At 45.8% G+C, this 71889-nt stretch overlaps 2 protein-coding genes across 2 annotated transcripts; both read right to left on the bottom strand.

Annotated features, from left to right (window-relative positions):
• Positions 1-13154: 13154 nt before the first annotated feature.
• LOC145335782 (putative G-protein coupled receptor 139) lies at positions 13155-17128 on the bottom strand. The gene is made up of 2 exons (XM_080181512.1): positions 17032-17128; positions 13155-14050 (listed from the first exon to the last, which is right to left on the bottom strand). The coding sequence occupies exons 1-2, from the start codon at positions 17126-17128 to the stop codon at positions 13155-13157; spliced, it is 993 nt and encodes a 330-aa protein (XP_080037638.1).
• Positions 17129-33329: 16201 nt separating this feature from the next.
• Positions 33330-62227, bottom strand: LOC145335793 (putative G-protein coupled receptor 139). The gene is made up of 5 exons (XM_080181524.1): positions 62131-62227; positions 44189-45057; positions 40965-41097; positions 35035-35184; positions 33330-33505 (listed from the first exon to the last, which is right to left on the bottom strand). The coding sequence occupies exons 1-5, from the start codon at positions 62225-62227 to the stop codon at positions 33330-33332; spliced, it is 1425 nt and encodes a 474-aa protein (XP_080037650.1).
• Positions 62228-71889: the final 9662 nt, after the last annotated feature.

The following is a 71889-nucleotide window of genomic DNA, read 5'->3' as shown; positions in this document are numbered from 1 at the left end:
TTAGCCCTATACTCGACACATCTGTTATTCCTGCCAAAGTGAATTAACTCACACTTCTCCGCATTAAACTCCATCCGCCAACTCTCGGCCCAGCTCTGCAACCTGTCCAAGTCTCCCTGTAAACTTCATCACTATCTACCACACCTCCGACTTTGGTGTCATCAGCAAATTTACTAATCCACCCAACTATACCCTCATCCAGATCATTAATAAAAATTACAAACAGCAGTGGCCCCAAAACAGATCCCTGAGGCACACCACTCGTAACCTAACTCCATGACGAATACTTACCATCAACCACCACCCTCTGTCTCCTATCTGCTAACATATCTCTTCTTCCTGACCAAGTCCTCAATGCCCCCTGTAATCCACGGCTCTCTAATCCTGCCTTTCCCATCCTTCCTCTTTACCGGCACATGTCTTTCCTGCAACCTTTTCAGTTTTCCCTTGAAAGCCTCTCACTTGCCAACCGTGGGCTTACCCGCAAACAACCTCTCCCAATCAGTATCCATCAGCTATGATCTGGTGGCCATTACAGAAACATGGTTGTAGGGTGACAGGGACTGGGAGCTGAATGTCCAGGGGTATCAAGTATTTAGGAAGGATAGATGGGAGGAAAAAGGGGGTGGGGTAGCTCTGCTGATTAAGGATAGCATCAGGGCGGTTGTAAGGGAAGATATAAGCTCCAAAGGGCAGAACGTGGAATCCTTGTGGGTGGAGATAAGGAACAGCAAGGGGAGGAAGACGCTGGTGGGTGTCGTCTATAGGCCCCCAAATAATAACTTGGAGGTGGGGCGGGCTATAAACAAGCAAATAAATGAGGTGTGCAGAAATGGAACAGCGATAATTATGGGGGATTTCAATCTCCATATTGATTGGTTGACTCATGTCAGAGGCGGTGGGCTTGAGGAAGAGTTCTTGGAATGCTGCCGGGGTAGTTTCCTTGAACAGTGTGTGATGGAACTGACAAGGCAGCGAGATATCTTAGATCTGGTGTTGTGTAATGAGGCAGGGAGAATTAGGGATCTTGTTGTGAGGGATCCTCTTGGGACGTGCAATCATTGTATGGTGGAGTTTTTGATGCAGATGGAGGATGAGAAAGTAGGATCCCGGACCTGTGTCCTCTGTTTGAACAGAGGGGAGTACGATAGGATGAGAGAGGAATTGGCAAATGTAGATTGGGAGGTGCAGATTGGTTGGTAGGACTGCTGAGGAACAGTGGAGGATCTTTAAGATCTTTTTCGGTGCTCAGCAGAAATTTATTCCAATGGTAAAGAAGGATCGTAGGAGAAGGGATAATCAGCCGTGGTTATCGAAGGAAATAAAGGAGAGTATTAAATTAAAAGCTGATGAGTTCAGAGTGGCTAAAAGTAGTGGGTGAGTAGAAGATTGTGAGAGGTTTAAAAATCAACAAAGAGTGACTAAGAAGTTGATAAAGAAAGGAAGGATAGACTATGAAGCTAAACTAGCACTAAATGTAAAAAAGGACAGTAAGAGTTTTTATAAATATATAAAGAAGAGGAGGCTGGCTGGAGTGAATGTTGGACCCTCAGAGGATGAGAGGGGGGATTTAGTGGTGGGGGATGAGGAAATGGCTGAGGCCTTAAATAAGTTTTTTGCCTCGGTCTTCACGGAGGAGGACGCGAATAGTTTGCCGGATATTAAAGATGGGAGGGTGGTAGGAGTTGAGGGCCTGAATGCGATTACTGTCACTAGAGAGGTAGTGCTTGATCAACTAGTGGGACTGATGGTGGACAAGTCCCCAGGACCGGATGGAATGCATCCCAGGGTTCTGAAGGAAATGGCAGAGGTGATAGTAGATGCCTTAGTGATTATTTACCAAACCTCGCTGGATTCCGGGGAAGTGCCGGAAGATTGGAAAACGGCTAATGTTACGCCGCTGTTTAAAAAGGGTAGCAGGCAAAAGGCAGGGAATTATAGGCCTGTTAGTTTAACGTCTGTTGTGGGAAAAATGCTTGAATCCGTGATCAAGGAGAAAGTAGCGAGGCATCTTGAGAAAAATTGTTTGATAGAGCAGACGCAGCACGGTTTTGTTAAGGGGAAGTCGTGCCTGATGAATTTATTGGAATTCTGTGAGGATGTGACTAGTGCGGTAGACAGAGGGGAACCGGTGGAGGTGGTCTTCCTCGATTTTCAGAAGGTGTTTGATAAGGTGCCGCACAAAAGGTTGTTACAGAAGGTCAGGGGGCATGGAGTTGGGGTAAGGTGTTAGCGTGGATAGAGGATTGGCTGTCGAATAGGAGGCAGAGAGTGGGGGTCAATGGGTGCTATTCGGATTGGCGGTTGGTGACTAGTGGAGTGCCTCGGGGTCGGTGCTGGGGCCTCAGCTATTTACCATTTATATAGATGATCTGGAGGAGGGGGCTGAGTGTAGGATGACGAAATTTGCTGATGACACAAAGATAAGTGGAAAAGCAAATTGTGCGGAGGGTGTGGAGAGTCTGCAGAGGGATCTGGATAGGCTGAGCGAGTGGGTGAGGACCTGGCAAATGGAGTACAATGTTGGCAAGTGTGAGGTTATCTACTTTGGCAGGAATAATAGTAGGAGGGATTACTATTTAAAGGGTGAAAAACTGCAGCAGGCGACGGTGCAGAGGGACCTCGGGGTCCTTGTGCATGAGTCACAAAAACCCAGTCTACAGGTGCAGCAGGTGGTCAGGAAGGCGAATGGGATGCTGGCCTTTATAGCGAGGGGGATTGAATATAAAAGTAGGGAGGTCTTGCTGCAACTGTACAGGGCACTGGCAAGGCCGCAGCTGGAGTACTGTGTGCAGTTTTCATCGCCGCACTTACGCAAGGATATTTTGGCCTTGGAGGGAGTGCAGAGGAGGTTTACTAGGCTGATGCCGGAGTTGAGGGGGTTGAACTATGAGGAGAGGCTGAATAAACTAGGCTTGTGCTCGTTAGAGTTTAGAAGGATGAGGGGGGGTCTTATGGAGACGTATAAGATAATGAAAGGGATGGATAGGATAGAGGTAGAGAGATTCTTCCCGCTTAGAAAGGACAGCAGGACTAGGGGGCACAGCCTCAAGATAAAGGGGGGGGGGTGTTTTAGAACGGAGTTGAGGAGGAACTTCTTCACTCAAAGGGTGGTGAATCTCTGGAATTCTCTGCCCGTTGAAGTGATGGAGGCTGCCTCGCTAAATATTTTTAAGACGCGGGTTGATGAGTTTTTGATAAGAGAGGGGATTAAGGGTTATGGGGAGAGGGTGGGAATGTGGAACTGAGCCACGACAGATCAGCCATGATCTTATTGAATGGCGGGGCAGGCTCGAAGGGCTAGATGGCCTACTCCTGCTCCTATTTCTTATGTTCTTGTGTTCTAGCTCATGCCTAATCCGGCTATAGCTTGCCTTCTCCCAGTTCAGCACCCTCCCCTTCGGACTGCACTCATGTGTTTCCATTATAACCCTAACTTACACACCTAACTGGATCCTGACACACTGTGAAACCCCGCACACACCTGACAGTATCCTGTTACACTGTGGAAGCCCACACACACCTTGTAGGGTCTTGATACATTGTGACACCCTATACACACCTAACAGGATCCTGACACACTTTGAAACCCCGTACACACTTGGTAGTATCCATACACACTGTGGAACACCGTATACACCTGACAGGATTAAATATAGAACATAAAACATAGAACGGTACAACACAGTACAGGCCCTTCAGCCCTTGATGTTGTGCCGAGCTATTTCCAAACCCAAGATCAAGCTATCCCACTCCCTATCATTCTGGTGTGCTCCATGTGCCTATCCAATAACCGCTTGAAAGTTCCTGAAGTGTCCAACTCCACTATCACAGCAGGCTGTGCATTCCACACCTCAGCCACTTTCCGAGTAAAGAATCTACTTCGGGCTCCCACCTATACTTCCCACCATGAACCTTATAGTTACGCCTTCTCGGAACAGCTGCATCCACCTGTAAAATAATCTCTATACATCCACTCTATCTAATCCCCTCATTATCTTCTAAATCTCTATAAAGTTGATAAACCTCTATTAAGTCGATCCTGATGCATGGTGAAACCATGTACACACCTGACAGGATCCTGATACGCTGTGAAACCCTGCACACACCCGGCAAGATCCTGATACACTGTGAAACCCCGCACACACCTGACAGGATCCTGATACACTGTGAAACCCTGTACACACCCGGCAGGATCCTGATACACTGTGAAACCCTGCACACACCCGGCAGGATCCTGATACACTGTGACACCTCGCACACACCTGACAGGATCCTGATACACTGTGAAACCCTGCACATACCCAGCAGGATCCTGATACACTGTGAAACCCCGCACACACCTGACAGGATCCTGATACACTGTGAAACCCCGCACACACCCGGCAGGATCCTGATACACTGTGAAACCCCGCACACACCCGACAGGATCCTGATACACTGTGAAACCTCGCACACACCCGGCAGGATCCTGATACATTGTGAAACCCTGCACACACCCGGCAGGATCCTGATACACTGTGAAACCACGCACGCACCTGACAGGATCCTGATACACTGTGAAACCTCGCACACACCTGACAGGATCCTGATACACTGTGAAACCCCGCACACACCTGACAGGATCCTGATACACTGTGAAACCCTGTACACACCCGGCAGGATCCTGATACACTGTGAAACCCCACACACACCCGGCAGGATCCTGATACACTGTGAAACCTCGCACACACCTGACAGGATCCTGATACACTGTGAAACCCTACACATACCCGGCAGGATCCTGATACACTGTGAAACCCCGCACACACCCGACAGGATCCTGATACACTGTGAAACCCTGCACACACCCGGCAGGATCCTGATACACTGTGAAAACCCGCACACACCCGGCAGGATCCTGATACACTGTGGAACCCCTTACACATCTGGCAGCATCCTGGTACTCTGTGAAACCCCGCACACACCCGGCAGGATCCTGATACCTGTGAAACCCCGCACACACCCGGCAGGATCCTGATACATTGTGAAACCCAGTACACACCTGACAGGATCCTGATACACTGTGAAACCTCGCACACACCTGACAGGATCCTGATACACTGTGAAACCCCGCACACACCTGACAGGATCCTGATACACTGTGAAACCCTGCACACACCCGGCAGGATCCTGATACACTGTGAAACCCCGCACACACCCGACAGGATCCTGATACACTGTGAAACCCTGTACACACCCGGCGGGATCCTGATACACTGTGAAACCCCGCACACACCTGACGGGATCCTGATACACTGTGAAACCTCGCACGCACCCGGCAGGATCCTGATACACTGTGAAACCTCGCACACACCTGACGGGATCCTGATACACTGTGAAACCTCGCACACACCCGACAGGACCCTGATACACTGTGAAACCCTGCACACACCCGGCAGGATCCTGATACATTGTGAAAGCCTGCACTCATCTGGCAGGATCCTGATTCACTTCTGAGCCTGTTAGTGAGTCAAAGTACAGTCGTTTTATTACAAAAGGTTTTGGGATAGATCTGACATCTAACAGCAGTTAACCAGGCTTCTTTCGGAACACAAATAAGTGTGGGTATTTATACATTGTTATTCCCAGCACCAGTCACAACGCAAACTCTGGTATCAGTCAAGATCCGTAACACTCCTGACTTCAGTCATGATGCAGACCCTAGCTTCAGCAGGGCCCACAGCTTGTCTGGCAGCTTCTGTCACGGCGCAGTCATCGATACAATCACAATCCACAGCTTTTTTGGCGGCTTCAGCAGCTTCTTCATTGAAGTAACTTACATGGTCACAGCTGTCCCAGCAGGAGTCCTCCTGTCCAACAACAGTTATGGCACTCTACTATTTGCAATTGTTTAACCATGTTTAGCTCGTACAAACAGGTAACATTTGTGATGTCTGCAAAATAACATTCACATTTAACTATCTGCCTGTATGGAAATGAAAGTTAAAGAAAGAAAGATATGAACAAGTAAGAACACATGAATAAATGATTTACATTGATACCAGGAGCAGTATAAGCCTGAGGAGATCAGCCATGAGGAAGGATTATGTTTGTGATATATGCTAGGTACAAAATTCATTAAATTTGTTATCCCTTTCCTTTCAGTCGTGTTCCAGAAGTAGGCAGCAGAAATGTAGAGAAGGCGACGGCCCATTGGGATTATCGCTAGACTATTAATCAGAAACTCAGCTAATGTTCTGAGGGCCCAGGTTTGAATCCCGCCATGGCAGCTGGTGAAATCTGAATTCAATAAAAAATATCTGGAATTAAGAATCTACTGATGACCGTGAAACCATTGTCAATTGTCAGACAAAAATCGTCTGGTTCACTAATGCCCTTTAGGGAAGGAAATCTGCTGTCCTTACCTGGTCTGGCCTACATGTGACTCCACAGCCACAGCAATGTGGTTGACTCTCAACTGCCCTCCAAGAGCAACTAGGGATGGGCAATAAATGCTGGCCAACCAGCGACGCCCATGTCCCACAAAGTTCAGGGTGGCACAGTAGCACAGGGGGTTAACACTGCTGCTTCACAGCTCCAGGGTCCTGGGTTCGATTCCCAGCTCGGGTCACTGTCTGTGTGGAGATTGCACATTCTCCTCGTGTCTGTGTGGGTTTCCTCCGGGTGATTGCGGGTTAGGTTGATTGGCTATGCTAAGAAATTGCCTGTTAGTATCCAGGGATGTGTAGGTTACAGGGATAAATGGGTGTAATATGTAGGGATTTGGGGGTAGAGCCTGTTCAGATTGTGTTTGGTGCAGACTCGATGGGCCGAAGGGCCCCTTTCTGCACTGGAGGGTTCAATGATCTATAATCTATGATCTATGGTCTATGATCTATAATCTATGATCTATGGTCTATGATCTATAATCTATAATCTATGATCTATGATCTATGGTCTATGATCTATAATCTATGATCTATGATCTATAATCTATAATCTATGATCTATGATCTATGGTCTATGATCTATAATCTATAATCTATGACCTATGATCTATAATCTATAATCTATGATCTATGATCTATGGTCTATGATCTATAATCTATGATCTATGATCTATGATCTATGGTCTATGATCTATAATCTATAATCTATGATCTATAATATATGATCTATGATCTATAATCTATAATCTATGATCTATGATTTATAATCTATAACCTATGATCTATGATCTATGGTCTATGATCTATGGTCTATGATCTAGAATCTATGATCTATAATCTATAATCTATAATCTAATAAATAAAACACTTCACCAGGAGCGGGACGAACGTCAGATTTGGATCCAGGAATGTGCTACACTGGGAACCTAAAATGTGATGTAACAAAAGAAGTGAGTGTAATGTGATTTCCCACAAAATAAGAGGTGGGATTTTGCGGCCTTGTTCGTCCCAAAACCATAAAATCCAACCCGAGGTCAATGCTGTGGGAACTGAGTGTGCGTTGTGTTGGAATGCTTGTAGATTGCATTGTGTAAGCCTGTGAATGTTCCACATGAGGGAACTCAGGAGTGTGTCATACATGACCTCAAGAGAATGCCGTACCCGAGAGTTTAATGGACCTACACCCCGAAATGTGCAGTTGTTGATGATTGATTTATGTATACCAAGTCCTGGGCATGTGTTTTATTTGACCCTGATGGTACATTATAAATGGTGCCAACCACATGCCATGCTGACACTTGAGCTCTGACCAGTCTATTGTGTGGACAATGAAGAGTTGATCTGGATAATTCACTTCTAAGCCAGCCACTTCTCTGTTTCTTTGTCGAATAATCTATGGGGGAGCAAAGTTATCATTGATCTGCAAGCATTTAGTACTAAAAATAAGCTGAAATATTTCTGATTTAATCCACTCAGTCTCCTCCTTGGAATAAACAAACAGAATAAAGAACAATACAGCACAGGAACAGGCCCTTCGACCCACCAAGCCTGTGCAGAACACTGAGCAGCGTTTCACTTGCACTTCTTTCATTTGGTGAAATGCATTTGCTTCTCCCAATGTGGTCTCCTCCTATATTGGAGAGACCAAACATAGACTGGGTGATTGCTTTGCTGAGCTCCTGTGGTCTGTGCATAATCAGGACGCTGACCTTCTGGTTTCTTGCCATTTTAACATATGATCCTGTGTCATGCCTACATGTCCTTCCCTGGGCCAGCTGCAATGTTCCAGTGAAACTCAATGCAAACTGGAGAAATAGCATCTCATCTTCCAGTGAGGCACTTCACAGCCGTCCGGTCTCAACACTGAATTCAACAACTTCAGATGATTAGCCCTACCCCACCTCCATGCCTTTGTTTTTATTTCATTTTAAATTGTTCTCTACCTTTTATTTCTTTGTTGTCTTTCTTCCCCCCAGTTTTACCCCTACATTATCCCCCCTTTCCTTACCCTTCCCCTTTGCTGCCCCTCTCCCACTTTTTTGAAATTTTACTTCTCTTCCACCCATTAGCCCCTCCCCCCCACGTTTTCATCTGCAACAGTTTGATTTTAGCTTCTCTGCTTTTTGGCCATTCACACCTTTTATTCTCTCTATGGGCTGCCATTGGTAGTCTTTCCCCTTGTTTCTGTGACTCATTTTTCATTGCCTCACCCTGAAGTATAAATATCTCCCACTTTCTATGAATTTTAACTTTGACGTAGTCACTGGACTCAAAAAGTCAGTTCTTTTCTCTCCTTACAGATGCTGGCAGACCTGCTGAGATTCTTCAGCATTTTTCCTTTTGGTTTCAGATTCTAGCATCCGCAGTAATTTGTTTTTATCCTGTGCTGATCACATTGCCCCTGTCGAGACCGATTGCCCGTATCCTTCCCCTTGCCTATCCAGACATGCCTATTCCCTGTGTCTATTAAATGTTGCCAACATGTCTGCCTCAATCACCTCACTTGGCAGTGCATTCCAGGCCCACACCACCCTCTGTGTAAAAAAACTTGCCCCACACATCTCCAGTGAACCTTTTCCCCCCTTACCTTAAACCTGTGTGCCCCTTTGTAATTGTCATTTCTTCCCTGGGGCAAAAGCTTCCAACTGTTCACCCTATCGATACCCCTCATGATTCTATAAACTTCTATCAGGCGGCCCCTCAGCCTCCGTCTTTCCAGGGAGAACAATCCCAGTTTATTCAATCTGTCCTCATAGCGAATACCCTCCGTACCAGGAAACATCCTGGTAAACCTTTTCTGCACTCCCTCCAAAGCCTCCTCCTCTTTCCAGCAGTATGGTGACTAGAATTGGACGCAGTATTCCAAATGTGGCCTAACCAATGTTTTACACAAGGAGCATCAGGTAGTGGAATGGAGACGAACCAGGTAGTGGAGTGGAGATTTGGAATTTAATATACAAGCATTATTCTTTCTTCATTGTTTTTTTCAAGTGACGATGCAGAGATTATATGACATCATCCTTATATCTTGTTTTGCTGATGTCAGCCGAATTTTCTTGAAAGTATTCCTTTAAAGAATAGCAAAGATCAAATCAGCTGATCAACATTTGAGATAAACAAAAAACAAAGAAAATACAGTACAGGAACAGGCCCTTTGGCCTCCAAGCCTACACCGACCATACTGCCCCGACTGAGCTAAAACCCCTTACCCTTTTGGGAACTACATCCTTCTATTCCCATCCTATTCATGTATTTGTCAAGACGTCCTTTAAAAATCACTACCTCCCCCGGCAATGAGTTCCAGGCACCCACCACCCTCTGTGTAAAAAATCTGCCTCGTACATCTCCTTTAAACCTTGCCCCTTACACTTTAAACCTATGCCCCCGAGTTATTGACCCTTCCACCCTGGGAAAAAGCTTCTGACTTTCCACTCTATCCGTGCCTTTCATAATCTTGTAGACTTCTATCAGGTCGCTCCTCAATTTCCTTCGCTCCAGTGAGAATAAACCAAGTTCCTCCAACTTCTTCTCATAGCTAGTGCTCTCCATACCAAGCAACATCGGGTAAATCTTCCTTGTACCCTTTCCATCGTGCTGATGACACGAAGATGAGTGGAAAAGCAAATTGTGCGGAGGGTGTGGAAAGTCTGCAGAGGGATCTGGATAGGCTGAGCGAGTGGGCGAGGACCTGGCAGATGGAGTACAATGTTAACAAGTGTGAGGTTATCCACTTTGGTAGAAATAATGTAGGAGGGATTATTATTTAAAGGGCGAAAAGCTGCAGCATGCTATGGTGCAGAGGGACCTGGGGGTCCTTGTGCATGAGTCGCAAAAACCCAGTCTGCAGGTGATCAAGGTGAATGGGATGCTGGCCTTTATAGCGAGGGGGATAGAATATAAAAGCAGGGAGGTCTTGCTGCAACTGTACAGGGCACTGGTGAGGACGCAGCTGGAGTACTGTGTGCAGTTTTCATCGCTGCACTTGCATTTTGGCCTTGGAGGGAGTGCAGAGGAGGTTCACTAGGCTGATACTGGAGATGAAGGGGTTGGACTATGAAGAGAGACTAAATAGACTGGGTCTGTACTCGTTGGAGTTTAGAAGGATGAGGGGGGATCTTATAGAGACGTATAAGATAATGAAGGGGATGGATAGGGTTGAGGTAGAGAGATTCTTCCCACTTGGAAAGGATAGCAGGGGGGCAGTTTAGGTCTCTGCCTGTTAAAGTGGTGGGGGCTACCTCGCTAAATATATTTAAGACGTGGGTTGATAGGTTTTTGGTAGGCAAGGGGATTAAGGGTTATGGGGAGAGGGTGGGAATGTGGAACTGAGCCACGACAGATCAGCCATGATCTTATTGAATGGCGGGGCAGGCTCGAAGGGCTAGATGGCCTACTCCTGCTCCTATTTCTTATGTTCTTATGTTCTTATTTTCAAAGCCTCTTCATCCTTCTGATAGTGTGGCAGCCAGAATTGAATACTATATTTGAAGTGTGGCCTTACTAAGGCTCTTTAATCCCGCAACATAACTTGCCAACTTTTAAACTCAATATCCTGGCTGATGAAGGCAAGCAGGCCATATATATATATCTGTATATATACGCATATATATATCTGTATATATACGCATATATATATATCTGTATATATACGCATATATATATATGGCCTGCTTGCCTTCATCAGCATATATAAATGATTTGGAGGAAAAGGTTCCAGCACTGATCCCTAAGGAACGCCACGTATCACAGCCGTCCATTCAGAAACGCACTCTTCCACTGTTATCCTCTGTCTTCTTTGGCCAAGCCAGTTTTGTATCCATCTTGCCATCTCACCTCTGATCTCATATGACTTCACTTTCTGCACCAGTTTACCATGAGGGGCCTTGTCAAAGGCCTTACTGAAGTCCATGTCCATCCAACTCCCTACTCTCAGCAATCATCTTCATCACTTCCTCGAAAAACTCAATCAATTTTGTGAGACAAGACCTCCCTTCACAAAACCATGTTGCCTCTCACTAATATGTCCACTTATTTTCAAGTGGGAATAAATCCTGTCTCACAGAATCCTCTCCAATAATTTCCCTACCACTGATGTAAGGTTCACCAGCCTGTAATTATTTGGATTATTCTTGCCACAATTCTTAAACAAAGGAACAACACTGGCTATTCGCTAATCCTCTGGGACCTCCCCTCTAGCCAGTGAGAATGTAAAGATTTCTCTCAAGGCCCCAACAATTTCCTCCCTTGCCTCTCTCAGTATTCTGAGATATATCCCATCAGGCCCTGGGGACTTGTCGACCTTAATGTTTCTCAAGAACCCCAATACATCTTTGATCTCAACATGACTCAAAACTATTGACACATCCTTTCCCAGAATCATCATCCACCAAGTCCTTCTCCTTGGTGAATACTGACACAAAACATACATTTAATACCTGGCCCATTTCCTGTGCCTCCACACATAGATTTCCTTCCTTGTTCTTGAGTGGGCCAACCCTCTCCCTGGCTACCCTTTTGCTCTTTATATATGCATAAAAACCCTTGAATTCTCCTTAATCCTGCTGGTCCATGCTTTATCATGACCCATTTCAGTCCTTCTTATTCCTTGCTTAAGTTTCTTTCTACTTTCCTTGTATTCCACACTTGCTTTTTTTCTGGGATTGGGGGAGATCTAGGGGATTGGATCAGGAATTGGCTAGCGGATAGGAGACAGAGGGTGGTGGTTGATGGTAAATATTCATCATGGAGTTTGGTTACGAGTGGTGTGCCTCAGGGATCTGTTTTGGGGCCACTGCTGTTTGTAATTTTTATTAATGATCTGGATGAGGGTATAGTTGGGTGGATTAGTAAATTTGCTGATGACACCAAAGTCGGAGTTGTGGTAGATAGTGAGGAAGGGTGTCATAGTTTGCAGGAAGACTTAGACAGGTTGCAGAGCTGGGCCGAGAGGTGGCGGATGGAGTTTAATACGGAGAAGTGAGAGGTAATTCACTTTGGTAGGAATAACAGATGTGTCGAGTATAGGGCTAACGGGAGGACTTTGAATAGTGTGGATGAGCAAAGGGATCTAGGTGTATGTGTACATAGATCCCTGAAAGTTGGGAATCAAGTAGATAAGGTTGTTAAGAAGGCATACGGTGTCTTGGCGTTTATTGGTAGGGGGATTGAATTTAGGAGTCGCAGCGTTATGTTGCAACTGTACACAACTCTGGTTCTATGTTCTATGTTCTATGTTCTATGCTTTGTGTGTTCCCAGCCTCCTAGCTTTGACAAATGCTTCCTTTTCCTCTTTGACTCAGCTCACAATACCTCTTGTTATCCAGGGTTCCCAAAACTTGCCATACCTATCCTTCATCCTAAAAGGAATGTGCTGGTCCTGAATCCCTATTAACTTACACTGAACACTTGACTACGCATTCCCCAGGATTGGTCAATTTCTGGGAAATAACCATGGTAGGAGTCATTTCCTAAGCATTTCTTGAGCTAGAGGCTGAACCTGGGACTGCTAATCCTCTTGACCAAATCATTGTTTGAAACCAATCTGTAGATAACTTGCATTTGGGCCCCTTGCAGGTAAGAGGGTACAAAACATTTACAAGTGACAACAACTATAATTAACTCTGCACATGTTTGAGACTTGCTTCAGAAAACTAAAAAAAAAGTAGCCCAACAATAGAATGCACAGAACATGGCAGCAATAATATTCCAAATTCTGATGTCTTCTCAATGATGTAATTTGGCCATCCATTTGAAGGGTTGTTTCACTCCATTCCAAAACTCCTCTCTAAATTTTCTTTGAGTCACTGCATAAACAAAAGTGTTGGTGCAGCAGCTCAGGAGCTGCAGCATGAAGCCAATTTCCCGGACAAACATGGGCAGGGGAACAGAATACCCCAAGTAATCCAATCGTCTTAATATTGAGCAAACCATAAACACCACCCATAAGAAGATGAAATTCCCCGATATGATAAACAGCAACATTATGGATTTCTTTCGGTTCTCTATCTCTGGGTCACTGGCACTCTCCCCAGAGCTACGACCTCGGAGTCTGCTGCGGGCTCTGCTGGCCATTAAAATGTATCTGACTGTTAACACATTGAACAGTAGAATCAAAATAAATGGAAGAAATGGTGTTATAATATAATGCATTAATTCAACAATGGCCCAGGCCATCGAGCGGGTTACACGGAAATCAACACGGCAAAACCAGGAACTGTTTGAAAGATAATATTCGGTGGTATACAAAAAATACCAAAAAATGTTCTTCAAAAGGCTCAGAATTGTCACAATTCCCAGAACAATGTCTGCTGTTTTCGCTGTGCAATATTTTGATTTCAGATTCTGGCAACAAATGGCCACAAATCGGTCAAAGGTGAAAGTCACTGTGAACCACACGGAACAGTCTGTGACAGCATAAAGAAAGACAGCATGGATATTACACAGAAAAACATTCCTGAAGAAAATAAACTGTTCCCGGTAAACAATAGGAATCTGCCTCAGTATAAGATCGATTAGAACCACCATGAGGTCGGCAAGCGCCATGCTTATCAGGTAGCGAGTTATACATCTGGAGAGGCCACACTTTCCCCGAGACAGGATGGCAATCGTCACCACGTTAACTGTGAGAAAACAGAAGATAAGGGAAAAGGTTCATCTCTCACGGGAAACACGGGAAATCTACTCGAGACTGGAAAATTTCACCTGAGGTCAATGGACCTTCCCATTGTCTACCCCTTGCCCCCTCCGATTCCCAGTGCGGTAAAATCCTGGCCTGTACGTTTTCTGCATTGTAGTGTAACATGGAGATGTGTTCCTAACTCGAACATTAACATTCATAGAGTAGAATCATAGAATCCCTACAGTGCAGAAAGAGGCCATTCAGCCACTGAGCCTGCACTGACAACAATCCTAACCAGCACAGCTTGTCCAAAGTCCCGAGATGTGTGGGTTACATTGATTAGTCATGCTAAATTGCTCCTGAGGGCAAGGTGAAAGCGATTATTTTAAATTTGTCTGAGCATGGACAGAAGATAGCCACCGACATGGCTAACAGTAGGGAGGGAATGATAACTTACCCACATATTAATACAGTAAGAGATTTAAAGACAGTAACTCAGATTTTAAGACATATAAATTGATATTTTAAATGCATTTCAAGTATTTTGATGTGATTGAACATTTTCAGTCAATGCAAGGTACTGAAAAGAATAATGGGAGATTTGAATAGTTTAAGAGCCATTGTCCTGGGAACCTTTAGTAAACTGGGAGATGATTGTAAGGGAACACAATTTGCAACTTTATGAATAGTTGGTTCGCAGCTCAGACACAGATTAGACATAACCCTGGAGGCGAGGACAGATGTCTAGTCAATTTTGGCAGTGAACCTGTGGCAAACCTTCACATTGCCATTGCATTAATGGCTGCCACATCTTGGCAATCAAAACAAGAGTGGGAGTAACATCTGGTTAGTTATGGACAAATAAGAAACCATTATGCTGGAATGTACTGAGTAATTGGCTGAATTGTGTGATGGAGATTTATATTGGTGTATTGACATTAAACAAAATTACTTTTATACTAATGTAAGGCGGAGAATTAGGTTCAGAAAGCGTACAAGTCTTGATTTTTAGTGATAAATTCAGAATTTAACCAAAGGGTCCAGGTGCTCTGTACCTGAGAACATTGTTAATAATTTCTCCCATTGATCACTGGTTTGTAATGAAGTTTTACCTTTATATTATATTGGTTTCCTGAGTCTATATTACACCTTATCGGAAAACCCCTCTAACACGGGGGACTAGCCGGTAAATACATGCGGTTACGGAATAGGGCCTGGGTGGGCTTGTTGTTGGTGCAGACTTGATGGGCTGAATGGTCTCCTTCTGCACTGTACAGATTGTATTGTTGATGCTTATGGAAAACATGAAAACCACAATCATATCACCACCATCTTGCTCAGCAGCAGAGCAGGCTCAAGGGGCTGGGTGGCCTATTACAAACTTTACAAAGAAGAATAAAGGACAATGATAAATACAGCACAGGAACAGGCCCTTCGCCCTCCAAGCCTGTGCCGATCATGATGCCCCAACTAAACTAAAATAAACTTAAAGAACAAAGAAGAATACAAATCAGGAGACTGGTCTTCATTTTTTTAGTCAAGTCGAATCAAGGATTTTGAAACAAAATGGGTTGATGCAGTTAAGATGGAGATTAATCATAATGTCAAAGAATCAAGCAATGTGCTTGACAGAATTCAGTGTGGTCACCTGATCTTTGCTAAAATAAGCCAGTTTCAGCAAAAAATCACAGCTGATAACAAACATACAAGTAAAAGTTAAAGTTTATTTATTGGTCACAATTATTGTACTAAAGACACATGGAAGTAAATAGCTAATTGAAATTTAGTGGTCGAAATGAAACAATTAACTAATCGAAATTAATAAGTGCACGTCAAATTGTAATCTAATTTATCCATTCAGAAAGAGTAATCTTAACATGGAACAGAACATCAGAGCATGGTGGAATTAACAGCCATTGACAATTGAAAGAAAGAAAGGGAGAAAGAAAGAAGAAAGGAACAAAGAAATTGATAGCACAGGAACAGGCCACCATCCCTCCCACCCTGCACTGACCATGCTGCCTATCTGAACTAAAACCCCCTACCCTTTCAGGGACCATAACCCTCTAGTCCCTTCCTATTCATGTATTTGTCTAGATGTCCCTGAAAAGTCACTATCATTTCTGCTTCCACTACCTCCCTTGGCAGCGAGTTCAAGGCACACTCCACCCTCTGTCGAAAAAATCTTACCCTGTAGGTCTCCTTTAAACCGTGCCCTCGCACCTTAAACCTTTCCCCCCTCTAGTAATTGACTCTTTCGCCCTAGGAAAAAGTTTCTGACTATCCACTCTGTCCATGCCCCTCATAATCTTGTCGACTTCTATCAGGTCACCCCTTCAACCTCCATCATTCCAGTTAGAACAAACCAAATTTCTCCAACCTCTCCTCGTATCTCTCCATACCAGGGCAATATCCTGATAAATCTTTTCTGTATCCTCGCCAAAGCCTCCACATCCTTCTGGTAATTTGGAGACCAGAATTGAACACTATATTCCAAGCGCGGCCTAACTAAGGTTCGAAAAAGCTGCAACATGACTTGTCAATTTTTAAACTCAACACCCCGGCCGATGAGGCAAGCATGCTGTATGACGCCTTGACTACCTTCTCTACCTGCATTGACGCTTTCAGTGACCTGTGTACCTGTACACCCAGATCTCTTTGCCTATCAATCCCTTTAAGGGTTAAGAAAGTATTTATTTTGAAAGAAAGAAGAATGGAAAGAACGAACAAACAGAAGGAAAGAAAGAGGCAAAGAAAGAAAGAGAGACAAAGAAGAAAAGAAAGTAAGCTCTTTAACAAGTCCAGTCATTCTCAAAATGCTGTGCAGCCAATGAGGTATTGTTCTCTCCCAGCCTCTTCTGTACAAAAAACAGCTTCCATTTACATGGTGCAATTTACAGAAAGTACTGAAAAAAAGAATGGGACATGCAGTTAAGATGCAACCTGCAGTTACTGACCTGTCTGCTGCAGTTCTTTACTTACCTGGCACACCGAACGCGGCTAGAATGGGGAAGTATATTGTCTGGATATCGTATAGCGCCCACAAAATCTTCAGCTTCATCAGAAAACTGAGGGCCATTTCTCCCTTTCTGAAAGAACAGATGCTGCTCCTGACACTGAAAGGAATTTTTCCATTGACACGTTGAGAGCTTTCCCTTTACTTATAAGACAGAAAATTCAGCAGATCAGAAAATCGGCTCCCGTGTTGACTGGGTTTACTTACAGCCACTGAACAAACAGATGAAGTCACCAATTTCACCCAAAGATTTTAATTACAGTTCTGAGAAAGCCCCAGGGACAGACTAATTCCATACGTTTATGCACTCATACAAGTTTCACAATTCCACTGATATATCAATTACAAAAGGAGACAGATCCTTTAGCCTGGGCTCTAAGTGCAAGTTCCAGACACAATTGTTTACAGCATACAGCATTTGCCAAATTGTGTCCATCATTCCAAATGTCCCTCATTTGGTGTGGCACCATCTCAACAACTCTCACCAAGGCCATTCAGCAAAGAGTTCTTGGCAGAACCCTGAGGAATGTTAATACGGGCGGCCAGAGGGCACATGACATGCTTGTCTTCATTGGCCAGGGCACTGAGTACAAGAGTTGGGAAATCATGTTGCAGCTATATAAAACATTGGTTCGGCAGCATTTGGAACATTGCATGTGAATCTTGTCACCCCACTACCAGAATGAGGTGGAAGCTTTGGACGGAGTGCAAAGAAGGTTCATTAGGACGTTGCCTGGTCTCAAGAGTGCTGAATATGAGGAGAGGTTCATAAAATCATAGAATCCTACAGTACAGAAGGAGCTTATTTGGCCCATTGACTCTGCACCGACCACAATTCCACCAAGGCCCTATCACTATAACCCCATGTATTTACCCTAGCTAATCCCACCGACACTAAGGGACAATTTAACATCAACAATCCATCTAACCAGCTGTCTTCCAGACTGGGAGGAAACTGGAACACCTGGAGGAAACCCACACAGACACAGCGAGAATGTGCAGACTTCACACAGACAGTTACCCAAGCCAGGAATTGAAACCAGGTCCCTGGCACTGTGAGGCAGCAGTGTTAACCACTGTGCCATCCCATTGAGTAAACTTGGATTGTTTTCACTGGACAGATGGAGGCTGAGGGATGACCTGATAGAGGTCTACAAAATTATCAGAGGCGCAGACAGGGTGGATAGTTAGAGGCTTTTTTCCCGAGTGTGGAAGTGTCAGTTACAAGGGGGCACAGGTTCAAGGTGAGAGGGGGAAAGTTTAAGGATGCGCTGGTGAAGTTTTTTATCAGGAGAGTGGTGGGTGCCTGGAACGCGCTGTCAGAAGAGGTGGTGAAAGCAGAAACATTAGCAACATTAGCAACATAATAGGCATTTGGTTGGGTACATGAATAGGGAGGGAGTAGAGGGATACGGACTGAGTAAAGGCAGAATGTTTAGTTTAGTTAGGGCACCATGGGTGGTGCAGGGCCAAGGGGCCTGTTCCTGTGCTGTACTTCTTCTCATTCCTTTGCAACTTGAAAGAACAAAGAACAGTCTAGCGTAGGATCAGACCCGTCAGCCCTTCAAGTCTACGCCGATCCCGATGCCCTAACTAAACTAAAACCATATACCCTTAGGGATCCTTCCATTGCCATCCTATTCATGTGTTTATCGAGCTACCCCTTAAATGCTGTTATTGTACCTGCTCCCACCACCTCCCTGGGCAGCGCATTCCAGACATTCAAACAACAAAGAACAACCCAGCACGGGAAACAGGCCCTTCGGCCCAACGAGCCCGCGCCTCCACTTCAAAGCATTTTCCTATAACTACCCTGCCCCGTGTGTATGCGAGTGGAACCCCTAATGCAACCAGATTCAGGGGAGAATAGTGTAGGGTCAATTTGTTACACCAATCGGCCTAATAGCACATCTTTGGGGTGTGGGAGGAAACCGGAGCACCCGGAGGAAACCCACGCAACCACGGGGAGAATGCGCAAACTCCCACAGACACCGGCCCAAATCCATGTATCTGCACAGCAATCAGTGATAGTCACTGAGCTGTTGCGGTGCCCGTCTGATGGTCCAGGTTTAAGCGCACACATCCACACGAAGTACTAGGCCACTCTCAACATCCAAGAGCAGCCCACGCACGACCCACCGTGTGCATGCCCTTCATTAGACAACAAGGTGGACCAACACACCTGCGAAGTAAAAGAGACAAAACATCAACACATGTAACAGTTGATTTCCAGGAACATCCCGAGACTCTGACCCTTATTTAAAACCTTCTCCTATAACCCTCCATCCCTGTTTCATTCATGCGCCTATCTAAGTAAACCTTAAACAAGCCCAGCGTGCCTGCCTCCACCACCTTACTTGGTAGTGCATTCCATACCCCCACGACCCTCTGTGTGAAAAACCTCCCTCTAATATCCAAATTATACTTCTCCCCCCTCACCCTTGGCTCGTGACCTCTCGTGATAGTTGTCCCCAATCTAGGAAAAAGCTTGCCACTGTTTACTCTATCTATACCCTTCATTATTTTATACACCTCTATCAGATCCCCCCCTTAATCTCCGTCTTTCTAAGGAGAAGAGCCCCAGTTTACCCAATCTTTCCTCATAACCCAGTCCTTCCATACCAGGCAGCATCCTGGTAAACCTCTTCTGCACCCTCTCCAGGGTCTCCACGTCTTTCCGGTAGTAAGGTGACCAGAACTGGACGCAGTACTCCAAATGCGGTCTAACCAACGTTCTGTACAACTGAAGCATTAGACTCCAGCTCTTATAATCTATACTCCTTCCTATAAAGGCTAGCATTCCATAAGCTTTCTTCACTTCAGAGACTTGTGCATGAAGGTGTCAACACAGGTCCCTCTGCATTCACCACCCTCTGTGTAAAAAACTTGCCACACACATTTCCTCGAAACCTTTTGCCATGCACCTTAAAATTATGCCCCCTAGTACTTGACTTTTCCATCCAAGGAAAAAGTATCTGACAATCCACTCTGTCCATGCCACTCATAATCTTGTAAACCTCCATTAGGTCACCCCTCAACTTCCATCATTCCAGTGAGAACAAACCAAGTTTATCCAACCTCTTCACATAGCTAATACCCTCCAGGCCAGGCAACATAAGAACATAAGAAATAGGAGCAGGAGTAGGCCATCTAGCCCTTCGAGCCTGCCCCGCCATTCAATAAGATCACGGCTGATCTGAAGTGGATCAGTTCCACTTTCCCGCTTTCTCCTCATAACCCTTAATTCCCTTGTCTATCAAAAACCTATCTACCTGTGACTTAAATATATTTAGCGTGGTAGACTCCACCACTTCAACGGGCAGAGAATTCCAGAGATTCACCACCCTTTGAGTGAAGAAGTTCCTCCTCAACTCTAATCTAAACTCCCCCCCCCCTTATCTTGAGGCTGTGCCCTCTAGTCCTGCTAAGTGGGAATAATCTCTCTGCCTGTGCCCTATCCATCCCCTTCATTATCTTATACGTCTCTATAAGATCCCCCCTCAGCCTTCTAAACATCCTGGTAAACCTCTTCTGTACCCTTTCCAAAACCTCCACATCCTTTGATGGTGTGGCAACCAGAATTGTACACAATATTCTAAATGAGGCCTAACTAAGGTTCTATAAAGCTGCAACATGACCGGCCAATTTTTATACTCAAAACCCGGACCGATGTGACACATCTGTTGTGACACATCCAGGGCACCTGGAAAAGAATGGGTCGATCAAGCAGATACAGCACAGATTCATGAAGGGAAAGTCGTGTTTGACAAATTTACTGGATTTTTATGAAGATGTAATGAGTACGGTTGACAGGGGGGAACCGGTGGATGTGATGTTTTTAGATTTCCGGAAGGCATTCGATAAAGTGCCTCACAAAAGGTTGCTGCAGAAGATTAAGGTACACGGAGTTGGGGGTAAAGTGTTCGCGTGGATTGAGGATTGGTTATCTAACAGGAAGCAGAGAGTTAGAATCAATGGGTGCTTTTCTGGTTGGTGGTTGATGACTAGTGGTGTGCCGCAGGGATCGGTGTTGGGACCTCAACTGTTTACCATATACATAGATGATCAGGAGGAGGGGGCTGAGTGTAGGGTGACAAAGTTTGCTGATGACACAAAGATGAGTCAGAAAGTAAATTGCATGGAGGACATAGAAAGTCTGCAGAGAGATTTGGGTGGGCTAAGTGAGTGGGCGAGGATCTGGCAGATGGAGTATAACGTTGGCAAGTGTGAGGTTATCCACTTTGGAAGGAATAATAGTAAAATGGCCTGTTATTTAAATGGTGAAAATTTACAACGCACTACTGTGCAGAGGGATCTGGGGGCCCTTGTGCACGAATCGCAAAAACTCAGTTTGCAGGTGCAGCAGGTGATCAAGAAGGCGAATGGGATGTGGTCTTTATCACAAGGGGGATGGAGTATAAAAGCAGAGAGGCCTTGCTGCAATTGTACAAGGTACTGGTGAGGCTGCAACTGGAGTACTGGGTGCAATTTTGGTCCTCTTATTTGCAAAAGGATATATTGGCCTTGGAGGGAGTGCAGAGAAGGTTCACCAGGCTGATACCGGAGATAAGACGGTTAGTTTATGAGGAGAGATTGAGCAGATTGGACCTGTACTCATTGGAGTTTAGAAGGTTGAGGGGAGATCTTATGGAGACATATAAGATAATGAAGGGGCTCGACATGGCAGAGAGATTCTTTCCACTTAGAAAGGAAACATAAACTGGACAACACAGCCCCAAAGTAAGGAGGAGTCAGTTTACAACAGAGTTGAGAAGGAACGCCTTCTCTCAGAGGGTGGTGAATCTCTGGAATTCTCTGCCCATTGAGGCAGTGGAGGCTGCCTCGTTAACTGTGTTTAAGTCACAGTTAGATAGATTTCTGATCAATTATGGGATTATGGTTATGGGGAGCAGGCAGGGAAGTGGAACTGAACGACTATCAGATCAGCCATGATCTTATTGAATGGCGGGGCAGGCTCGAGGGGCTAGATGACCTACTCCTGCTCCTATTTCTTATGTTACCAACTCACTATCGGTCTGACCTAGGTCCTTTTCAAACTTTCTATGATCCAACCTACTTAAATTTCCAATCTTTGTTTATTTGCTGCAAAGTTTTTTCCCGTCCCCAAAAGTGAAATTAAACAGAGCTCCCGCATTCTAAAGACACGTTACATTATTAATTCTGAGCCTGCCTTTAAAAATCAGACAGGCCGACCGAGAAAGCTAATAAAAGCTGCACAACAATATCAAAGAAAGCAGCTCTCTGTTTGCCGTCTATTGGAATTCTGCTCTTCAAGTCAAAAACAATTAAGTTGGAACAGTTGCAGACAATTCAATTGTGAAGGTAAAGGAGTTCCGCAACCTTCAGCACACTTCACAATGTCTGATTCCGTCATTGAGGATTCTGCCCATGCTGAATTGTAGTGATTGTCCCTTTAAGAGCGACACAGCAGATGAGGGTCACCTGGTTTGAGGGACCAATAGGGACCGAGAGTGGGTAATCATCCCAGGGAGTGGAGTCCTCTTCTAGAGAGAAGACATCTAGATGGCATGTAGTAGATATATAGGGATTGGAGCAGCTGATGGGCTGCTCTGGGGGAGGCAGGGTGCCAGCCTCTGTACAGTTTCTACTCTGTAATAAATATTCTTTGTGTTATTGACAAAGTGTGTGAGCGTGCATCATTACAACTCCAGGTCATTGATACAACATCGAAATCCAATAATGAGACCACACCTGGAGGACTGTGAGCCGTTTTGTTCTCCTGCTCCTATTTCTTATGTTCTTATGTTTCTTATTTCTTATGTTCTTATTTAAGGAAAGATTTTGGCTGGAATTCTCCAATCTTGTTCACTCCACCACCGCTGCCAGTCAAAATGGAGTGGGACCAGAGAATCCCAGCCATGGGCGAGGTCAGAGAATCTCAGCCATTATATCATTGGAAGCAGTTCAGGGAGGGTGCACTAGGATGATCTCCGGCATGGAAGAATTGTCTTATTGGAAATGGAGGGATACAGAGGGATAAGTCTTATGGTTAGCACTGCTGCCTCACTGCACTAGGGACCAGAGTTCAATTCTGGCCTTGGGCCAATGGCTATGTGGAGTTTGCACATTCTCCCCATGTCTGCGTGGGTTTCCTCCGGGTGCTCCAGTTTCCTCCCACAGTCCAAAGATGTGCGGGTTAGGTTTATTGTCCATGCTAAATTGATCCGAGTGTCAGGGATTAGCGGGGTAAATATGTGGGATTACAGGAATAGGGCCTGGGTAGGATTGTGGTTGGTGCAGACTTGATGAGCCAAATGGTCTCCTTCTGCACTGTAGGGACTCTATGAAAGGTTAACCAGGTTGTGTTGTGGGGTAATTGAGATGTCCGGTACTGTGAGTAACTATAGACAATACAAAACTCACAAGGCAGGTATCTCTGTATAAAATCACAGCATTTATTTAACAAAAAACACAAAGCAGCTGTTTGAAGATCACCAAAAGGGTTAAGTAGCTCTGGAATTGAATGACTGAACCTTTCCAATGAATCTAATGTTTACAATCAACAAATCATTTCTTGTTTTTTATCATCAATTACTCCTGCCTTACATTCATTTAAAGTCAATTACAATAATAATCTCTGACATTCATCTCAGCCAATTATATTCTACCATTTGGGTTATGGGGAGAGGGCGGGAAGGTGGAACTGAGACACGACAGATCAGCCATGATCTTATTGAATGGTGGGGCAGGCTCGAAGGGCTAGATGGCCTACTCCTGCTCCTATTTCTTATGTTCTTATTCAGTATAATGATATTTCATTTGTGCATTTAATCTGGATGCTAACTCCCACCTAGTATAAGTTACTTCTTGGTTGCCTGGTTACCCTGGACGCTTGCTACAAGAGTCAAAGTGGATGTTCCCACTGGATCATTGCCAACCTGGATGAACATATGGTCCTGTTGCCGGGCACCTACTTATCCTGAGTCCAGTTATTGAATTGAGCCTATTCATAATGTTGCGAGATCTGTCCCCTCACTAGAAACTTTCTGATAAGAATTTCACTAACTATGAGGTTCCAAGGCCTTTGGCTCTGAACTATTTACCATTAGCATCATCCCTTACAGATGCTTGCTTTTGGCTGAAGTGACCAATGATTCATACAATATTTAAAATCAACTTCAAAAAGAAAGTTTGCAAGCAAAGGCCCCACAATGATATTTCATAGAGACCAATTGGAGATCTCATTTTTAAATTATCTTTTTATCTTTGCCAGTTGTGGTTCATTCCTTGGAGATATGTAGATATGATGCACTTCAGGCCACATGCCTGTACCAGGAGTTTTATTCAATGTTTCAGAATGTCTGCTCCCATGCTCCCAGCAGCTTGCCTGTTTTCTTTCTGAGTAGCAACACCGAATGTTCCAGTAACAGACTCAGAGCAGAGAACAGACACATACGGTGGGAGTTCACAGCCTCACTTGTCCCGAAGCCATGAAATCCTGCCTGAGGTCAATGGTTCTCTCCATGGTCCGTCCCTTGTCCACTCAGATTCCTGTGGTGGGCATGAGACTGGTAAAATTCCAGACATATTATCAAACCCTGAATAATTGAACACTACAGTGGACATCACTGGCAAGGTCAGCATTTATTACCCATGAAGATAGTGGTGAGTTTTCATCTCAAGTCTCTGCACTCCATCGGGTGAAGGTGTCCCAAGAGGAGTGCTGTTTTAGGAGGAATGGCTCAATGTGCCCAACCAAACAAAACATCCAGAGTCATAAAGGTTGACAGCATGGAAATAGGCCTTTTGGCCCAACTTGTCCATACTCTCTTTTTTTTAAATCATAGAACCCTACAGTGCAGAAAGAGGCCCTTCAGCCCATCGAGTCTGCACCGAACACAATCCCACCCAGGGCCTACCCCCATATATTATACCCTCTAATCCCTCTAACCTCCGCTACCCTGGACACTCAGGGACAATTTCTTAGCATGGCCAATCAACCTAACTCACACGTCTTTGGACTGTGGGAGGAAACCGGAGTACCCGGTGGAAACCCACGCAGACACGACGAGAATGTGCAAACTCCACACAGACAGTGACCCGAGCCAAGAATCGAACCCAGGACCCGAGAGCTATGAAGCAGCAGTGCTCACTACTGTGCTACTGTGCCACCGTAAGCTAACCCCAGTTCTTAGCATTTGGCCCATATCCCTCTGTACCATCTTATCCATGTAACTATCTAAATGCTTTTTAAAAGACAAAAATGTACCCGCCTCTACTACTACCTCTGGCAGCTTGTTTCAGACACTCACCACCCCCTGTGTGAAAAAATTGGAGCCTTTTGTATCTCTCCCCTCTCACCTTAAACCTATGCCCTCTAGTTTTAGACCCCCCTACCTTTGGGGAAAGATATTGACTATCTAGATGATCTATGCCCCTCATTATTTTATAGACCTCTGCAAAACTGTTTCCTACACTCCAGAGAAAAAAGTCCCAGCCTATCCAGCCTCTCCTTATAACTCAAACCATCAAGTCCCGGTAACATCCAGAGAACACTTCTTCTACTTCCTCAGTATGCCGCCCCCATCACCTCCTCACCTTGCAGCGTGTCTTCTGGTGGAAGAGGTGGTTCACCATTGGATTGGATCATCCAGCTCTGCCTAAAGATTTTTGCGTGGCTTATCCATTCCTGCAGCCCACGAACTCACTGTCAGGTGGGTTCATCTTTGGGGTGACCAGATGGTCCCACTGGTATGAAGGGTGAGAAAATCCCACTCTTTGTATGTGGCTCCCAAATAGAAAGATTCCAGACAAGTATCTCCTGGGGAGGTAATCATCTTGTGGACTGGTGTGGGCTCAGCAACCTCCCCACAAAATTAAAGTATTTAGTTTGCCATTTGACAGTTTTCTTCAAATTTAGGCCAAAAATGTTTCTTCTGTTTGAATGTGCTGACATGACACTGCCTGAACATTATATAATAACTGGCACCATGAAATTTTGTTTTTATAAATTAAAATTTGAGTGGCACGGTAGCACAGTAGTTAGCACTGCTGCTTCACAGCTCCAGGGTCCTGGGCTCGATTCCTGGCTCGGGTCACTGTCTGCGTGGAGCTTGCACATTCTCCTTGTGTCTGTGTGGGTTTCCTCCGGGTACTCCAGTTTCCTTCCACAGTCCAAAGATGTGCGGGTTAGGTTGATTGGCCATGCTAAGAAATTGTCCCTTAGTGTCCAGGGATGTGTAGGTTAGAGGGATTAGTGGGTATAATATGTAGCGATATGGGGGTAGGGCCTGGGTGGGATTGTGTACGGTGCAGGCTCGATGGGCCTTGTGCACTGTAGGGTTCTATGATTCTATGATTCTGAAATACGAAAATTGAATGGGCCACAAAATTAGATTTGAAATGTCTAAAATCTGATATGCAATGCTCACATATTTCGATAAGATGAGCTGTCTTTCACAAGCTTCATTGTTTTCATGGAGCCAATATCAGCTTTTGAAGGAATACCTTGGAAAAATAGAAACTAAAATTGGAATTAAATCTATATCCTGACCAGTAAAAATACAATCATGCTTTTCAATATATTACATTGATGGACAGGTGACTTGTGTGCAGGGGAGGGGAGGCACATGTTCTGAGGGACACATGACCAGTGAGGACTCTATGGGTCGCTCTGGCAGGAAGCTGAGCCAATCAGGAGAAGGGTACAGACCACAGGTCAAGGAGGGGCTGGCAGTTGGAGCCCAGGAGTCCAGAAAAATCATAGAATCCCTATAAGTACAGGAGGCGGTCATTTGGCCCATCGAGTCTGCACCCTGACCACAATCTCACCCAGATCTTATTCCAGTAACCCTACACATTCACTCTGCTAATCCCCCTAACGTTAGAGTCAATTTAGCATGACCAATCAACCTAACTGGCACTGTGGGAGAAAACTGGAGCACCCATAGGAAACCCACACAGACACGAGGAGAATGTGCAAACTCCACACAGACAGTGACCCAAGGCCGGAATTGAACCTCACTGCTGTGAGGCAGCAGTGCTAATCACTGTGCCACCATGCCACCCCAAAGAGCAGTCGCACAGTCGTCTAGTCTTACCTTGTTGTAAATATATATAAACAGTGCATTGGCAATAAAGCCTCTGTAGTTAAAAATTGACCACCCTCGATCTATTACAACCTGCATCAGCCTCTGGCCAATAGATATCAAGAAAAGACATGTTTCATTACCCTTATAGTTACAAGTTAATCCACTCAAAATATTTAGTTACATCAAAGAACAAGAAGAACCTGAAGATAAATACTCTTCCAGTACCAGAGGCAGCGCAGCAATGTGATGGATACAGTATACGGTTGAAGAGATTTAATGTACTTCCTGCTTCTTTTGTTTCTCATTTTCAGTCCACACAGCTGGCAAGCTGTAATGTGAAAAAGAGAGTCCAATGTGCCAGGGGAGATCTGATTGAGGTTTTCAGTATGTTAACAGGAAAAGGTAGACTAGCTAAAGATAAACTATTCCCACTGGTTGGAAATTGTAGAACTCGGTAAAATAGTCTAAAGATTAGGACAAGCCCGAGAGATGTTAGGAAACACTTTTAAATACAGAGGTGTGGAACTCTCTTCCACAGTTGATAGTGGAATCTAACCAGGGTTTAGGAAAGCTGCAGCATAACTTCATTGCCCTTGTACTCCAGTCCGCTCGACATAAAGTCAGCTTTCCATTCGCCTTCTTGATTATTTTCTACACCTGTTCACGACACTTTAAAGATCTCTTTGGTCATCTATGGTATTTAACTTCATACAATCTTGAAAGTACTCTGACCTATTCTTTTCCAAAACAAATAACATTACAAATAACAATCCACTGCCACAGTTTTGTCCATTTACCAAGTCTACTAATGCCTTTTTGTAAGCTTTATACTATGAGCTACACTGCCCACAACGCCACCTCACTTTTTGTCATCAGCAAATTTGGATATATGACTTTTTATGCCATTATCCAAGTTATTAATAAATAACCACTAGTCACATCGCAACTGCGCATTGATCTCTTCACCCGTACACTGTGTCCATCACATTGCTGTGCCACTTCTGGACAGGATGAGTATTTATCTTCAGGTTCTGTATTCTTGTTCTTTGATGTAACTAAATATTCTGAATGGAGTTACTTGTAACTATGGGCACCTGGCAAGCATGTAATATGGCTTCTTGACTACCTTACCCACCTCCATTGCCACTTTCAGTGATTGGTGGACCTATACGTCCAGATCTCTCTGCCTGTCAATATTCCTCAGGGTTCTGCCTTTACTGTATAATTCCCACATACATTGGAACTTCCAAAATGCATTACTTCACGCTTGTCTGAGTTTAACTCCATCTGCCATTTCTCCACCCAAGTCTCCAACTGATCTATATCTTCCTGTACCCTCTGACAATTCTCTTCACTATCTGCATCTCCACAAATTTTTGTGTCACCTGCAAACTTACTAATCAGACCAGCTACATTTTCCTCCAGATCATTTATATATACTACAGACAATAAAGGTTCCAGCACTGATCACCAGTTTGCCATGAGGGACCTTGTCAAAGGCCTTACTGAAGTCCATGTAGGCAACAGCCACTGCCTTACCCTCATCAATCATCTTCATCACTTCTTCGAAAAACTTGATCAAATCAGTGAGGCGCAAAGTCCTCTTCTCAAAACCATGCTCTTACTAATATGCCCACTTATTTCCAAGTGGGAATAAATCCTGTCTCAAAGAATCCTCTCCAATAATTTCCCTAACACTTATGTAGGGATAACCTGCCCGTAATTACAGAGATAATTCTTGCTACCATTCTTAAACAAAGGAAAAACATTGGCTATTCTCCAAACCTCTGCAACATCCAAGGCCCCAGCAATTTCCTCCCTTGCTTCCTTCAGCATTCTGGTGTATATCCCATCAGGCCCAGGGGATTTGTCTATCTTAATCTTCTCAAGAACCTACTTTTTGACCTCAGCATCACTCAGCAAGAATGTAGATACCATTTCTCAGACTCATCATCCACTAAGTTCTTTTTTTTTGGTGAATACTGACACAAAGTACTCAATTAATACCTCACCCATTTCCTCTGGCTCCATGCATAGATTCCCTCCTTTGTCCTTGAGTGGGCCAACCCTCTTACTGGCTACCCTTTTGCTTTTTATGTGTGTATAAAAAGCATTGGGATTTTCCTCCATCTTGTCGGCCAATGCTTTTTCATGACCCCTTTTAGCCCTCCTTACTCTTTACTTAAGTTTCTTTCTACTTTCCTTGTATTCCACACTTGCTTCATGTGCTCCCAACCTCCTAGCTTTGATGCATTCTTCCTTTTCCTCTTTGACTAGGCTCGCAATATTATCCAAGGTTCTCAGAACTTGCCATACTTATCCTTCATCCTTATAAGAATGTGCGGGTCCTGAATCCCTCTTAACTTACACTTGAAACCCTCCCACATGCTAGATGTGGATTTGCCCTCAAACATCTGCCCCCAATCTACATTCTTCAGTTCCTGCCTAATATTGTTGAAATTAGCCTTCCCCCAATTTAGCACCTTAACTTATCTTTATCCATCAGTACCTTAAAGCTTATTGCTTTAAATAAATGCGCCTAGTTTGGGGGCGTTTAAGAGATCTGTGGATAGGTTTATGGATGAAATGGGATTGGTTTAGATTAGTGGGTTAGTGTTTTTTTTAAAAGCTGGTCGGCGCAACATCGTGGGCCGAAGGGCCTGTTCTGCGCTGTAATGTTCTATGTTCTATGTTCTATGTTCTATTGGATTGTGATCAGTGTTCCCAAACTGCTCCCCCACTGAAACTCTGACAATGTATCCAGGCTCATTCCTCAATATCAGGTCCAATATAACCCCTTCCCCCCTAGTTGGACTGTATACACTCTGTTTCAAGGAGCCCTCCTGGATGCTCCTTACAAACTTTGTCCCATCCACACCCCCTAGCACTAAGTAAGTCCCAGTCAATATAGGGGAAGTTAAATCTCCCATCACCACAACCCTATTACTTTTACAACTTTCCAAAATCTGCCTGCATATCTGCTCTTCTATCTCCCACTGGCTGCTGTGTGGCCTATAGTAAAACCACAACATTGTGACTACACCCTTCCTATTCCTGAGCTCTACACATTGCCTCGCTGCATGAGTCCTCCAAGGTGTCCTCCCGGAGTACAGCTGTGATATTCTACCTATAATGTGGAGATGCCGGCGTTGGACTGAGGTAAACACAGTAAGAAGTCTCACAACACCAGGTTAAAGTCCAACCAATTTTTTTGATAGTAATCCCACAAGCTTTCGGGGTTTGCCCCTTCGTCAGGTGAGTGGAGAGTGGAGTGGAGAGTTCTGGTCTCAGACAGAGCATATAACAGCACACACAGTTTACAGAATACTGAATAGAATGCGAGTCTTTACAGCTAACCTGTTATTCACGTCTTAAAGATGCAGACAATGTGAGTGGACAGAGCATTAAGTTAAAGAGATATGTATTGTCTCCAGACCCAGGCAAGTCCGGGTGCTCCGGTTTCCTCCCACACCCCAAAGATGTGCTGTTAGGCTGATTGGCAGGAATGAATTGTCCCTAAATCAGTTTCATAGAACATAGAACATAGAACATTACAGCGCAGAACAGGCCCTTCAGCCCACGATGTTGTGCCGACCAGTTAAAAAACAATGACCCTCTAACCTAAACCAAACCCTTACCATCCATAAACCTATCCACGGATCTCTTAAACACCCCCAAACTAGGCGCATTTACAACTGCAGCAGGCAGGGCATTCCAATCCCTCACCACCCTTTGGGTAAAGAACCTACCTCTGACATCCGTCCGATAACTACCACCCCTTAATTTAAAGCTATGCCCCCTCGTGCTAGCTTTCTCCATCCGAGGAAAAAGGCTATCACTGTCCACCCTATCTAAACCTCTAATCATCTTATATGTTTCAATAAGATCCCCTCGTAGCCGCCTTCTTTCTAACGAAAACAACCTCACATCCCTCAGTCTCTCCTCATATGACCTCCCCTCCATACCAGGCAACATCCTGGTAAACCTCCTCTGCACCCTCTCCAACGCCTCCACATCCTTCCTATAATGTGGGGACCAGAACTGCACACAATACTCCAAGTGCGGCTGCACCAGAGTTTTGTACAGTTGCAACATAACGCTACGACTCCTAAATTCAATCCCCCTACCAATAAACGCCAAGACACCGTATGCCTTCTTAACAACCCTATCTACTTGATTCCCAACTTTCAGGGATCTATGTACACATACACCTAGATCCCTCTGTTCATCCACACTATTCAGAGTCCTACTGTTAGCCCTACACGCTACACAATCTGGATGGCCATAAAACATTAGACAGGGGTCATGGGGGGAGAGGGGGACTGGTGGTGTTGAGATGGCGGCGTGGGCTCGTTGGGCCGAAGGGCCTGTTTCCCGGGCTGATTTTGTTCTTTGTTCTTTGTATGACTCCACTCCACTCTCCACACACCTGACGAAGGAGCAAACCTTGAAAGCTTGTGGGATTGTTACCACATAAGTTGGTTGGACTCTAACCTGGTGTTGTGAGACTTCTTACTATATTCTACTTAACCAGGAATGCAACTCCCCCACCCCCTTTATATCCCCCTCTATTCTGCCTGAAACATCTGTATCCTGGAATGTTAAGCTGCCAATCCTCTTAACATCACCGTTCCAAATACTAATCCAAGCTCTAAATTCATCTACCTTACCTTTTACACTTCTCGCATTGAATCAAATGCACTTCAGTTCACCAGACCCTCTTTGATTAGCAATCCCACGCTGCCTGCTGTTTTTTTGAGTCTTACAGGCCCTACTCTCTGGTTTCCCTTCAGCTAATTCTTCTTTGCTTTGGTTCCACCCCCTTGCCAAACTAGTTTAAATCCTCCTGTGCAACATGAGCAAATCTCCCAGCCAGATTATTTATGCTTTTCCAGTTTAGATGCAACCCATCCTTCTTGTACAGGTCCCTCTCCCCTGGAAGAGATCCCAATGGTCCAAATATCTGAAACCCTCTTTCCTACAGCAGCTGTTTAGCCATATGTTGAGCTGTACTATCTTCCTATTCCTAGCCTCACTAACACATGGCACAGGGAGTAATTCTGAGATTATAATCCTAGAAGTTGCGGCGCATTGGTTAGCGCCGCTGCCTCACAGTGCCAGAGATCTGGGTTTGATTCTGGGCTGCTCTCCCCTGTCTGCGTGGGTTTCCTCCGGGTGCTCCAGTTTCCTCCCACAATCTGACAGATGTCCTGGTTAGGGTGCATTGACCCGAACAGGCGCTGGAGTGTGGCGACTCGAGGAATTTCATAGTAACTTCATTGCAGTTAATGTAAGCCTTATTTGTGACTAATAAACAAACTTTGGAGATCCTGCTTTTTAACTTTCTACCTAACTCCCTAAACTGCTGCTGCGGGACCTCGTCACACATTCTACCTGTCTCGTTAGTACCGATATTACCACAATCACTGGCTGCTCAGCCTCTCCCTTCAGAATGCTTTCTGCCTGAGACGTGGAGGCCGACCAGCCGGGGATCACCGGGGGGGGGGAGAAGGAGGAAAATGAGGAGAAGAATGCCGAGAAACAATACCCAGGCACTGGGGGCTGGCAGCTTAAATGAGCCGTGCGAGGGCAGTCCTGATCACCAGGCAGTTCACAAACTATGGGCCTGTGTACAAGGGTTCCATTGCCCCACAAATTCCTTTTATCTCCTGTGACATCGTCATACCAGAGTGGCGGCCCTGTGTTAGTGACTTTCTTGGCAGGCAGGAGTGTGATGACGGCTTTCTAAGCACCATTATGATGATGCCCTGGTGCAAACTGATCTGACTTCTACCTGAGTTCCACAAGCACGCTGCCACTTGGGCCCACGTCTGTGTAGTGGGTAAGGGTTCTGAAACCCTCATACAGGGCCCTGGGGTCGGTAGACAGAACCATTTATGGGGGCTGGGGAACCAATGCCTTGATTTTCTCAGTGAAACAGCATTGAGGGACTTCCACCACTGATATCAGCGTGAAGGAACCCTTCATCGACTGTCAAATGCAGAAGATTTGAGGCAAATATGTGACAGGTGGGTGTTGAGAAAAAAACATTTACTGTTAACAATAAAAGTGTCTAAATAATAAGCGCTAACATTAAGATGCTGAAAAACCTTTCTAACTAATCAGCCCTTCACCCGAGCCACCTGAGTGCAACTAGAACTTCCTAAATTCACATGGCCTATCACTACCACTCAGTGTCTCCTCAGGATGTACATCCGATATGGAAAGACCAGCTGCTGTCCTCGCCCCGTGGCCTGCACATGATGGGTGTCCTCTGGAGGCCCTGGGCTTTGACCACCCTGGCTGGCTTCCAGGTATCTGGGATGTTTCCATGACACTCTCTTCATCCCACTGCCCATGAGATGCCCTGGGATCAGGAAGGGAGGAGGGTCAGAAGGTGTAGCCACGGTACATTCTGCTGGCTGGAAGGCTCCGCCATGGGTTCAAGCCCTTTCTCCTGTGGACCCCCTGGTCACTCAATGGATGGTGGTGCTTCTGTAGTGAGCTCCTGAGGCTCTGGCATCACCTGGCCCTGCTAGTCCTGGAGGATAACTTGCATCCTACCCATGCGATGGCCACCTGAGTCAATGGCCACAGCAAGCACCCTCTGAGACTGGCTCACACTCTACATCTCCTCAGTCATGGCCTTCTGCAACTGGGCCATGTTCTCAAGGGCTGCTACTGCAGCCCGCTTTGTCTCAGCGCTGTTCCACTGTGTCTCCTCCAAGCCCTCAGCCTTTCAGTCAAGGGCTACAGAATCTTGAGAGTCCTGTTCAGTCCTTCAGCTGTGACCTGCTGTCACTCAGCTGCGGCCCTCTGGGACTCCGCTGTGACCCACTGTCACTCGGCCATTGCTTGGAGCCTGCCACTCGTGGTGAGGATCCCCTGCCCCAGGCTTTCCTTTGGAGACACGACTCTTGCAGCGTTGGCCTGGGAACCATGAAATACAGGCAATAGCTGGTCTGCCTGCAAGCTTTGAGACTTCTCCCAATAGACTCGCAGTTGGTCCCGCGCTTTCATGCTTCAACTAGACTATTTGTTTGTATCCCTCCATTCCCAGTCTGTTCATGTGGCTATCCAGCTAAGTCTTAAACGATCCCAGAATGTCCGCCTCTACCACCCTGCTTGGCAGCGCATTCCAGGCCCCCACCACTCTCTGTGTAAAATACGTCCCCCTGACATCTGTGTTAAACCTTGCCCCCCTCACCTTGAACCTGTGACTCCTTGTGTTCATCACGTCTGACCTGGGAAAAAGTTTCCCACTGTTCATCCTATCTACGCCCTTCATAATTTTATGCACCGCTATTAGGTCGCCCCTCATCCTTTGTCTTTCCAGGGAGAACAATTCCAAGTTTACCCAATCTGTCTTCATAGCTAAGACCCTCCATACCAGGCAACATCCTGGTAAACCTTTTCTGTACTCTCTCTAAAGCCTCCTCATCCTTCTGTCAGTGCAGCGACCAGAACTGGATGCAGTATTCCAAATGTGGCCGAACCAACGTTCTATACATTCGCAACATCCTACACCAACTTTTCCACTCTATGCCCCCTCCCATAAAGGCAAGCATACCATAAGCCTTCTTCACCACCTTCTCCATCTGTGTTGCCACCTTTAAAGATCTGTGGACCTGAACACCAGGTCCCTCTGTGTTGTATACTCCTGATGGTTCTGCAATTTATTGTATAGCTCCCCCCCTACATTAGTTCTACCAAAATGCATCACTTTGCATTTATCTGGATTAAATTCCATCTGCCATTTCTCTGCCCAAATTTCCAGCCTATCTATATCCTGCTGTATTCTCTGACAATGTTCATCACTATCTGCAAGTCCAGCCATCGGACTTGTCTCTGATAAACTTGTCTCTGATCACACATTTATCAGAGCAGAAGCCTCACCACTAACTGGCCCGACCGACGCGTCAGTATCTGGGATACTGACAGTGCCACTCTCAGAAGTCCCTTCATCCATGTCCAAGGGCTCATCTGAGCTGTCCTGAATGGGATTGGCGGGAGCTGCAGCAGGACCCTGTGCATCTAGATCTGTCCCTGCAACACAGGACACACGGTGAAAGAGAGAGAGGAATCACATGCAAAACACGTGATTCACAGTTCTCTGTTGAATATAGAACAAAGCACAAAGAAAATTGTATCACAGGAACAGGACTTTTGGCCCTCCAAGCCTGTAGTAACGATGCTGTCCCTCTGATTTGTTTGTCCCTATCCTTCTGGGGGCCATATGCCTTTATTCTGATGGTGGACAAGTCCCCAGGACCAGATGAAATGCCTCCCAGGGTTCTGAAGGAAATGGCAGAGGTGATAGCGGATGCCTTACTGATTATTTACCAAACTTCGCTGGATTCCGGGGAAGGGCCAGAAGATTGGAAAATGGCCGCTGTTTAAAAAAGGTAGCAGACAAAAGACAGGGAATTATAGGTCGGTTAGTTTAATGTCTGTTGTTGGAAAAATGCTTGAATCCGTGATCAAAGAAGAAATAGCGAGGCACCTGGAAAGGAATGGTTTGATAGAGCAGATTCGTTGAGGGGAAGTCGTGTTTGACGAATTTTTTGGATTTCTATGAGGATGTGACTAGTGCAGTAGGCAGAGGGGAACTTGGAGGAGAACACCCAGATGTGGTGTTTCTAGATTTTCAAAAGGCGTTTGATAAGGTGCCTCACAAAAGGTTGCTTCAGAAGGTTAGGGTGCATGGAGTTGGGGATAGGGTGTTAGCGTGGATAGAGGATTGGTTGTCTAATAGGAAGCAGAGCTGGTATCAATGGGTGCTATTCTGGTTGGCAGTTGGTGACTAGTGAAGTGCCGCAGGAATCGGTGCTGGGGCCTCAGCAATTTACCATTTATATAGATAACCTGGAGGAGGGGGCTGAGTGTAGGGTGACGAAATTTGCTGATGACACGAAGATGAGTGGAAAAGCAAATTGTGTGGCGGGTGTCGAAAGTCTGCAGAGGGATCCCCTGGGGCGGTTCCCCTCCAAAATAGGTTTTCGGTCCTGGAGGCTACAGTTGAGGAGGAAACAATTGGGGATAGTCAAAGGGACCAGGTCACTGGGGGTGAGCCTAGTGTGAAAGCTCAGGTGGTTAGGGGCTGTAAACGATTGGGCCTCGTGATTGGGGACTCCACGGTTAAGGGGACAGATAGGAGGGTCGGAAGTAAAGGTAGGGACTCAGGGCTGGTGTGTTGCCTACCAGGGGCTGGGGTCCGGGATGTATCTGAAAAGGTATTCAGGACTCTTAGAGGAGAGGGAGATCAACCCCAAGTTATTGTTCATGTGGGGACACATGACATAGGGAGGTTAAGGGAAGGGGATATTAAGCAGAGATTTATGGAGTTGGGGTGGAAACTAAAGGCCAAGACTGATAGAGTGGTTATCTCCAGACTCTTGCCTGTGCCACGAGATAGTTTAGAGAGGAATAGAGAAAGGGAAAGTTTGAACTTGTGGCTGAGAGGATGGTGCAGGAGGGAGGGGTTCAGGTACTTAAGCAATTGGGGCTCGTTCTGGGGAAGGTGGGACCTCTATAAGAGGGATGGTCTACACCTGAATCAGAAGGGGACCAATATCCTGGGGGGTAAGTTTGCTAGAGCTATGCAGGGAAGTTTAAACTGATTCGGAGGGGGGGAGGGATCCTGAGTAGAGGGGTTGAAAGTGAGGGGTGCATGGATGGGGACTGCAATGCATGGCATCGCAGGGGTGGGGTGGAGCAGGGTTTGAAATGTGTTTACTTCAATGCGAGGAGTATTCGCAATAAAGTGGGTGAACTTGCAGCATGGATCAGTACCTGGGACTTCGATGTTGTGGCCATTTCAGAGACATGGATAGAGCAGGGGCAGGAATGGATGCTGCAGGTCCCGGGGTTTAAGTGTTTTAGTCGAAGTCGAGAAGGAGGTAGAAGGGGGGGAGGGGTAGCATTATTGGTCAGGGATTGTATTACAGTGTCAGAGAGGAGGTTTGATGAGGACTTGTCTGTTGAGGTAGTATGGGCGGAGATTAGAAATAGGAGAGGAGAGGTCACCCTGTTGGGAGTCTTTTATAGACCTCCTAAAAGTTCTAGAGAGGTTGAGGAAAGGATTGCGGAGACGATCCTGGTTAGGAGTGAAAGTAATAGGGTAATTGTTATGGGGGATTTTAACTTTACTAATATTGATTGGAATTGTTATAGCTCTAGCTCGTTAGAGGGGTCAGTTTTTGTGCAAAGTGTGCAGGAAGGTTTTTTGACTCAGTATGTAGATAGGCCAACTAGAGGTGAGGCTATATTGGATTTGGTGCTGGGAAATGAGCCAGATCAGGTGTTGGACTTGGAAGTTGGTGTGCATTTTGGTGATAGTGACCACAATTCGGTTACGTTCACCTTAGTGATGGAAAGGGATAGGCATGAACCTCGGGCCAGTGGTTTTAGCTGGGGGAAGGGTAATTATGAGGCTATTAGGAGAGAATTAGGAAACATAGGTTGGACTAGGAGATTACAGGGATTGGGAACGTCCGAAATGTGGAGTTTTTTCAAAGAGCAGCTACTGCGAGTCTGTGATAGGTATGTCCCTGTCAGGCTAGGTGGAATTGGTAAGGCTAGGGAACCGTGGTGCACCAAAAAAGTTGATTCGTTGGTTAAAAAGAAAAAGGAGGCTTATGTTCGGATGAGACGTGAGCACTCAGATAGTGCACTAGAGAGCTTTAGATTGGCTAGGAGGGAGTTGAAGAGCGAGCTAAGAAGGGCTAAAAGAGGACATGAGAAGACTTTGGCTGATAGGGTTAAGGAGAATCCTAAGGCGTTCTATAGGTATGTCAAGAACAGAAGGTTGGTTAGGGCAAGGTTAGGGCCAGTTATAGACGGAAGAGGGAAGTTATGTGTGGAACCGGAGGAGATTGGTGAAGCATTGAACCAATATTTCTCTTCGGTGTTCACGCAGGGGGACATGGATATAGCTGAGGAGGACACTGGGTTGCAGGGGAGTAGAATTGACAGCGTTACAGTTGATAAGGAGGATGTGCTGGATATTCTGGAGGGTCTGAAAATAGATAAGTCCCCTGGTCCAGATGGGATTTACCCCAGGATTCTCTGGGAGGCAAGAGAAGTGATTGCAGAGCCTCTGGCTCTGATCTTCAGGTCGTCGTTGGCCTCTGGTATAGTACCAGATGATTGGAGGTTAGCAAATATTGTCCCATTGTTTAAGAAGGGGAACAGAGACTTCCCCGGGAATTATAGACCGGTGAGTCTCAATTCTGTTGTGGGCAAGGTTTTGGAAAAAATTATTAGGGATAGGATTTATAGTTATTTGGAGAGTAATGAGTTGATTGGAGATAGTCAGCATGGTTTTGTGGCGGGTAGGTCGTGCCTTACTAACCTTATTGAGTTTTTTGAGAAAGTGACCAAAGAGGTGGATGGGGGTAAGGCAGTGGACGTGGCGTATATGGATTTTAGTAAGGCGTTTGATAAGGTTCACCATGGTAGGCTTCTGCACAAAATGCAGATGTATGGGATTGGGGGTGATCTAAGGAACTGGATTAGGAATTGGCTAGTGGATAGGAGACAGAGGGTAGTGGTTGACGGTAAATATTCATCATGGAGTTCGGTTACAAGTGGTGTGTCTCAGGGATCTGTGTTGGGGCCACTGCTGTTTGTGATTTTTATTAATGATCTGGATGAGGGTATAGTTGGGTGGATCAGTAAATTTGCTGATGACACCAAAGTCGGAGGTGTGGTAGATAGTGAGGAAGGGTGTCATAGTTTGCAGGAAGACTTAGACAGGTTGCAGAGCTGGGCCGAGAGGTGGCGGATGGAGTTTAATGCAGAGAAATGTGAGGTAATTCACTTTGGTAGGAATAACAGATGAGTTGAGTATAGGGCTAACGGGAAGACTTTGAATAGTGTGGAGGAGCAGAGGGATCTAGGTGTATGTGTACATAGATCCCTGAAAGTTGGGAATCAAGTAGATAAGGTTGTTAAGAAGGCATACAGTGTCTTGGCGTTTATTGGTAGGGGGATTGAATTTAGGAGTCGTAGCGTTATGTTGCAACTGTACACAACTCTGGTGCGGCCGCACTTGGAGTATTGTGTGCAGTTCTGGTCCCCACATTACAGGAAGGATGTGGAGGCTTTGGAGAGGGTGCAGAGGAGGTTTACCAGGATGTTGCCTGGTATGGAGGGGAGATCCTATGAGGAGAGGCTGAGGGATTTGGGGTTGTTTTCGCTGGAAAGAAGGCGGCTAAGAGGGGATCTTATTGAAACATATAAGATGATTAGAGGTTTAGATAGGGTGGATAGTGATAGCCTTTTTCCTCTGATGGAAAAATCTAGCACGAGGGGGCATGGCTTTAAACTAAAGGGGGGTAGTTATAGGACAGATGTCAGGGGTAGGTTCTTTACCCAGAGGGTGGTGAGGGATTGGAATGCCCTGCCTGCTGCAGTTGTAAATGCGCCTAGTTTGGGGGCATTTAAGAGGTCTGTGGACAGGTTTATGGACGAAAAGGGATTGGTTTAGGTTAGTGGGTCATTGTTGTTGTTTTTTTTTTAAATGGTCGGCGCAACATCGTGGGCCGAAGGGCCTGTTCTGCGCTGTAATGTTCTATGTTCTATGTTCTATGTTCTATGAGCGAGTGGGTGAGGACCTAGCAGATGGAATATAATGTTAGCAAGTGTGAGGTTATCCACTTTGGCAGAAATAATAGTAGGAGGGATTACTATTTAAAGGGCGAAAAGCTGCAGCATGCTACAGTGCAGAGGGACCTGGGGGTCCTTGTGCATGAGTCGCAAAAACCCAGTCTGCAGGTGCAGCAGGTGATCAAGATGGCGAATGGGATGCTGGCCTTTATAGCGAGGGGGATAGAATATAAAAGTAGGGAGGTCTTGTTGCAACTGTACAGGGTACTGGTGAGGCCGCAGCTGGAGTACTGTGTGCAGTTTTGGTTGCCGCACTTGCAGAAGGATATTTTGGCCTTGGAGGGAGTGCAGAGGAGGTTCACTAGGCTGATACCGGAGATGAGGGGGTTGGACTATGAAGAGAGACGAAATAGACTGGGTCTGTGCTCGTTGGAGCTTAGAAGGGTGAGGGGGGATCTTATAGAGACGTATAAGATAATGAAAGGTAAAGAGATTAAAGATTAAAGATTAAAGATTAAAGAGATTAAAGATTAGGGTAAAGGTAAAGAGATTCTTCCCGATTAGAAAGGACAGCAGGACTAGGGGGCACAGCCTCAAGATAAAGGGGGTGCAGTTTAGATCAGAGTTGAGGAGGAACTTCTTCACTCAAAGGGTGGTGAATCTCTGGAATTCTCTGCCCATTGAAGTGGTGGAGGCTACCTCGCTAAATATATTTAAGATGCGGGTTGATGGGTTTTTTATAGGCAAGGGGATTAAGGGTTATGGGGAGAGAGCAGGAAACTGGAACTGATCCACTTCAGATCAGCCATGATCTTATTGAATGGCGGGGCAGGCTCGAAGGGCTAGATATGGAACATAGAACATAGAACATAGAACATTACAGCACAGAACAGGCCCTTTGGCCCACGATGTTGCGCCGACCAGTTAAAAAACAATGACCCTCTAACCTAGTCCTGCTCCTATTTCTTATGTTCTTATTCCCATCCGATTCACATAGCTGTAGAGATGCCCGTTAAAGGTCCCTATCACATCTGCCTCCACAACGTCCTGCGGCAGTGAGTTCTAGGCACCCACGATCCTCTCTGTGCAAATAAACATGCCTTGTACATCTCCTTTAAATCTTGCCCACGGACCCAAAACTCATGCCCCCGAGATGTTGCCTCAAAGTGAATGGAGGAATGAGAGGTGTTCATGTCTTGACTTCAGTCTGACCAAACCGTCACTGGCAGCCTGCATCTCCCCTTCCCTTGAGAGGTCTGGCAGCTGCTCCTCAAAGTGGGTGAGGATCCGGAGGTCTGGCTCACCACCTGCTGTCTTCACCCTCTCACAGGTGTTACGGTTGGTCTTCTCCTGTGGAGACAGAAGGAGACATGAAAGAAATGATGGCTATTGCAGAGTATCAGTTGGTGGCCCTTAGATGGCAAGCTCTTGGGGTCTAGAAAGGAGGTGCCTGGGGGTCAGGAGCTTGGAAGCATGCAGGGTGCTGGGTGTGGGAGGATCTGGGGGAGATTTGGGGGAAGATCAAGATAAGGTTCAGCACTCAGCCTGGCTGCCTGGATGAGGTCAGTGACCATTTTCCAGCACTGCTTCCCAGTGCGGGGGGGGGGCAGTGCCCTGGCACTGACCTAGGCAGCGACTGCCCCCCAGGCTGCATTGACATCAGCCCCCCTGGGTCTGCATCCTCCAGGGGGGAAAGGGTGTCTCACCTCACCTCTACTACATCCAGAATCCCCCCCAGTTCACCCTCAGAGAAATGAGGGGGGTTGTGGGGGGGTGGGGGGGGGGGGTGGGGAGGGGGCTGGTCGTGTACACGTTGTCCTGTACTGCCTGCCTGCCCATTCTTGAGCTTTTAATACAGGAGGCAGTTTGGCAGAGCTTTCCAGCAAGTTCCATACAGTTTGCTTGCTAGCATTGATGGGAAGGCAAGTGAGCACTTGCAGGTGTGCTGCTGGGGTGGTGGGGGCCTTAATGATTGGGCCAGGGGAGAGAGAAGGAGGTGGGGGCTTTGAGTGGGGGGGAGGGCGATCACTGCCTGATATCTGGAGGGTAGAGGGGGAAGGTGGATCTCTCTGCCTGAGATCAGTGAGGGGGGAGGAATATTTTGCTTTGTTAGTCTTCCTGCCAAAGTCAACAGCTTCATATTTTTTCACATTGTACTCCAGCTGCCAAAATTTGGCCCATTCATCCAAACTATCTATATCACCTGCACTCTTCATATGTCCTCATCACAACAAACTCTCCGACCTATCTTTGTGTCATCTACGAATTTAGCTGCCATGCCTTCACTTCCTCTACCTAAGGCATTGACATAAATTGCAAAAGTCAAATTCTCAGCACAGAAGTCCCCTCTGGGGGTCCGCTTGTCACATACTTCCAATCAGAAAAAGAACATTTATTCAGACTCCCTGTTTTCTGTTAGCCAACCAATTTTCTGCCCATGCTAATATGCTCCCTATGTCATGAGCTCCAACTTTGATGTGGCACTTTGCCAGGCCACCCTGCCTGAGATCAGTGAGTGGGAAGGGTGATCCACTGCCATTCTGCCTGAGATTGTTGAGATGCAATCAGCCTGAGTGGTGGGTGGGTGGAGGGATAAGGGGTTCAGTAATGCTGTGGGGGATAGGGCAAATGTCTCTGGGGTCTGGGGCAGGCATTATCTGGCCCGGGAGGGATGTGATAACGAACTGTTATTCTATTTATTTTTCTGCGCATGCGCAGTTGGAGGCTCCGATCGGAGCTGCTGTGCTTCGGGTGTGTTAAGCTTCTGCAGCACCATTCGGAATCACTGGTATTTTTGTAGACAGAGTGCCCTGAGGTCCCATATGCGTGGACCTCAATCTCTTGGGAGTTCCCCCCTCCTGAGTACAGATGGTACAAATCTCATTACAGAGAGGGCTCAGATCCTGCAGAGATGGGCTGAACACTTTGAAGCCTTCCTCAACCGACCATCATCTATTAACGATGAGGCAATAGACAGGATTCCCCAGGTTGATATCAACAGTGCCATGGATGACCCACTGGTAGTAGCCGAAGTCACGAAAGCTGTCAGCCAGCTATCCAGCGGCAAAGCCCTGAGAACATGTCTAAAAATTGGATCTGAAACACTCCAAGTTTCAAGTCCGCTTTGCACTTAGAATCAAAATGTAAAAAAGGGTCCTAAGTGGCAGTTTAGTGTAAGCAATCCACCTAACCAGCACATCTTTCAACTGTGGGAGGAAATGGAAGGACCTGGAGGACACGGGGAGACACGGGAAGAAGGTATAGACTTTGCACAGACAGAAATCCGAGGCTGGAATTGAACCTGGGTCCCTGGTGCTGTGAGGTAGCAGTGCTAACCACTGTGCCATGTGCTGCCCAATGATCCCAATGATCTTCGGGGTGAGAATCCAGACCCTTCATTCAGGTCACAACACTGCTCATGGCAGAGTAGACCCGACCTGAGTAGACGTCATGCTTGTATAGAAGGTCATCCGATGACCTCTGTCCCCTCCCCCCACCTTGAATGCCACAGCCCTCTTACTGCCTACATTTCATTCATCTTTTTGTGTAGCATTTTGTCATTGCAGAATCCTGAAAGTGCAGACAGGGGCCACTCAGCCCATCGAGTCTGCACCAACTCTCTCCAACCATTTTACCGTCACTATTACCACAAGCATTGACCTGAGAATCCCTTTAATCTGCACATCATTGGACACTAAGTGGCAATTTAGCATGGCCAAACCACTTAACCTATTCTTCTTTGGAGTGTGGGAGGAAACCGGAGCACTTGGAGGAAATCCACACAGACACAGGGAGATGTGCAGACTCCTCACAGACACTGACCTAAGGCTTTTCATTGTTATTTTCCTACACTGAATTTTCCCGCCATGGGAGTGGCACAGTGGTTTGCACTGCTGCTTCATAGCACCATGAAATTGGGTCTGATTCCAAGCTTGGTCAGTGTCTGTGAAGAGTTTGCATGTTCTCCCCGTGTCTGCATGGTCTTCCTCCGAGTGCTCCGGTTTCCTCCCACAGTCTGAAAGACATGCTGGTTAGGTGCATTGGCCATACTAAATTCTCACTCAGTGTACCCAAACAAACGCTAGAGTGTGGCGCCTAGAGGATTTTCACAATAACTTCATTGCTGTGTTAATGTAAGCCTACTTGTGACGCAAATAAATGAACTTAAACTTAAAAAACCACCTTCTCCATGAAATGTATTCATGCCATTTAATAGAAAATATCAATTTTGGTGCCCAATTGATGGGCTCTTTCTTTAAGTACATTCATTATCATTTAGTTTTTTTAATGAAAAAAACAAATTAACTGCTTTCCCAAATGTCAGCAATGAATCAGCTACTTCACTTCCATGTCCATTTTCATTTGAACTCTATATTTTTGAACATAGTCCAGGAAATGAATGTGTGATGTCTCATTATTGAATGCATTTGAACATCATCACTAGGGGATATTTAATACCATTCCCCAACTCCTTTCTGAATTGACGCTGAGTAACAGCATAAATAAAAGTGTTTGTGCAGCAGCTCAGGAGCTGGAGCATGAAGCCAATTTCAGGTACAAATGTGGGTAGGTTAACTGAATATCCCAAGTAATCCAATCGTCTCACTATCGAACAGGACATAAACAGTGCCCACAACAGCATGAAATTCCCTGAGATTAGAAATAGCAAGATCATGGATTGCCGTCGCTTTCTCATTTCTGGGTCATTGGGATTCTCACCACTGCTCCGACTCCAGAGTCTCATGCGGGCCCTGCTGGCCAGTGAGACATTTCTGACCGTCAATACATTAAACAATAGAATCAAAACAAATGGAATAAATGGTGTTAAAATGTAATGCATAAATTCAACAAGAGCCCAGGTCAGCGAATGAGATGCACGGGGCAACACAATGCAAAACCATGGTGTGTTTGAAAGCCAGTAGTTACTTGCATACAGAAAATACCAGAAAATGTTCTTCAAACAGCTCAGCACAGTCACTGTGCCAAGAACCACGGCTCCTGTTTTTTCAGTGCAGTATTTAGCTTTTAGCTTCTGACAACTAATGGCCACAAATCGATCAAAGGTAAAAGTGACGGTGAACCAGACAGAACAGTCAGTGACAGTGTAAAGGACAACTGCATGGATGTTACACACTCGAATGTACAACAGGAAAGTAAATCGCTCTCGATACACAATGGGAATATGCCTCAGGATTAGATCAATGATGGCGATCAGTAGATCAGCTGCTGCCATGGCAACCAGGTAGCGAGTCACACACTTGGAGAGGCCACACTTTCCCCGAGACAAGATCACTATCGTCAGTGTATTAACTGTGTGTGGGAGAAAAAGAATGAAAATATCCTGCAGATTAGTTTTCAAGTTTATTTATTAATGTTACAGGTAGGTTTACATTAACACTACAATGAAGTTACAAAAACCATAAAAATGTCTGCGGTCATGTACCAACCAACACATAGAATCCCGAGAGTGCAGGAGGAGGCCATTTGGCCCATCGAGCCTGTACTGACTACATTTCTACCCAGGTCCTATTTCTATAATCCCACTTATTTACACTGCTAATCCTCCTGACACAAGGCTCAATTTAACATGGCCAATCATGCTAACCATCGCACCTTTGGAATGTGGGAGGAAACCAGATCAACCAGAGGAAATTCATGCAAACATGGGGAGAATGCATAATCTCCACACAGATAGTGAACTGAGACTGGAATTGAAACTGGGTTCCTGGCACTGTGAGGCAGCAGTGTCACCCTAAAGGACAGCTTCTTCCCTGCTGCCATCTTTTGAATGGACCTAACTCACATTAAGTGAGAGGAGGAATGGAATGAGGTTGAGGATGAATGTGTGGCTGAGGGACTGGAGCAGGGGGCAGGGATTCAAGTTCCTGGATCATTGGGACCTCTTTAGGGGCAAATGTGACCTGTACAAAAAGGATGGGTGGCACTTGAATTCAAGGGGAACCAATATCCCAGCAAGAAGGTTGGCTCAGGCTACTGGAGAGACTTTAGAACATAGAACATAGAACATAGAACATTACAGCGCGGAACAGGCCCTTCGGCCCACAATGTTGCGCTGACCAGTCTTATTTTAAAAAAAAACATTGACCCACTAAACTAAACCAATCCCTTTTCGTCCATAAACCTATCCACCAATCTCTTAAATGCCCCCAAACTAGGCGCATTTACAACTGCAGCAGGCAGGGCATTCCAGTCCCTCACCACCCTCTGGGTAAAGAACCTGCCCCTGACATCCGTCCTATAACTACCCCCCCTTAATTTAAAGCCATGCCCCCTCGTGCTAGCATTCTCCATCCGAGGAAAAAGGCTATCACCATCCACCCTATCTAAACCTCTAATCATCTTATATGTTTCTATAAGATCCCCTCTTAGCCGCCTTCTTTCCAGTGAAAACAACCCCAAATCCCTCAGTCTCTCCTCATAGGACCTCCCCTCCATACCAGGCAACATCCTGGTAAACCTCCTCTGCACCCTCTCCAAAGCCTCCACATCCTTCCTGTAATGTGGGGACCAGAACTGCACACAGTACTCCAAGTACTAGAATGGCTGGGGGAGGGAATTGAGATGAGGTGACTGAGAGCGAGGACGTTAACTTGCAAATAGAACCATAGAAAATTACAGCTCAGAAACAGGCCTTTTGGCCCTTCTTGTCTGTGCCGAGCCATTTTTCTGCCTAGTCCCACTGACCTGCACTTGGACCATATCCCTCCACACCCCTCTCATCCATGAACCCGTCCAAGTTTTTCTTAAATGTTAAAAGTGACCCCGCATTTACCACTTTATCCGGCAGCTCATTCCACACTCCCACCACTCTCTGTGTGAAGAATCCCCCCCTAATATTCCCTTTAAACTTTTCTCCTTTCACCCTTAACCCATGCCCTCTGGTTTTTTTCTCCCCTAGCCTCAGTGGAAAAAGCCTGCTTGCGTTCACTCTATCTATACCCATCAAAATCTTATACACCTCTATCAAATCTCCCCTCATTCTCCAGGGAATAAAGTCCTAACCTATTCAATCTCTCTCTGTAACTCAGCTTCTCAAGTCCTGGCAACATCCTGTGAACCTTCTCTGCACTCTTTCAACCTTATTAATATCCTTCCTGTAACTAGGTGATTACTGCAATTACATAAGAACATAAGAACATAAGAAATAGGAGCAGGAGTCGGCCATCTAGCCCTTCGAGCCTGCCCCGCCATTCAATAAGATCATGGCTGATCTGTTGTGGCTCAGTTCCACATTCCCGCCCTCTCCCCATAACCCTTAATCCCCTCTCTTATCAAAAACCCATCAACCCGCGTCTTAAAAATATTTAGTGAGGCAGCCTCCACCACTTCAACGGGCAGAGAATTCCAGAGATTCACCAGCCTTTGAGTGAAGGGTTATAACAAAGAAGTTATATTTGATCCCTTTACAACTGATACAAACCCTTAAAAAAAACCTTGTTAAAAATGTTTAAATGATTACATTTTGAAGAATTGCAAATTTTGCTTACTCAACTGCCTTCAGGTCAAAGGTCATCACCTATGTGATTATAACAAATACTGATTTTGTTGCTACATTACTACCATACAACTTGTACAGTTGCAACCTTACTTCAAGCAACATTGAATCTTAAAAGTAACACTTTGAATCAACACACTTGCAAATGAGATTCCAATTTAAGTCACCTCCCATATTAAGAAAATACATTTTTGAATGCATGAGCAAAAGTTCTATTTGAATTTTCCAATCCATATCACCCTGCCAATAAGTGAGCTTGCAATTTCTGGGTTGTACTCAGATCATGCTGGAGAAGGAGAAGAACAAAATCATACTGCTCAAAGTAACTAAAGTTTGAGAATTCTATTACAACAAGACGGTCACCCCCAAGTTGCTCCAGGTGTGAATAGCTCTTCGGCTGGAATTTCGTACATAAGATCTTAACTCTGGTTGAAATCCACACGAGCTCATGCATTGCTCAACATATAATCGAGGAGCCCAGAGGGAAATCTAAACTATTTACACAAGACTTCCTTTCACATATCCCAGAATCAAATTTCAAGGTGGTTTCTTTAATTATATTTGCAGTTGTGTTGCACGGAATGAACAGTGCTCTGTCTTAAGGCATATTACATTCCCATTTAAGATCTATTTGTAGAAATTATGGACTTTTCATGAAATGGGATGGGAGGGGTTAGCTGGAGGGAGGATAGCTGCTGCTCAGAAACAATGTTCAAGCCTCTTGTTCAACCTGGGATTGAGCACAGAAAATCAAGGCGCTCCAGTCAGTGCTGAGGGACATTGGACGAGATGTTAAAATCAAGGCCCATCTGCCTGCTCAGGTGGATGTAAAAGATCCCATGGAAGAAGAGCAGATGAACGGTGAACCTGTTGTTATTACTGTCACGAGAGAGGGAGCGCTTGATAGACGAATGGGACTGATGGTGGACAAGTCCCCAGGACCGGATGGAATGCATCCCAGGGTTCTGAAGGAAATGGCGGAGGTGATAGTGGATGCCTTAGTGATTATTTACCAAAAATTTGCTGGATTCCGGGGAACAGCCGGAAAATTGGAAAACGGCTAATGTTACGCCACTGTTTAAGAAAGGTAGCAGACAAAAGGCAGGGAATTATAGGCCGGTTAGTTTAATGTCTGTAGTTTGAAAAATGCTTGAATCCGTCATCAAAGAAGAAATAGCGAGGCACCTGGAAAGGAATGGTTTGATAGAGCAGATAAAGCATGGATTTGTTAAGGGGAAGTCGTGTTGGACGAATTTAGTGGATTTCTATTGGAGAAAGCTAGCACGAGGGGGCGTAGCTTTAAATTAAGGGGTGGTAGTTATAGGACGGATGTCAGAGGTAGGTTCTTTACCCAGAGGGTGGTGAGGGATTGGAATGCCCTGCCTGCTGTAAATGTGCCAAGTTTGGGGGCGTTTAAGAGATCCGTGGATAGGTTTATGGATAGAAAGGGATTGGTTTAGGTTAGAGGGTCATTGCTTTTTAATTGGTCGGTGCAACATCGTGGGCCAAAGGGCCTGTTCTGCGCTGTAATGTTCTATGTTCTATGTGGATGTGACTAGTGCGGTAGACAGAGGGGAACCGGTGATGTGGTGTCTTTCAAAAGACATTTGACAAGGTGCCTCATAAAAGGTTGCTACAGAAGGTTAGGGGGCATGGAGTTGGGGGTAGGATGTTAGCGTGGATAGAGGATTGGTTGTCAAATAGGAAGCAGAGAGTTGGTATCAATGGGTGTTATTCTGATTGGCGGTTGGTGGCTAGTGGAGTGCCGCAGGAATCGGTGCTGGGGCCTCAGCTATTTGCCATTTATATAGATGATCTGGAGGAGGGGGCTGAGTTTAGGGTGACGAAATTTGCTGATGACACGAAGATGAGCGGAAAAGCAAATTGCGCGGAGGGTGTGGAAAGTCTGCAGAGGGATCTAGATAGGCTGAGCGAGTGGGCAAACATAAGAACATAAGAAATAGGAGCAGGAGTAGGCCATCTAGCCCTTCGAGCCTGCCCCGCCATTCAATAAGATCATGGCTGATCTGTCGCTGCTCAGTTCCACTTTCCCGCCCTCTCCCCATAACCCTTAATCCCCTCTCTTATCAAAAACCCATCAACCCGCGTCTTAAAAATATTTAGTGAGGCAGCCTCCACCACTTCAACGGGCAGAGAATTCCAGAGATTCACCACCCTTTGAGTGAAGAAGTTCCTCCTCAACTCCGTTCTAAACCACCCCCCCTTTATCTTGAGGCTGTGCCCTCTAGTCCTACTGTCCTTTCTGAGCGGGAAGAGCCTCTCCACCTCTATCCTATCCATCCCATTCATCGTCTTATATGTCTCAATGAGATCTCCCCTCATTCTTCTAAACTCTAACGAGTACAAGCCTAGTTTATTCAGCCTCTCCTCATAGCTCAACCACCTTAACTCCGGTATCAGCCTAGTAAACCTCCTCTGCAATCCCTCCAAGGTCAAAATATCCTTGCGTAAGTACGGCGACCAAAACTGCACAGTACTCCAGCTGCGGCCTCACCAATGCCGTATACAGCCGCAGCAAGACCTCCCTACTTTTATATTCAATCCCCCTCACTATGAAGGCCAGCATCCCATTCGCCTTCCTGACCACCTGCTGCACCTGCAGGCTGGGTTTTTGCGACTCATGCACAAGGACCCCGAGGTCCCTCTGCACTGTTGCATGCTGCAGTTTTTCGCCACGTAAGTAATAGTCCTTCCTACCATTATTCCTACCAAAGTGGACAACCTCACATTTGCCAACATTAAATTCCATTTGCCAGTTCCTGGCCCGTTCGCCCAGCCTATCTAGATCCTTCTGCAGACTCTCCACACCCTCTGCACAATTTGCCGTTCCACCAATCTTGGTGTCATCAGCAAATTTCAACACCATACACTCGGTTCCCTCCTCCAGATCATCTATATAAATGGTAAATAGCTGAGGCCCCAGCACCAACACCTGGGGCACTCCACTAGTCACCAACTGCCAATCCGAATAGTACCCATTGACCCCCACTCTCTGCCTCCTATTTGATAGCCAATCCTCTATCCACGCTAACACCCTACCCCCAACTCCATGCCCCCTGACCTTCTGAAATAACCTCTTGTGAGGTACCTTGTAAAACGCCTTCTGAAATTCAAGAAAGACCACATCCACCGGCTCTCCTCTATCCACCGCCCTAGACACATCTTCATAGAACTCCAATAAATTTGTCAGACACGACTTCCCCTTAACAAAACCGTGCTGCGTCTGCTCTATCAAACAATTCTCCTCCAGATGCCTCGCTATTTCCTCCTTGATCACGGATTCTAACATTTTACCTACAACAGATGTTAAACTAACCGGCCTATAATTCCCTGCCTTTTGCCTGCCACCCTTCTTAAACAACGGCGTAACATTAGCCGTTTTCCAATCTTCCAGCACTTCCCCGGAATCCAGCGATGTTTGGAAAATAACCACCAAGGCATCCACTATCACCTCTGCCATTTCTTTCAGAACCCTCGGATGCATTCCATCCAGACCTGGGGACTTGTCCACAATCACCCCCCCCCCCCCCCCCCCCCCAGGCTCCAGTCTGTTGAGCACTGCCTCTCTAGTAACAATAATGTCATTCAGGCTCTCCACTCCTACCTGGACCTGGCAGATGGAGTACAATGTTAGCAAGTGTGAGGTTATCCACTTTGGCAGAAATAATAGTAGGAGGGATTAAAGGGCGAAAAGCTGCAGCATGCTACAGTGCAGAGGGACCTGGGGGTCCTTGTGCATGAGTCGCAAAAACCCAGTCTGCAGGTGCAGCAGGTGGTCAGGAAGGCGAATGGAATGTTGGCCTTTTTAGCGAGGGGGATTGAATATAAAAGCAGGGAGGTCTTGCTGCAACTGTACAGGGCACTGGTGAGGCCGCAGCTTGAGTACTGTGTGCAGTTTTGGTCGCCGCACTTGCGCAAGGATATTTTGGCCTTGGAGGGAGTGCAGAGGAGGTTCACTAGGCTGATACTGGAGATGAGGGGGTTGGACTATGAAGAGAGACTAAATAGACTGGGTCTGTACTCGTTGGAGTTTAGAAGGATGAGGGGGGATCTTATAGAGACGTATAAGATAATGAAAGGGATGGATAGGGTAGAGGTAGAGAGATTCTTCCCGCTTAGAAAGGGTAGTAGGGCTAGAGGGCACAGCCTCAAGATAAGGGGGGGGGGTGCAGTTCAGATCGGAGTTGAGGAGGAACTTCTTCACTCAAAGGATGGTGAATCTCTGGAATTCTCTGCCCGTTGAAGTGGTGGAGGCTGTTTCGCTGAATATATTTAAGTCACGGGGCGATAGGTTTTTGACAGACAAGGGAATTAAGGGTTATGGGGAGAAAGCGGGAAAGTGGAACTGATCCACTTCAGATCAGCCATGATCGTAGATCATAGATCATAGACCCCTACAGCCCTGAAAGAGGCCCTTCGACCCATTGAGTCTGCACCGAACACAATCCTACCCAGACCCTACCCCTATATCCCTATATATTGTACCCACTAATCCCTCAAATCGTCGCTATCCAGGGTTAGGCCAATCAACCTAACCCGCACATCTTTGGACTGTGGGACAAAACCCATGCAGACACGAGGAGAATGTGCAAACTCCACACGGACAGTGACCCGAGCCGAGAATCGAACCCAGGACCCTGGAGCTGTGAAGCAACAGTGCTAACCACTGTGCTACCGTGCCGCCCTTATCTTATTGAATGGCGGAGCAGGCTCGAAGGGCTAGACGACCTACTCCTGCTCCTATTTCTTATGTTCTTATGTGACCAAAACTGTACACAATACTCTAAATTCGGCCTCACCAATGCTTTATATAACCTTACCATAACACTCCAACTTTTATACTTGACACTCCGATTTATAAGGGCCAATGTACCAAAAGCACTCTTTATGACCCTATCCCCCTGTGACGTCACTTTTAGGGAATTCTGTACCTGTATTCCCAGATCCCTCTGTTCAACTGCACTCTTCAGAGTCCTACCATTTATCCTGTACGTTCTACTTTGGTTTGTCCTTCCAAAGTGCAATACCTCACATTTGTCTGCGTTAAACTCCATCTGCCATTTTTCAGCCTATTTTTCTAGTTGGTCCAAGTCCCTCTGCAAACTTTGAAAACCTTCCTCACTGTCCACTACACCTCCAATGTTTGTATCATCAGCAAATTTGCTGATCCAATTTACCACATTATCATCCAGATCGTTGATATAGATGACAAACAACAATGGACCCAACACCGATCCCTGCGGCACACCACTAGTCACAGGCCTCCACTCAGAGAACCAATCCTCCACAACCACTCTCTGGCTTCTTCTATTGATGTGGGAATGCCGGCGTTGGACTGGTGTAAGCACAGTAAAAAGTCTGACAACACCAGGTTTTAGTCCAACCGATTTATTTGATAATAGACTCACAAGCTTTCGAGGTTTCCCTCTTCGTCAGGTGAATGGAGAGTTCTGGCCTTAGACAGAGCATATCTGAGGCCAGAACTCTCCATTCACCTGACGAAGAGGGAAACCTCGAAAGCTTGTGAGTCTATTATCAAATAAATCGGTTGGACTAAAACCTGGTGTTGTCAGACATTTTACTTCTTCTATTGAGCCAGTGTCTAATCCAATTTACTACCTCCCCATCTATACCTAGCGACTGAACCTTCCTAACTAACCTCCCATGAGGGACCTTGTCAAAGGTCTTGCTGAAATCCAGGTAGACAACATCCACCGCCTTCCCTTCATCCACTTTCCTGGTAACCTCCTCGAAAGACTCCAACAGATTGGTCAAACATGACCTACCACACACAAAGCCATGTTGACTCTCCCTAATAAGTCCCTGTCTATGCAAATATTTGTAGATCCTATCCCTTATCACAACTTCCAATAACTGGCCAACCACTGACGTCAAACTTACTGGCCTGTAATTTCCCAGATTTCTTTTGGAACCTTTTTTTAAACCATGGAACAACATGAGCCACCCTCCAATCATCCGGCACCACCCCCGTGAATATTGACATTTTAAATATGTCTGCCAGGGTCCCTGCAAGTTCAACACGAGCCTCCCTCAAGGTCTGTGGGAATACCCTGTCCGGTCCTGAGGATTTATCCACTCTGATTTGCCTCAAGACAGCCAGCACCTCCTCCCCTTTAATCTGTAAAGGTTCCATGACCTCCTTACCTGTTTGCCCTATTTCTGTAGACTTCACGCCCATTTCCTCAGTAAATACGGATGCAAAAAACCCATTTAGTATCTCCCCCAACTCTTTTGGTTCCATACACAGTCTACCACTCTGGTCTTCAAGAGGACCAATTTTATCCCTCGCGATCCTTTTGCTCCTAACATACCTATGGAAGCTTTTTGGATTTTCCTTCACTCTGTCTGCCAAAGCAACCTCATGCTTTCTTTTAGCCCTCCTGATTTCCCTCTTAAGGGAAATTTTTTATACGCCTTGAGCATCTGATCTGTTCCTTGCTGCCTGTACATTTCATACAGCTCTCCCTTCCTCTTATTAATCAGTGTTACAATCTCCTGTGAGAACCAAGGTTCCTTTTCCCAATTTACTTTGCCTTTAATCCTGACAGGAACATACAAACTCTGCACTCTCAAAATGTCTCCTTTGAGAAGGAGAAATAGAGAAGGTTTGTAGACAGTGTAAGAGGGAGGATAGACGGGTGATAGAGAAGGGGATCACTCAGACTGAAGGTTTGAGATGTGTCTATTTTAACGCCAGGAGTGTTGTGAATAAAGTGGATGAGCTTAGGGCGTGGATTGCTGCTTGGAAATGTGATGTGGTGGCCATTACAGAGACTTGGATGTCTCAGGGACAGGACTGGATACTTCAAGTGCTGGGTTTCAGATGTTTCAGGAGGGACAGGGAGGGAGGTAAAAGAGGTGGGGGAGTGGCACTGTTGATCAGGGATAGTGTCATGGTTATAGAGAAGGTGGACACCGTGGAGGGATTGTCTATGGAGTCTCTGTGGGTGGAAGTTCAGAACAGGAAGGGGTCGATAACTTTACTGGGTGTTTTCTATAGGTCGCCCAATAGTAACAGGGATGTTGAGAAGCAGATAGGGAAACTGATCCTGGAGAGATGTAGTAATAATAGAGTAATAACAGAGACTTTAATTTCCCAAATATCGATTGGAATATCCTTAGGGTTTGGATGGGGAAGAGTTTGTTAGGTGTGTTCAGGAGGGTTTCCTGACACAGTACGTGGATAAGCCTACGAGAGGAGAGGCTGTACTCGATCTGGTATTGGCAAATGAACCTGGACAGGTGTCGGATCTCTCAGTGGGAGAGCAGTTTGGGGATAGTGATCATAACTCCATCTCCTTTACTCTAGCATTGGAAAGAGATTGGATCAGGGAGGTTTTGGTAGGTAATGGGAACTGTGGTGCACAAAAGTTGTAATGAACCTCGTCAAAAAGAAACGAAAAGTGTACAAAAGGTTCCGAGAATTAGACGATGTTAGGGATCTAGAGGAGTATATGGCTTGCAGGAAGGAACTTAAGAAGGAAATTAGGAGAGACAGAAGGGGTCATGAGAAGGCCTTGGCAGGTAAGATTAAAGAGAACCCTAAGGTGTTCTACAAATATGTGAAGAGTAAAAGGATGAGATGTGAAGGAATAGGACTTATAAAATGTGACGGTGGGAAAGTTTGTACAGAACCGGTAGAAATAGCAGAGGCGCTTAATGAATACTTTACCTCGGTATTCACAGTGGAAAAAGCTCTGGGTGGTTGTACTGCAGGCTTGTGGCAGACTGAAAAGATTGAGCATGTGGACATTAAGAAGGAAGATGTGTTGGAACTTTTGAATAGCATCAAGATAGACAAGTTGCCGGGACCAGATGGGACGTACCCCGGGTTACTGTAGGAGGCGGGGGAAGAGATGGCAGAGCCTCTGGCGATGATCTTTGCGTCGCTAATGGAGACAGGAGAGGTTCCAGAGGATTGGAGGATTGCGGATGTGGTTCCTATATTTGAGAAAGGGAATAGGGGTAGCCCAGGAAATTACTGACCAGTGAGTCTAACCACAGTGGTTGGTGAGTTGATGGAGAAGATCCTGAGAGACAGGATTTATGCACATTTAAAGAAGTTTAGTCTGCTCAAAAGTAGTCAGCATGGCTTTGTCAAAGGCAGGTCGTGCCTTATGAGCCTGGTTGAGTTCTTCGAAAGTGTGACTAAATACATTGATGAAGAAAGAGCGGTAGATGTGATTTATATGGACTACAGCAAGGCATTCGATAAGGTCCCCCATGCAAGACTACTTGAGGTAGAGAGATTCTTCCCACTTAGAAAGGAAAACAGAACTAGAGGGCACAGTCTCAAAATAAGGGGGAGTGTGCAGTTTAGAACGGAGTTGAGGAGGAACTTCTTCACTCAAAGGGTGGTGAATATCTTGAATCCTCTACCCATTAAAGTGGTGGAGGCTACCTTGTTGAATAAGTTTAAGTCACGGGTGGATAGATTTCTGATAGACAAGGGGATTAAGAGTTATGGGGAGAAAGCGGGAAAGTGGAACTGATCCACTTCAGATCAGCCATGATCTTATTGAATGGTGGGGCAGGCTTGAAGGGCTAGATGGCCTACTCCTGCTCCTATTTCTTATGTTCTAATGAAAGTGAGAGGGAATGGGATCCAAGGGGACGTTGCCTTGTTGATCCAGAACTGGCTTGCCCGCAGAAGGCAGAGAGTGGTTGTAGATGGGTCTTTTTCTGTATGGAGGTCAGTCACCCATGGAGTGTCCCAGGGATCTGTTCTGGGACCCTTGCTGTTTGTGATTTTTATAAATGACCTGGATGAGGAACTGGAGGGATGGGTTGGTAAGTTTGCCGTTGACACGAAGTTTGGTGGCTTTGTGGATAGTCAGAAGTTGCAGCGTGACATAGATAGGATGCAAGACTGGGCGGAGAAGTGGCAGATGGACTTCAACCTGGATAAATGTGTAGTGGTACATTTTGGCAGGACCAATGAGTATAATATTAAGGGTAAGACTCTTAGCAGTGTAGAGGATCAGAAGAACCTTGGGGCTCGCAGGTAGATGTGGTTAAGAAGTTATATGGTGTACTGGCCTTCATCAATTGAGGGATTGAGTTTAGGAGTTGGGAGATAACGCTACAGCTTTATAAGACCCTAGTCAGACCTCATTTGGAGTACTTTTCTCAGTTCTGGTTGCCTCATTACAGGGGGGATATGGAAGCTGTTGAAAGGTTGCAGAGGAGATTTACAAGGATGTTGCCTGGATTGGGTGGCATGCCTTATGAGGATAGGTTGAGCTCGGTCTTTTCTCCTTGGAGAACATAGAACATAGAACATAGAACATTACAGCGCAGAACAGGCCCTTCGGCCCACGATGTTGCGCCGACCAGTTACAAAAACAATACAGTTGCAACATTACACTGCGACTCCTAAATTCAATCCCCCTACCAATAAACTTAAATAAATAAATAAATAAAGGCGAAGGATGAGGGGTGACCTGGTAGAGGTGTATAAGATGTTGAAAGGTATTGATCAGGTAGATTCTCAGGGGCTTTTCCCCAGGGCTGAAATGGCTGCCACAAGAGGACACAGGTTTAAGGTGCTGGGGAGTAGGTACAAAGGAGATGTCGGGGTAAGTTTTTCACTCAGAGGGTGGTGGGTGAATGGAATCAGCTGCCGTCGGTGGTGATGGAGGCAAATTCAATAGGGTCTTTTAAGAGATTTCTGGATGAGTACATGGGACTTAATAGGATTGAGGGTTAGTAGATAGCGATATGATTGGCGCATCTTGTGTTCTAAGTTGATCTTTCTCTACACCCCAGCTATCACTGAATTTACCTATTTCTGCTCCTAATTCCTATGTAATTTTGTTATGAGTTTTTAGCTGTTCTACTGGTGCCTATTATGTGTTTTAATAGTCTGCTACGACTGTCAACAATTTTTGTAGATGCACCCAGAAAGCATTCTTTCAGGTTGTATCACAGCTTGGTATGGCTGCTGCTCTGTCCAAGACTGTAAGAAACCCCAATGGGTCATGAACAAAGCCCAGTCCATCACACAAAAAGCCTCCCATCCATTGACTCCACCTACACTTACAGCTGTCTCATGAAAGCAGGATAATCAAAGGCCCCATGCACCCCGGACATACTCCCACATTCCAAAAATGTGATGGGTGGCACAGTAGCACAGTGGGTTAGCACTGCTGCTTCACAGCTCCAGGGGCCTGGGTTTGATTCCCGGCTCGGGTCACTGTCTGTGTGGAGTTTGCACATTCTCCCCGTGTCTGCATGGGTTTCCTCCAAGTACTCCGTTTCCCTCCCACAGTCCAAAGATGTGTGGGTTAGGTTGAATGGCCATGCTAAAAAAAAAATTGCTCCTTAGTGTCCTAGGTTCGAGGGATTAGTGGGTATAATATGTAGCGATGTGGGGGTAGGGCCTGGGTGGGATTGTGTTTGGTGCAGACTCGATGGGCCGAAGAGCCTCTTTCTGCACTGTAGGGTTTCTATGATTCGATGACTGTGATAGTCTCTTTCACTTTCTTCCATTGGGAAAAAGATACAAAAGTCTGAGGTCACATACCAACTGACTCAGGAACAACTTCTTCCTTGCTGCCATCAGACTTTTGAATGGACTTACCTTGCATTAAGCTGATCTTTCTGTACACCCTAGCTCTGACTCTAACACTACATTCTGCACTCTCTCCTTCTCTATGAATGGTATGCTTTGTCTGAATAGCAAGCAAGAAACAATACTTTTTACTGTATAGGAAGAATTTGCAGACTCCGCACAGACAGTGACCCAAGCCAGGAATCGAATCCGGCTTCCTGGTGCTGTGAGTCAGCAATGCTAACCACTATCCCACTCATACTGACAGCTAATAAGAGCAACTTGGTGCATTTGTAATGCAATATTGAGTTTGACTGTGGAATTTCGCATATTAAAGTTCTTCGCAATAAATTAACATTAATCTACATCTTGACATGCAATGGTGAATCCAAAACGACTATCTGTCACAGGGTTCCCCATTTGTACCATTGGCAGTCAAAGTAATCATGAACCAATGATGCACATTTGATCATAGAATCCCCACAGTGCAGAATCATGCCTTATTGGACAGAATCAGACATGAGGCATGTTACCCAGACCCTATCCCCATAACTCCATGTACCTGCCCACCAATCCATCTAACCTGCAATTTAGCATGGCCAATCCACCTGAGTTGGATCTCAAACAATGGAATACGGGAAAGAGATAGCGAATCTGGTGAAGTGGTGCAATGACAATAATCTTCATCTCAATGCCAACAACATGAAGGATATAGACATCGACTTCAGGAAGCGTAGCGAAGGACATGTCCCTGTCACCATCGATGAGGACGAAATAGTAAGGGTCAAGAGCTTCTCATTTCCAGGTTTCCAGATCACCATGATTCCGCCTGCGCCCCCCTCCCAACCCCGTGCCAACACTACAGTTAGCAAAGGTCACCAATGCTTCTACTTTCTCAGAAGACTAAGGAAATTTGGCACGTCCGCTCAACAACTGTCACCAACTTATCAGATGCACCCAGAAAGCATTCTTTCCGGTTGTATCACAGCTTGGCATGACTCTTGCTCTGACCAAGACCGCAGGAAACTACAAAGGGTCGTGAACAAAGCCCTGTTCATCTCACAAACGAGCCTACCATCCATTGACTCTGTCTACACTTCCCACTGCCTCAGAAAAGCAGCCAGCATAATCGTGGACTCCATGCACCCCGGACAATCTTTCTTCCAACTTCTTCCTTCAGGAAAAAGATACAAAAGTTTGAAGTTATGTACCAACCGACTCAAGATTAATGTCTTCTCTGCTGTCATCAGACATTTTGAATGGACCTGCCTTACACTAAGTTGATCTTTCTCTGCATCCCTGCTATGACTGTAACATGACATTCTGCACCCTCTCTATGAATGGTATGCTTTGTTTAGTGTGCAAGAAACTTTTCACTGTATACTAATGCATGTGACATAATAAATCAACTCAAATCATCCTGGTGAATCTCCTCTGCATCCCTTCTGGTGTAATCGCATTCTTCCTATAATGTGGTGACCAGATCTGCACACAGTGCTGTAGCTCTGGCCTCACCAAAGGAAGAAGGTGGGATGGAGGGGACAGTCTGAGTGAGGTGCTCTTTTGGAGGGTCTGTCCAGACTCAATAGGCCAAATGGCCTCTTTCTGCACTGTAAGGATTCTATGGTTCTAATCGATGAGGTCCTGTAAATCCAATGGTGAACTAACAATAGCTAGTTTTGGTGTGCATAATTTCAGGTCAGGAGTGGGTTGGATAGGTACGGCTCCAACAATACTCAAGGAACTCGATGCCATCCAGGACAAAGCAGCCCCGCTTGATTGGTATCACATCCACAAACATACACTTCCTCCACCACTGAATCTCAGACGCAGCAGTGTGTACTATCTACAAGATGCACTGCAGCAATTCAACAAAAGTCTTTGAACAGCACTTTCCAAACCCATGACCACTTCCATCTAGAGGAATAAGGGTAGCAGATGCATGGGAACACCACTACCTGCAAGTTTTCCTCCAAGCCACACACCATCCTGACTTGGAAATATATTTTACCCAGGTGCTGGGTCAAAATCCTGGAATCCATTGTAGGTCAATCCAAAGCATGTGGGCTGTTGCAATTCAAGAAGGCAGCTCAGCACCACCTTCTCAAGAAGCAACTTGGGTTTGGTAATAAATGCTGGCCAGCCAACAAAGCCCGTGTCCCACAAATGAATATAAAAATAACTTGGTCAAGGTGCTATGTATTTCTGGACAGTGTCTCAAAATAAAACTTCTTGCCCAATTTTTGTTACGTTTGTTTCCCCCACTTTTTGTGCCAAACCATCACAAACTGTATCCCCATTTGCTCTGGATACTGTGAGTAAACTCAGTATGATCCACTGCCCTAGACTGCCCACAAGACAATTACAGGGCTAAGCAGTATAACAACATTCTCAAAATTCCATGCTGGGGAAATTGATATTCACCTGAAAATTCATGAATGAATAAAAATTAAATCTATGAATGCAGGCACAGAGTAACATAAACTCAGCAGTGGCACAGTGGTTAGCACTGCTGTCTCACAGTGCCAGAGACCTTGGGTTCGATTCCCAGCTTGGGTCATTGTGTGCAGAGTTTGCACATTCTCCCCCTTGTCTAATTTGATTTATCATTGCCACATGTATTAGCATGCTATATGAACCTGCATGCTCTGTAGGTTCACATAACGTTCATAGAGAAGGAAACAAGAGAGTGCAGAATGTAGTGTTACAGTCATAGCTAGAGTGTAGAGAATGATCAACTAAATGCAAGGGAAGTCCATTCAAAAGTTTGATAGCAGTAGGGAAGGAGCTGTTTTTGAGTTGGTTGGTATGTGACCTCAGAGTTTTGTATCTTTTTCCCAAAGGAAGAAGGTGGAAGAGAGAATGTCCGGTGTGTGTGGGGTCCTTAGTTATGCTGACTGCTTTGCCGAGGCAGTGGGAAGTGTAGACAGAGTCAATAGGTGGGAGGCTGGTTTGTGTGATGGATTGGGCTACATTCACGACATTTTGTAGTTCCTTGCAGTTTTGGGCAGAGCAGGAGCCACATCGAGCTGTAATACAAACAAAAAGAATGCTTTCTATGGTGCATCTGTAAAAGTTGGTGAGAGTCATAGCTGTCATGACAAATTTCCTTAGTCTTCTGAGAAAGTAGCGGCATTGGTGGGCTTTCTTAACTAGTGTCAGCATGGGGGGGCGGGGGGGGGGGGCGGTGGGGGAGGGAGCCAGGACAAATTGTTAGTGATCTGGACACCTAAAAACTTGAAGTTCCTGACCCTTTCTACTTCATCCCTGTTGATGTAGACAGGGGCATGTTCTCCTTTGCGCTTCCTGAAGTTCATGGCAATCATTTGTTGACATTGCGGGAGAGATTATTGTTGCTGTACTAGTTCACCGGATCCTCTCTCTCATTCCTGTACTCTGTCTCATCTGTGTGGGTTTCTTCCGGATGCTCCAGTTTCCTCCCTCAGTCCGAATGATGTGCTGGTTAGGGTGCATTGGTGGTGCTAAATTCTCCCACAGTGTACCCAAGAGGCACCAGAGTGTGGTGATAGTAACTTCATTGCAGTGTTAACATAAGCCAGTTTGTTACACAAATGAAACACTAATAAACAAATCTATAAAACTTAAAATCACTAAAATCGGAAATGGTCACAGCAATTAGAGGCTGAACCTGCGAGAAATATTTACAGCCTAACCAATCTGACACATTGATATCTATACCACTTATCTGCTCGCGAAAACTTGCATTCAAAGTAATTTCACTCTGTTCTGCCAAAATTAATATACTTTAAAAAAAGACCCTCAGCATGTTCAAAACACATGGACATTATTTGACAGAATTATTTAAAGTTTAATATTTATTTTTTCGTGTCACAAGTAGGCTTACATTAACACTGCAATTAAGTTACTGTGAAAGCCCCCTAGTGGCCATACCCTGGCACCTGTTTGGGTACACTGAGGGAGAATTTAGCACGGTGAATGCACCCTAACCAGCAGGTCTTTCGGGCTGCAAACTGGAGCATCTGGAGGAAACCCACGCAGACACGGGGAGAATATACAGACTCCGCAGAGACAGTGACCGAAACTGGGAATTGAATGCATGTCCCTGGCGCTGTGAGGCAGCAGCGCTAACCACTGTGCCACTGTGCTGCCCTGACAACATCACTTTACACAAAATGGCCTTATTTTCAATTATTTTCGCTGTTGTTAAGTTGGCAACATGAAAAATGGAAGAGCAGAAGGCATGGATTAAGATTCAACGCTGTGCTAAAGCCTGCCTCCTGCAGTAACCTACCAGGAACACTGACTGCTGCCAACACGGGGTAGTAAATCTTTTGTACGTCTTCGAGCGCCCACAGAATCCTGAGCTTGGCCAGGAAAGCGAGTGACATTTTCACCCTATAGGTAAGGATTAATGATCCGATGCTCCTGTTGCCGGGAGTGATTCCCTGGCTGACACCCTGGATATGTTTCTCCTTATTTATAGGAAAATGAATCCACTGGGTCAGAAAATTCCATGGTGGCTTCATTTATTCATAGTCACTGAACAAACAGCTAACGTCAACATCTGTCACCCACCAGGGTTTATTGGTAACGGCACACCTCCCAGTGAGATAATGGCAGGGAGCCCTGCATAAATATTCCTTATTCCTATAATCCTAAGAAGAATTTCCACAGACGTATTTTCTGAACAAAATGATCACCGGGACACTCATTTACCTCAGTAACGTGTTATAAGGAGAGGCTGCACAAACTAGGGATATTTTCTCTGGAGTGGCGGGGGCTGAAGGGAGGTCTGATGGAAATCTAAAAAATGATGAGAGGCACAGAGAGTGTTAACAGTTACAATCTTTTTCCCAGATTTGAAATGTTTAATACTAGGGGACATGGGCTTAAGGTGAGAGCAGGAAAGTTCAAAGGAAAAGAGTGGTTGGTGTCTGGAATGTGCTGTCGGGAGTGGTGGTGGATGCGATAGGGGCATTTAAGGGGCATTTAGATAAGAACATGAATATGCAAGGAACAAAGGGACATGGACCAATGACAAGCAGAAGGGATGAGTTAAATTTGGCATCATGTTCGGCACAACATGGTGGGCTGAACGGCCTCGTCCTGTGCTGCACTGTTCTATGCTCTAATGTAGATAACAAGAGTTCTCTCATTCAGAGAGGAAAAAGCTACAAAAACTGTAAAATTCTTGGAACACCCACACATGCTATTTTCCCATTTAGGACTGTTAATCCGCCTTCCAAGCAGATTAACAGTCACTGAACGGGATCATGGGCATTCCTTCTGGTTTCCAATCATGGAACATAAGAACATAAGAAATAGGAGCAGGAGTAGGCCATCTAGCCCTTCGAGCCTGCCCCGCCATTCAGTAAGATCATGGCTGATCTGAAGTGGATCAGTTCCACTTTCCCGCTCTCTCCCCATAACCCTTAATCCCCTTGTCTATCAGAAGCCTATTACCCGTGACTTAAACATATTCAACAAGGCAGCCTCCACCACTTCAATGGGCAGAGAATTCCAGAGATTCACCACCCTCTGAGAGAAGAAGTTCCTCCTCAACTCTGTTCTAAACTGACCCCCCCCCCCACCTTATTTTGAGGCTGTGCCCTCTAGTTCTGGTTTCCTTTCTAAGTGGAAAGAATCTCACTCCCTCGACCCTATCTAGCCCCTTCAGTACCTTATATGTCTCTATAAGATCTCCCCTCAGCCTTCTAAAGTCCAACGAGTACAGGCCCAATCTACTCAATCTCTCCTCATAAGCTAACCCCCTCATCTCCGGTATCAACCTGATGAACCTTCTCCCTCCAAGGCTTATCCTTTCACAAATAAGGGGACCAAAACTGCACACAGTACTCCAGCTGCGGCCTCACCAGTGCCCTGTACAGTTGCAGCAAGACCTCCCTACTTTTATATTCTATCCCCCTCACTATAAAGGCCAACATCCCATTCGCCTTCTTGATCACCTGCTGCACCTGCAGACTGGGTTTGAGATTCATGCACCTGTTGTCATTTTTCCCATTTAAATAAGATACCATTTTTATTTCATAGGGTTAGGGTTGAGGGTTTGGATTAAGCTGAGGGTTAGGGGTTAGGATAAGGGTTAGGGGTGAGGGTGAGGGTTAGGGTTAGGGGTTAGGGATAAGGTTAGGGGTTACGGTTAGGATTAAAGGGCAGGGTCTGCATTAGCGTTAGGGTGAGGGTTAGGGTGAGGGTTAGGGGATGGGGTTAGGGTTAAGGTTAGGGTTAGGGTTAGGGTTTAAGGGTTAGGGTTAGCATTAGGGTTAAAGTTAGGGTTAGGGTGAGGGGTTGAGTTGGGTTAGGGTCAGGGTTAGCGTTGAGTTCGGGTTAGGGTTAGGATTAGGGTTTGGGTTAGGGTTAGGATTAGGGTTTGGGGTGAGGGTTTGGATTAAGGTGACGGTTAGGGGTTAGGGGAAGGTTTAGGGATGAGGGTTAGGGTGAGGGGGAAGGGTGAAGGGGAAGGGTTAGGGGTTAGGGTTAGGGTTAGGGTTAGGGTTAGGGGTTAGGGTTAGGGTTAGGCTTAGGGGTTATGGGTTCGGGTTAGGGTTAGGGGTTCGGGTTAGGGTTAGGGGTTCGGGTTGCGGTTAGGGGTTAGGGTTGCGGTTAGGGTTAGGGTTAGGGGTTAGGGGTTAGGGTTAGGGTTAGGCTTAGGGGTTATGGGTTCGGGTTAGGGTTAGGGGTTCGGGTTAGGGTTAGGGGTTCGGGTTGCGGTTAGGGGTTAGGGTTGCGGTTAGGGTTAGGGTTAGGGGTTAGGGGTTAGGGTTAGGGTTAGGCTTAGGGGTTAGGGGTTCGGGTTAGGGTTAGGGGTTTGGGTTAGGGTTAGGGGTTCGGGTTGCGGTTAGGGGTTAGGGTTGCGGTTAGGGTTAGGGTTAGGGTTAGGGGTTAGGGGTTAGGGTTGCGGTTAGGGTTAGGGTTAGGGTTAGGGTTAGGGGTTAGGGTTAGGGTTAGGCTTAGGGGTTATGGGTTCGGGTTAGGGTTAGGGGTTCGGGTTAGGGTTAGGGGTTAGGGTTGCGGTTAGGGGTTAGGGTTGCGGTTAGGGTTAGGGTTAGGGTTAGGGGTTAGGGTTAGGGTTAGGCTTAGGGGTTATGGGTTCGGGTTAGGGTTAGGGGTTCGGGTTAGGGTTAGGGATTCGGGTTAGGGTTAGGGGTTCGGGTTAGGGTTAGGGGTTCAGGTTGCCGTTAAGGGTTAGGGTTGCGGTTAGGGTTAGGGTTAGGGTTAGGGGTTAGGGTTAGGGTGAGGGGTTAAGGTTAGGGGTTAGGTTTAGGGTTAGGGTTTAGGGTTAGGTTTAGGGTTTGGTTTAGGGTTCGGGTTCGGATGAGGATTAGGGTTAGGGTTAGGGGTTAAGGTTCGGGGTTAGGTTTAGCGTTAGGGTTAGGTTTAGGGGTTAAGGTTAGGGGTTAGGTTTAGGGGTTAGGGTTTGGGGTTAGGATTACGGTTAGGTTTAGGGCTCGGGGTTAGGGTTTGGGTTAGGGTTAGGGTTTAGGGTTAAGGTTAGGGTTTGGTTTAGGGTTAGGATTCGGATGAGGATTATGGTTAGGGTTAGGGGTTAAGGTTCGGGGTTAGGTTTAGCGTTAGGGTTAGGTTTAGGGGTTAAGGTTAGGGTTTAGGTTTAGGGGTTAGGGTTTGGGGTTAGGATTACGGTTAGGTTTAGGGTTCGGGGTTAGGGTTTGGGTTAGGGTTAGGGTTTAGGGTTAAGGTTAGGGTTAGGTTTCGGGTTAAGGGTTAGGCTTAGGGGTTAGGGTTAGGGATAGGGTTTCGGGTTAGGGTTAGGGTTAGGCTTAGGGTTAGGTTTAGTGTTCGGGTTCGGGTTTAGGGTTATGATTAGGGTTAGGGTTTAGGGTTAGGGTTAGGTTTAGGGGTTAGGTTTAGGGTTAGGGTTAGCGTTAGGGGGTTAGGGTTAGGGTTAGTGTTAGGGGTTAGGGTTAGGGTTAGGGTTAGCATTCTGGCTCAGATTAGGGTTGGGTTTCTTGTTAGAGTTGTGGTTGGGATTCAGTTTAGTGTTCAGGATATGGCTGGTGATAGGTTTAGGGGTTAGAGTTAATGATAGGTTTAGGGTTAGGCATTCGGGTTCATAGAACATAGAACACAGAACATAGAACATAGAACATTACAGCGCAGAACAGGCCCTTCGGCCCACGATGTTGCGCCGACCAGTGAAAAAAACAATGACCGACTAACCTAAACCAATCCCTTTTCGTCCATAAACCTATCCACAGATCTCTTAAACGCCCCCAAACTAGGCGCATTTACAACCTCAGCAGGCAGGGCATTCCAATCCCTCACCACCCTCTGGGTAAAGAACCTACCCCTGACATCCGTCCTATAATTACCCCCCCTTAATTTAAAGCCATGCCCCCTCGTGCTAGCTTTCTCCATCCGAGGAAAAAGGCTATCACTGTCCACCCTATCTAAACCTCTAATCATCTTATATGTTTCAATAAGATCCCCTCTTAGCCGCCTTCTTTCCAGTGAAAACAATCCCAAATCCCTCAGTCTCTCCTCATAGGACCTCCCCTCCATACCAGGCAACATCCTGGTAAACCTCCTCTGCACCCTCTCCAAAGCCTCCACATCCTTCCTGTAATGTGGGGACCAGAACTGCACACAGTACTCTAAGTGCGGCTTCAGGTTTGGTGTTCGGGTTAGCTTACGGTATGGGTTAGTGTTAGGGTCAGGGTTCGGATTACAGTTATTTATAGGATTATGATTAGAGTTAGGGATAGGGTTAGGGTTAGGATTATAGTCAGGCTTAGAGTTAGGTTAGGATTAGGGTTAGCGTTACAGTTTGTGTTAAGGTTCGGGTTAGGGTTAGGATTAGAGTTATCGTTCGGGTTAGGGTTAGGGTTAGGATTCGAGATAGGGTTCGGATTAGAGTTAGGGTTAGGGTATGGATTACAGTTAGGCTTAGGTTAGGTTATGGTTCGTGTTAGAATTAGCTTTCGGGTTAGGGATCGGGTTTGGGTTAGGGATAGGGATAGGGTTAAGGTTTTTGATCGGGATCGGGTCAGGGTTTGGGCTGGGTTCCGGTTAGCATTAGAGTTAGGGTTAGATTTAGCGTTAGGGTTAGATTTACGGATAGGGTTAGGGTTAGAGTTAGAGTTAGGGTTAGGGTTAGCGTTAGAGTTAGTTTTAGGGTTTAGTTTAGGTTTAGGTTTAGGGCTAAGGTCAGCATTAGGTTTAGAGTTAGAGTTAAGGTTAGGGTTAGGGTTAGAGTTAGGGTTAGGGTTAGTATTATGATTACGGTTTGGGTTCGGGTTCGGGTTAGAGTTCGAGTTAGGGATAGGATTTGCATTAGAGTTAGGGATAGGGTTTGGGTTAGAGTTTGTGTTAGCTGTAGGATTACAGTTAGGTTTAGAGTTAGGTTCAGGTTAGCGTTAGAATTAGTGTTTGGGTTAGGGATTGGGTTAGGCTTAGTTAGCATTTGGGTTCGAGTTTGGGTTAAGATTTAGATTAGGGTTAGAGTTAGGGTTAGGTTTAGGGCTAGGGTTAGCATTGGGGCTAGGGTTAGAGTTCGTGTTTGGGTTAGGGTTAGAGTTAGGTTTAGGGTTAGAGTTCGAATAAGGGTTAGGTTAGGCTTAGCATTGGAGTTCGGGATAGGTTTAGTGTTAGGGTTAGAGTTACAGATCGGGTTAGAGTTAGAGTTAGGGTTAAGTTTAGGTTTTGGGTTAGAGTTTTGGATAGGGTTAGAGTTCGAGTTAGGGTTAGGTTTAGGGTTATCGTTAGAGTTAGGGTTAGTCCTAGTGTTAGGATTCGAGTTTGGGTTAGAGTTAGCGTTTGGTTTAGATTCGGGTTAGCGTTAGGGTTAGGGTTAGAGTTAGGGTTTGGGTTAGGGTTAGAGTTACGTTTAGGGTTAGGGTTAGAGTTCGGTTTAGGGTTAGGGTTAGAGTTCGGTTTAGGGTTAGCGTTAGGGTTAGAGTTACGGTTAGGGTTAGTCTTAGTGTTATGATTAGGTTTTGGGTTCGAGTTTGGGTTAGGGTTTAGATTAGGGTTCGGGTTAGGTTTTGGGCTTGGGTTAGCGTTAGGGTTAAGGTTCGAGTTAGGGTTAGGTTTAGGGCTAGGGTTAGCGTTAGGGTTAGGGTTAGTTTTACAGTTTGGGTTCGAGTTAGGTTAGGGTTAGGGTTAGCGTTAGAGTTAGCGTTAGGGTTCGGGATAGGGTTCGGGATCGGGATTCGGTTCAGGATAGGGTTAGGGTTAGATTTAGGGTTAGGTTTAGGGTTAGCGTTAGAGTTAGGGTTAGGATTGGTGTTAGGGTTCGGTTTTGTCTCAGTGTTAGGATTACAGTTCGGGTTAGGGTTGGGGTTAGAGTTAGGGATTGGATTAGGATTAGAGTTAGGGATAGGGTTCGGGTTAGAGCTCGTGTTAGGGGTAGGATTACAGTTAGGGTTAGAGTTAGGTTCGGGTTAGCGTTAGAGTTCACGTTCGGGTTAGGGATAGGGTTAGGTTTCGGGATAGGGTTAGGGTTAGAGTTAGGTTCGGGTTAGGGTTCGCGTTAGAGTTAGCATTAGAGTTAGGGATTGAGTTAGGGTTAGGGATTGGGATGGGGTTACGGTTAGTGATAGGGATAGGGTCAGGGATAGGGATAGGTTACGGTTAACATTAGAGTCAGGGTTAGATTTAGGGTTAGGGTTAGAGTTACGGATCGGGTTATTGTTAGAGTTAGGGTTAGGTTTAGGGTTAGCGTTAGAGTTTGGGTTAGGGTTCGGGTTATTCTTAGTGTTAGGATTATGTTTTGGGCTCGAGTTTGGGTTAGGGTTAGGTTTAGGGTTAGCGTTAGAGTTTGGGTTAGGGTTCGGGTTATTCTTAGTGTTAGGATTATGTTTTGGGCTCGAGTTTGGGTTAGGGTTAGGTTTAGGATTAGAGTTATTGATCGGATTAGGATTAGATTTAGGGATAGGGTTAGGGTTCGGATTACAGTTCGGGTTAGAGTTAGGTTAGGGTTAGCGTTAGGGTTAGCGTTAGGGTTAGGGATAGGGTTAAGGTTAGGGTTAGAATTACGGTTCGGGATAGGTTTAGGATTAGCGTTAGGGATAGGCTTCGGTTTAGAGTTAGGGTTAGGGTTAGGATTACAGTTAGGCTTCGAGTTAGGTTAGGGTTCGCTTTAGAGATTGCATTAGGGTTCGGGATCGGGTTGGGGTTAGGGATAGGGATGAGGTTGGGGTTAGTGATAGGGATAGGGCCAGGGTTAGGGTTAGGTTACGGTTAGTATTAGAGTCAGGGTTAGATTTAGGGTTTGGGTTTGAGTTATGGATCGGGTTCGGGTTAGAGTTAGGGTTAGGTTTAGGGCTAGCATTAGAGTTTGGGTTAGGGTTCGGATTAGAGTTAGGGTTAGGGTTAGTCTTAGTGTTAGGATTAGGTTTTGGGCTCGAGTTTGGGTTAGGGTTTAGATTAGGGTTTGAGTTAGTGTTAGGTTTCGGGCTCGGGTTAGCGTTCGGGTTAGGGTTCGTGTTACAGTTAGGGTTAGAGTTAGGTTAGGGTTAGGGTGTGCGGTAGAGTTAGCGTTAGGGTTAGGGATAAGGATAAGGTTAGGGTTAGGGGTAGGGTTAAGGTTAGGGTTAGGGTTAGGTTAGGGTTAGCATTGGAGTTAGGGTTTGGTTTCGGGTTAGGCTTCGAATTATGGATTAGGTTAGGGTTAGATTTAGGGTTAGGTTTGAGGTTAGCGTTCGAGTTAGGGTTAGGATTAGCTTTAGGGTTAGTCTTAGTGTTAGGATTATGGTTTGGGTTCGAGTTTGGGATTGGGTTTAGATTCGGGTTAGGTTTAGGGCTCGGGTTAGCATTATTGTTCGAGTTAGCGTTACGGTTAGGGTTAGAGTTTGGTTTAGGATTAGGGTTAGAGTTAGGGTTGGGGTTAGTGTTATGATTATGGTTTGGGTGAGGCTTAAGTTTTAGGGTTAGGGTTAGGGTTAGAGTTAGGGATAGTATTAGGATATGAGTTAGGGTTCGGGTTCGGGTTAGAGTTCGGGTTCGGGGTAGGATGAGTTAGGGTTAAAGTTAGGTTTGGGCTAGAGTTAGAGTTAGCGTTAGGGTTAGGGATAGGGTTAGTTTTAGGGATAGGGTTAGTTTTAGGGATTGGGTTAGGGTTAGGGATAGGGTTAGGGATAGGGTTAGGGTTAGGGCTAGAGTTAGGGTTAGGGTTAGAGTTACAGTTAGGGTTAGAGTTAGTTTCGGGTTAGGGTTAGCTTTCGAGTTCGTGTTAGGTTTAGGGATAGTGTTAGGTATAGGGATAGGGTTAGGGATAGGCTTCGGGTTATTGTTCAGATTAGAGTTAGGGTAGTTTAGGGTTAGCATTTGAATTAGGGTTGGGATTAGAGTTATGGTTAGAGTTCGGGTTCAGGTTCTGGTTTGGGTTAGGGTTAGCTTTTGCTGTTAGGTTTTGGGTTAGGGTTAGGGATTAGGGTGAGAGTTAGAACATAGAACATTACAGCGCGGAACAGGCCCTTCGGCCCACAATGTTGCGCCGACCAGTCTTATTTTTAAAAAAAAACATTGACCCACTAATCTAAACCACTCCCTTTTCGTCCATAAACCTATCCACCAATCTCTTAAACGCCCCCAAACTAGGCGCATTTACAACTGCAGCAGGCAGGGCATTCCAGTCCCTCACCACCCTCTGGGTAAAGAACCTGCCCCTGACATCCGTCCTATAACTACCCCCCCTTAATTTAAAGCCATGCCCCCTCGTGCTAGATTTCTCCATCCGAGGAAACAGGCTATCACCATCCACCCTATCTAAACCTCTAATCATCTTATATGTTTCTATAAGATCCCCTCTTAGTTAGGGTTAGTTTTACTGTCATGGTTAGTGATTAGGGTTAGGGTTAGTGTTAGGGGCTTGGATTAGGGTTAAGGTTAGGTTTAGGGTTAATGATAGAGTTAGGGTTTAGCGTTCGGGTTGGGGTTAGGGTTAGCATTCTGGTTTGGATTAGGGTTGGGTTAAGGTTAGGGTTATGGTTGGGATTGGGGTTAGGGTTAAGGATATGGTTAGGGTTAGTGTTCGTGGTTAGAGTTCATGATAGGGTTAGGGGTAGGGTTAGGCATTCTGGTTAAGGTTTGGTGTTTGGGTTAGGGTTACAGTCTGGGTTAGGGTTAGCGTCAGGTTTAGGATTAGAGTTATTGATAGGAGTAGGATTTGCGTTAGCGATAGGGTTAGGGTTAGGATTACAGTTAAGGTTAGAGTTCGGTTGGGGTTAGCGTTAGATTTAGCGTTAGGGTTCAGGATAGGGTTAGGATTAGGGATCGGGATAGGGTTAGGGTTAGGTTAGGGTTAGCATTCGAGTTAGGGTTAGGATTCCACTTGTGGTTCGGGTTAGGGTTCGTGTTAGTGTTAGGGTTAGGTTATGGTTAGCATTAGAGTTAGGGTTAGATTTAGGGTTAGGGTTAGAGGTACGGATTGTGTTAGGGTTAGGTTTCGGGTTAGCATTCGAGTTAGGTTTAGGGTTAGGATTAGAGTTAGGGTTCGGGTTAGTCTTAATGTTAGGATTAGGTTTTGGGTTCGAGTTTGGGTTAGGGTTTAGATTAGGGTTCGAGTTAGGGTTACATTTAGGGCTCGGGTTAGCGTTAGGGTTAGAGTTAGTATTACAGTTAGGGTTAGAGTTAGGTTAGGGTTAGGGTTAGCGTTAGAGTTAGCGTTACGGTTAGGGATATGGTTAGGGTTAAGGATAAGGTTCGGGTTAGTGATAGGATTAGGGTTCAGGTTAGCATTGGGGTTAGGGTTAGGGTTAGAGTTACGGATAGGGTTAGGGTTAGATTTAGAGTTAGCTTTAGGATTAGCATTAGAGTTAGGGTTAGGATTAGAGTTAGGGTTAGGGTTAGTCTTCGTGTTAGGATTACGGTTTGCGTTCGAGTTTGGGTTAGGGTTTAGATTAGGGTTAGGTTTAGGGCTAGGGTTGGGGTTTGGGTTCGAGTTAGGGTTAAGGTTCGAGTTAGGTTTAGGGTTTGGGTTAGAGTTAGGGTTAAGGTTAGTATTATGATTATGGTTTGGGTTACGGTTAAGGGATAGGGTTAGGGTTAGAGTTCGGGATAGGATTCGGTT

The sequence above is a fragment of the Carcharhinus amblyrhynchos genome, unplaced genomic scaffold (assembly GCF_965287045.1).
Source record: "Carcharhinus amblyrhynchos unplaced genomic scaffold, sCarAmb.v2.hapA scaffold_41, whole genome shotgun sequence".
NCBI classification, from domain to species: Eukaryota; Metazoa; Chordata; class Chondrichthyes; order Carcharhiniformes; family Carcharhinidae; genus Carcharhinus; species Carcharhinus amblyrhynchos.
Note: the sequence above shows the minus strand (reverse complement) of the source record. Positions and strands in the feature narration are given on the sequence as shown.

Coding starts and splice junctions, on each gene's coding strand:
- LOC145335782 (XM_080181512.1), bottom strand. CDS start 17,128: ATGGCCCTCAGTTTTCTGATGAAGCTGAAGATTTTGTGGGCGCTATAC. Junction 14,051..17,031: donor AGCCGCGTTCGGTGTGCCAG/GTAAGTAAAGAA, acceptor GTTTTCTCACAG/TTAACGTGGTGACGATTGCC.
- LOC145335793 (XM_080181524.1), bottom strand. CDS start 62,227: ATGTCACTCGCTTTCCTGGCCAAGCTCAGGATTCTGTGGGCGCTCGAA. Junction 45,058..62,130: donor GGCAGCAGTCAGTGTTCCTG/GTAGGTTACTGC, acceptor TCCCACACACAG/TTAATACACTGACGATAGTG. Junction 41,098..44,188: donor ATGGTATTAAATATCCCCTA/GTGATGATGTTC, acceptor CTGTCTCCACAG/GAGAAGACCAACCGTAACAC.